General features: G+C 38.7%; 5 protein-coding genes across 7 annotated transcripts in view; 2 read left to right on the top strand and 3 right to left on the bottom strand.

Moving 5' to 3' along the window:
* Positions 1–209: 209 nt before the first annotated feature.
* On the top strand, positions 210–46,804 carry gas7a (growth arrest-specific 7a). 2 transcript variants are annotated; one of them, XM_042505724.1, is made up of 15 exons: positions 210–291; positions 1,574–1,621; positions 8,671–8,794; positions 12,372–12,449; positions 15,634–15,719; positions 19,151–19,213; positions 26,357–26,446; positions 28,684–28,799; positions 32,161–32,235; positions 34,289–34,367; positions 36,430–36,561; positions 39,275–39,398; positions 42,715–42,794; positions 44,190–44,288; positions 44,896–46,804. In XM_042505724.1, the coding sequence occupies exons 2-15, from the start codon at positions 1,619–1,621 to the stop codon at positions 45,007–45,009; spliced, it is 1,263 nt and encodes a 420-aa protein (XP_042361658.1). In that variant the 5' UTR covers positions 210–291; positions 1,574–1,618; the 3' UTR covers positions 45,010–46,804. The 2 variants fall into 2 exon arrangements, with proteins under 2 accessions (XP_042361658.1, XP_042361659.1); XM_042505725.1 differs by lacking the exon at positions 210–291 and adding an exon at positions 1,399–1,431.
* Positions 46,805–49,762: 2,958 nt separating this feature from the next.
* Positions 49,763–51,126, bottom strand: rcvrna (recoverin a). The gene is made up of 3 exons (XM_042505653.1): positions 50,746–51,126; positions 49,994–50,105; positions 49,763–49,881 (listed from the first exon to the last, which is right to left on the bottom strand). Exons 1-3 carry the CDS (start codon positions 51,124–51,126, stop codon positions 49,763–49,765), a joined length of 612 nt encoding a protein of 203 aa, XP_042361587.1.
* A 7,548-nt stretch (positions 51,127–58,674) lies between these two features.
* LOC121957269 (germ cell-specific gene 1-like protein) lies at positions 58,675–66,693 on the top strand. The gene is made up of 5 exons (XM_042505826.1): positions 58,675–58,978; positions 60,701–60,748; positions 62,674–62,826; positions 66,007–66,118; positions 66,399–66,693. Exons 1-5 carry the CDS (start codon positions 58,675–58,677, stop codon positions 66,691–66,693), a joined length of 912 nt encoding a protein of 303 aa, XP_042361760.1.
* Positions 66,694–69,758: 3,065 nt separating this feature from the next.
* Positions 69,759–71,386, bottom strand: LOC121957240 (protein NATD1-like). Its single transcript, XM_042505782.1, has 3 exons — positions 71,233–71,386; positions 70,375–70,493; positions 69,759–70,296 (listed from the first exon to the last, which is right to left on the bottom strand). Exons 1-3 carry the CDS (start codon positions 71,384–71,386, stop codon positions 70,180–70,182), a joined length of 390 nt encoding a protein of 129 aa, XP_042361716.1. The 3' UTR covers positions 69,759–70,179.
* A 294-nt stretch (positions 71,387–71,680) lies between these two features.
* Positions 71,681–71,799, bottom strand: part of dhrs7ca (dehydrogenase/reductase (SDR family) member 7Ca) — a 5,865-nt gene continuing 5,746 nt past the window's right edge. Inside the window, exon 8 of one of the 2 annotated variants that reach the window (XM_042505615.1) lies at positions 71,681–71,799. This exon is cut by the window's right edge and continues 621 nt beyond it. The gene's annotated coding sequence lies outside the window, so the exon portion shown is untranslated. The other variant, XM_042505616.1, reaches the window with a different exon arrangement.

The raw sequence follows: 71,799 nt of genomic DNA on the forward strand, positions 1-71,799 counted from the left end.
AAAGTATTAACAGTTTGGTGCCCACCAGCCCTGGGATAATGTTAAAAACCAAACTTCTGGTTCAATGACCACATTGCACGCGGAGTAGTTCTCGCGCACCAAAATGGCTAACTGCTAGCTCGTCAGAGAAGACGCGTTTTTCGCTTCGGGTTAAATAATATCCGGAGGGATTGTAACCTGCTCTAGAACAGACTTCCTAAAAGGACTACCGAGCAAATATGGAGGCAGAGCAACTACACGGATAAAACTGGACAAACGGTCTCTCAAACCGAGAGTGTGTAAAGAGAACAGGTGCGTACACAGTCGGATTTTTACCTGTGTTAAACTGTTTTGGAAATGTGAAATAGCCCACAAAGTTTTGTAACATGGTAAAATTGTGTGATTTTCTGGCTTTGCATCAGTCCAAAGTAAAGTAGTTGTCGCCCCACCATCCTTATTCACCAAAAAAACACCACTGGCTCCTGTAAAACATCTAAACAAAACGCGTGTTTGTTTGTTCGCTTGCTCCTTTGATTATGTACAGTGCCTCATCAGACTGATACTTTCGGGGGGCAGCATGGTTGTCACTGGACTGACAGTTGAGTAAAATTTAGATCTTGTCTTTCTTTTTGTTTTTGAACAATTTGAAATTTTTTTAAAAAATCTAGTTACATTTAATACATTTTGAGATACTATACCAATATTTTCAATTCGTTATTCCTAACAGATTTTTTACAGAAAATGTATTCATCTGTTTATAGTAAGTACATGTTCAGATAATTCTAAACATATTTGAGGTGCTTTACAAAATTTGACAAAATTTGGACACCTGTGACTCTTGTAACAAAGGTTTTAGGGATTTTAAAACTTAATTGGTGGCACAAAATGTGGAAACTTGTGAACAAGTAGCCTAAATATTGAGATCATTATACCAAACTGGGAGCGCAGTAACAATATTAGGGAGAGTATCTGGATTGAAGCTTTACTAACAGATGTTTGTTTTTCTTCCCTTATTTTTTTAGCTCTTAATTTCACTGTGACTGACTTAAAATTGCTATAAATTGCAGCTAACTGATGTAATGCACATCTTCACATTGGAAAGTAACCTGTAACTCTCTGTAATCTCTCTTTAAGTCCCATAATGCCACACAGTGTAATCATAAGTGGCTTCATTCTCCTTAGAGAGACAGACCTCATCTGTTTAAACTGAATATAACCAGACTGTCACTCACTTAACACAGAGTCAATTTGATTTAACAAAAGAGGACATGCAGTGAAGACAGAAAAGTCCTTGTTATGTCCCAGTGCATCACAGCTCCGTCTGACAGTGTCCGCTTTTGTGTCTTTGACACAGAGTGAGAAGTGCTGGACATTTCTGCTTAACAAAGACTCATAGAAAACGTCTTGATCAAAACCAAAGCATGTCTCTCTGCCAGGCCTTTTTATTTTTGAGTAAGTGGAAAAAGAGCCGCGTAGCTTGAAAGACATTCAGTGTGTCTCCATTCCCTGTGAGCTGCGACCCTGCAGGCTTTGAATCATTTTGGACAGTAATGACATCCAGTAATCCCTTCTGTCTTTTCAACCATATTTCCAGTGGCGGGTTGACTGATTCAATTCTGCAGCACAGCAGTGTAGCAGCATGGTAAGAACTGATTTTAATGATCTCATGTGCTTTTTAAAGAAGTATTTATATATCACTTAGCGCACTTATAGTCAATACTCCAACAGACTTTGAAGTATAAGATAAAATGCATACAGAAGACACAAGGTTCTCTCTTAAAGTCCGTTTTCTGGTGCAGAATTATTAAATAGTGATAAAATTTTAGATAGTGAAATGTGTATCCCAAATGCATCCTTTCATCATATTGGAGGATATTTTAAGATGTGAGGGAGTAAAGAAACAATCAAATCAATCAAATATGCATGTTTTTGGATTAATATTACTGCTGCATCAATGTGCATGTTGCATTTTACTGCTGTAGATGTTTAAGATTGTGGTCATTTTTAACTCATTTTTACACACTGTTGGGTAGTTTAATCTTCAACAATGCATCATATTCTATAAGATCATCATATGTTTGTATGTCCCGTGAGAACCACAGATCTTTAGAAATGTAACTTTTCATGGTGTCAGGAAAACAGCTCAGACTTTCAGCTCAACTTGATGTTCATCTCAACAGCAATGTCTTTCCCAGAAATTATGACTCTGTTGATTGAGATAATCCATATGCCTTATTGTGACCAAACTGTACCGTACAGAAGAAAGCGTGCATCTACTCATGGAAGAGAGGCTCATTCTCATGACCGCACGCAAACATTATTGGCGTCCTCCTCGGCTAAGCTGTATAGCTCAGTGGTGCTTGGTGAGCGAACAGTAGATGCTTCCTGCTGCACATACAGTTGCTGATACAGTTCGCAGATGGTGTTTGGTTGAGGAAAAATAGTTCCTGCTCAAAACAAGGTCTGTGGATTATCTTTTGTAACAGAGTCATGATCTTGGAAAGAGACATTGCTGTTGAGTTTTTCAAATCTTTTGCCGCTTTGAGCACCACGAGCCGAGTGCCATCCAGTTTCAGATGTGTCTGTCTAGGTTGGACATCTCTATGGCCAATATCTCCAACACTCGGCAATTCACACCAAAACAATCTAGAATGATAAATATCAAAAGGTGTAGATTTGATTTTTGGGGTGAACTGTCCCTTTAAGTTTCCATCAGATTTCTTTCTTCTTTTTTTTTTTTTTTACTAAGATATAGCATCTTCTTTGTCACATACTGCAGCTGTCAAAGTATTTCAAACACTTAGCTTTGAGATGTCAAATGCTTGTAAGGCTCGGTACAGTCTCTTTTCATTTACATCCTCAGCAGAGCTCCACGTCCCTCTGAGGAAATAAAAGCCAACCTGCCAGCAGGCTGAGTGATGTGCTGCTATATGCTCATTTAGCCTCTGAGAGAACAACGGCCTCATTGCAGTTTCCATGCCCTACGCTCCATTTTTTTTATCAGCATCCTGTGCAGAGGGACTGTACATTCCTCTATAAGCCTTCCTCTTATTTTTTTTATAATTGCTGCTGTTTGAAACTCTCAGCAGCTGCCTCAGGACACAGAAACAAACCACATGAAAAACTGCGCTTTTAGCTCTCATCGTATCTAAAATTACACACAAGAGCTTTTCCTTTTTGATCATTTAAGATCGTGTATACAGTTCAGATTCCAGAATAGATTTATGATAGTGAAACACTTTTCAGGCAGTGAGATGTCCTATTTTTAACTTATTTTCTCTCATATTTTCTGCTGTATAAATGGTCCCCTGGGAAGTGTGAGAAATGATATAACCCTGTGAATAAACTGCAGAAATGATGGACAAAAAGCACAAAAATCTAAACATCAGCTCTTCTCCTTCACTGCTATAAGAAGGTTGAGGTTCATTAATCTCATTTTCCAGGTAGAAAGGGATCTCAATGCTTTCTTTCTTTCCCCGTCAGTCCTCATAAAGAAGCTCCGTAAAGCAGCGAGAGGCATCCTCCCTTCTGACACAGCCTGTCTTTTTAGTTTCTTCCTATTCAGAAAGAGTGAGCTAACACGAGTGGAGTGCAGATCCTGGTTTCAGGGTTACATTGAGAGCAGAACCCCAGGGGATTGTGGGATTTGGCTGGGATATCTTATAGATCTGTGTGTGTGTTTTTCCAAAGAGTTTCCATAAAGCTCAGATACCATTCTGCCGCACTTCTCCTTGCAAGCCAGAGGACGTGTGAAATCTCATGATAAGGCTTTATCTTATCTAAACCTTTTGGATCATTCAGTCACAATGTGGGCATTCTTAGATTTTTTTTCTTGCTAGTCTGATGCAATTTGGATGCTTTTTAGTCCATTCAGGTCTCCTACAAATGACATTCCAATGAAATGCTTCTGCTTTTTTTCCATTTAGTTTACATCCAATATCATTATGTTGATACAGAAAGTAGTTAAACATTTGTGTCGCAAAATAAGGATGATGAAGTTGAGATGGTGGATGGGCATAGACCAAGTGGAAACCTTCAGGGTGGAAAATTAACCATCGGGCTAAAAACTGCAGTCTTTCGAATGGCCACTTGAGGTCGCCTCCATAAGCTAGTCAGTCCCCACAGAACCTCATGTTAAAATTCCCAACCTTATAGCAGAAATAAACATGTTTACTAGAAGTCGACCGATATTGGTTTATCAGGGCCGATACAGATTATTATTGTCAATGAAACCGATAACTGATCCGTGGTACTGATATGCATTTACAATAAAAATGAAAATCTTTCTGTCAAAATTTAGAATTTGAAATATAGCAAACTAAAACTACTTGGACAAGGTTGGGGAAAGATGGCGGTCATGGTCAAATAATAAAAAATCATCTACAACTAGTCTCAGATGCTCACACGCATCACTGGTGTAAACAACAAAAGTGTCTCTGCAATAAACTGTAAACAATAATGGATGTAGTAACCATGATGCCACCCATTTGTTTGTGGACTCCTATTCTGACGCCTCAAGTTTGGCATTTTGGCTTTTGCCACAGACAGAGGGTGGAGCTAACCCTAATGGTAGCTGCAAGCTTGGTTAGCACAGTGCATTTGAAGGTTAACTATGATTAACTGTGATAATGTTGATTTTTATCTAGCGATAAAAGATTTGGAATTTAGGCGATTTTACCTGAAAATGAACAATCAACTCAAGGGTTAGCTTATGAGTCTGTTCAACCAAACACCAAAACAAGATTTTTTTAAGGTGACCAAAAGGTTAGAATTCTCTTTCACTGACTAAAATCACATCGAAATAACAACACGACCTTTACGCTGTGAATCCGAGATTACATTTTAAAATTTACCAAGTGGGGATTTATCAAACAAACTAGCACAAAACCTGTTCAGCTCAAAGGGGTCAAACGCTTAAGCATGCATCTCCTTTAAGCCCCAAACAAATTAAAACCGGAGAGTATATATAACAGGTAATTTTCCATATAGTGGTTTCAGAGACTGTTAAGGACCGTTATTAAAGGGCATGCCTCCGTTGAGTAACACTGGTTTGTGGGACTTTTAGTGTTTGGCATTTTGGCTGTCGTGCTTAGATTATTTAGAGCCACAAGGACCCAAACACTGGCCATATCTGGATGAGAGTGGACCTTGGAGGGTGTAGGGATGGTCTTTGGATTATTCTTATCATTATAAAATTCCTCTATTACTGTGCACATTCACTCTGGAGCCAAGATAAATCATATGAATTATCAGTTTTCTTTTTAAATTTGTATTATAAGAGTCGGAACATGTAGTACAAAAAATTATTTGATCTGATACTCATTACCTATTGTTTTGGATGCGTTTCCTATGAAAAATCGCAAAACAAGAAATCCTTGTGACGACCTTATATATATATATATATATATATATATATATATTAGCCCATTAATGTCTGTAGTGGAAGTTCTAAATTTCACTCACAGCATTTAAAGTGCTAGGTGACATATCAGTTGGAATTTTTCAAATCCGAGGCTAGAGCACCCATTTTTCATAACATACTTTTTTAATTGCTCGTCACAAGGGGTTTCTTGTTTTTCGATTTTTCATGGAAACACATCCAAAACAATAGGTTAGGAGTATCAGATCTTAATAATTTTTTGTACGCACATTGTTCAGACTCTTATAATACAAATTTAAAAAGAAAAATGATAATTAATTGATTTTTCTTGCTCCAGTGTGACATTGTGCACAGTATAGAGGAATTTTATAATGATAAGAATAATCCAAAGATCCATCCCTCACTCCCTCCGAGGTCCACTCTCATCCAGATATGGCCAGTTTGGGTCACTTGTGGCTCTAAATATCTAAGTCAGCGACAGCCAAAATGCCAAACACTAAAAGTCCACAAACCAGTGGGTACGTCAACGGAGGCTATGCCCTTTAATAACGGTCTTAAACAGGCTCTGTAACCAACTATAAGGGAAATTACCTGTTATATAACTCTCCGGTTTTAATTTGTTTGGGGCTTAAAGAGATGCATGCTTAAGTGTGTGACCACTTTGAGTGACAGGTTTGTGCTGTTTGTTGATAAGTCCCCACATTGGTAACTTAACGAAAATGTAATCTCGGATTCACAGCGTAAAGGTCGGTGTTGTTATTTTGATGTGATTTTAGTCAGTGAAAGTGAATTCTAACCTTTTGGTCACCTTAAAAAATCTTGTTTGGTGTTTGGTTGAACAGACCTCTAAGCCTAACCCTTGAGTTGATTGTTCAGTTTTTCTGGTAAATCGCCTAAATTCAAATCTGTTTATCGCTAGATAAAAATCAACATTATCACAGTTAATCATAGTTAACCTTCAAATGCACTGTGCTAACCAAGCTTGCAGCTACCATTAGGGTTAGCTCCACCCTCTGTCTGTGGCAAAAGCCAAAATGCCAAACTTGAGGCGTCAGAATAGGAGTCCACAAACAAATGGGTGGCATCATGGTTACTACATCCATTATTGTTTACAGTTTATTGCAGAGACACTTTTGTTGTTTACACCAGTGATGTGTGTGAGCATCTGAGACTAGTTGTAGATGATTTTTTATTATTTGACCATGACCGCCATCTTTCCCCAACCTTGTCCAAGTAGTTTTAGTTGCCTAAACCTCACAATAAATAAACTACAGCTGTTACAGATAGTTTCATTATCAGTTTGTTAATTGTCTAATCTGCAGTTTAAAAAGTCCATTAGAAGTTTGTGGAGGTCCTGAAAAAGTCATTGTGGGACTTGTTAAGCTGCCATGCTGCTTACGTTAGCATTTAACTAAGTACAGCCTCACAAAGCTGCTAGTCTCAGTTATATTAGCAATTCTGAGGGCTGTTAAGGCCAATACGAACATTCTGTCTGATAAGATGATCATAATTCTGGAAGCATCTTTCTAATGCAATGCAAGCTGAAAATGAAGGTCAGTTCATATGATATAGGATACACATTTGTTTTCTGGTTATCATATGCATCATAAAATCAGATGGGGTGTCCTGACAGTGCACGGGTCACTGTTAACTGTCCAGAGAGATCGTCACTTATCTTTTCCAAGCAGCAAACGTCCAATCAGCAGCTAAAATACTGCAGCACAACACAGCTGAAGCTATCTACTGCCCTCACTGCAAACTTAAAGGGGGAGCAGAGCAGAGATAGGAGAGAGTTCCTTTTAATGTTACACATCAATCGACTTTATCCACCCACTCTGCCCTGTTGCCCATGCGAGCAAAAGAACATGATATGACTCCTTTATCACTCTGCTAATAATCTCCCCATTTATATATCTGTCCGATCACATCCACCCACCTCCCCTCAGATGTCTGATTGGAGAGCACCGTGGTGAAGTTCAGCAGACAGATCTGAGCAGGCCATGCACCGCTGCATCTGAAAATGAACAGCAAGCCAGCGATGGCTGCAGATTAAAAGCTGCTTCTTCCTTGTAAAGCACACTGCAGTAATTTCTGGCCCAGTATAGAGCATGTGGAGCCTCTGTGGTGGAGGCTCCTGGGGACGGCTGATAAGGTGGAGCGAGCATTTATCATTATTTATCCATTTAGTGGATCATATTTCACCATATGAATAACAGCATTATTTAGAGAAGTGCTGAAAAGCAAAATGGGGATTTGATGATAATAACATCACTTACTGGAGAGGCTGTCATGACTCCAACATTTACTGTATATGCAAGCTTGTGCAAATGTTGCAGTTCTACATAACCTTTAATGAAGCGGCAGCATCACATTGTAGACTTCATTACTCAGTGTTCCCTTAACATTTCCACAAGCCTCCGGATCCTCAAGTTAGTGTCCATATTATTCAGCAAGTGTTACACTAGAGTGCAGGAGTCACTACCCCCAGCAGAACAACTACTACTTGGAGCATTAGCACTACTACTATTACAACTACTACTTCTACTAGTACTAGTACTGCTACTATTACAACTGCTACAACTACTACTTCTACTAGTACTAGTACTAATACTATTACACCCACAACAACTACTGCTACTACAACAAAAAACTACTTTTAGTCGCACTATTACTGCTACTACAACTACTACTACTATTACTACTACCACAACTACTACAACCATTACTGCTACTACAACTACCACTATTTCTGGTACTACTACAGCTACTACTCCAACTACTACCACTAAAACAACAACAATAACAACTACTACTACTACTACTACTACTATTAGACAAGGCAAGTATATTTATATAGCACAGCAGAAGTTAGCATCACCCTTATTCTCTCGTCAAAAGCCTATTGGACTTTTTTCATAGGATTTTGGATAATTGCAGAAAAGCTCCGTGGCACACCATGGTTTATTATACATATTTTGTTCAGCAAGATAGTGGGGTATTTACTGACGTATTTTATGTCCTGTAAGAAAACATTACAGACTCTTAAGCTCATGTTAACCACAGACCTTACTCTAACTAAAATTCCTAAAAACTGGGCCATTTGTTGGATTGCATGATATTGTAAGATGCACCCTTTCTTGTAGATTTCAGATAGTAATAAATATATATGGAGATGTAAACAATGAGTATCTAATTGGAACCAGTACAGTACAGTATCTATGCACAAGACCAATAGGTATATTATAAGTATGGCTGTAGTATAAAGTAGTCAAATTTAAATTGGCGGTGAAATGAGTGTTTGTTCATGACAGAAGCCAGCGGCCGTGAGCTCTGCTGCAACCTGGGAGGACACTGACAGCCGACCTCTGCCCCCAGGATGGAGGAGCTACATGTCACCTGAAGGACAGAGGTACTACGTCAACAGCTGCAGTAAAGGTAAGAGCCATACCTGTAAACATAAAGAAACCTCATTACATCAGCTGAAAGTAATGGTCAAATGATGGTTGAGTGAGTTTTCATGTCAGAGTCAGACCAGAGTATTTTTTTCTATCTCTTTTATCTTTAAATATAAATATGTCAAACAAAAAATACTTTAGTAACTGTAGAGCTGTTATTATTGGTGAAGTTGTCTCATAAGTAAGACTCAATATACTTGTTTTCTTTTTGGCAAATTTCATTGAGAAATACTTAAATGAAAGTGACTTTGTTCAGAATCTAATGTCCACAAGCAAAATAAATTTCTACTTCGAGAGGACAGCGATCACCACAGTTTAGGAAGTGGTTTCATATGAAGTGAAAAGAAGGGACCAAAAAAAAAGTGTTTAATTTTACTTACCAGAATTTCCCAGATATTTTTAGGAACACTGCAGCATTTTGGACCAGACTAGGATATTGCGACTATTAAGAAGTCGGGCTGCACAATTCATGGAATTATTATCAAAATCTCAATATGACTAAGTGCAATATCAAAATTGCAGGAACTGCGATTTGTTGTTAAGGGTGAAATGTGTGACAACATACAATTATACGTGAAAAATTGTAGTGCTACAGAGATGCTTTGGCCTTTAAATCATATTCCAGACATAAGGGAACATGCTTGTTCATTGTTTTACTTTTTTTCTGCAAAAATGAAATGCAAAAATTACCATTCATACTAAACTACAATGCTTATCCCAATCCCAATATCTAACCAAAATTTGCAATATGACTTTTTTATTTCATGTTGTGCATGAAAGAAATTTGTAAAAAAAAAAAAAAAAAAATAGGAAAAAGAACAAACACATAAACCAAAAAAGTTAGAAAGTAAAAAAATAATAGAAAGTTACCTGAAAAAGTGCCCAAAAATTATACGTACATTATACGTTATACATTATACAAACATTATACGTATTGTACAGATATTCATGGGGCCCAAATAATGATTAAAGGAGGTTGACATGTGGTTTGAGTGAATTGCCTCAGGAACTATTGTATGGGTTGCTATAAAATTATCCACTTACATTTAATTCCCCCATAGGATGAATTTTAATAATTTTTGTCCAGCGCCAACAATTGTTCAGAAATTCAGATTTTGCATTACTTTTGTTTTATGATCAGGTTCCTACAAAAGATAAAGATATTCCCATGAGCCTCAGCTGTTGGCTACTTACACAGACAACACAGATGGTAAACAGCTTAACAAATACAGCCAAACGTTTCTATAGAATGGACATTATATGGTGATATTGTCTTTTATAACTAATTTCTATCAGTTTTTCAAATTTGATTACAATTTTACACTATTAGATTCCCAGATTGTCTTCATTTTAACTGGAATGTAAAAGAGATAAAGGCACATGAAGTTTCATTTGTGGGTAAAAAAAAAAACAACAAAAAACAATCTATTGGTTCTGTTGAATGCAGAAATCACTTATTTATATTCAGTAGCCTGCAGCTGCATAGAAAATGAAGTGAGTTTCACTTCCTCTTGTGTTTTAAGTTTGCTTATCATGTCATTAAGCTTTCAGAGCCTCACCATTGTGAACTATGAGGACTCATTATCATTCCTCCCCATCATCATGTCTCAGCAGTCCATTCAGGCCGGCAGATTCGATCCACTTTAATCAGATTATCTTAAACGTGTTGCACAGCCAGTATCTCAGCAGTGAGATCTGTGGATTCAGAGGTGGAGGGATACTTGTCTTCTCCTCTAATACACTGTTTCCTAACAAGAGACTGAGGAGTTATATTAATACAGAGGCTGGAGGGCAGGCGACCTTTCACAAACATCTGCTCCAGTATATGTGTGTGTGTGTGTGTGTGTGTGTGTGTGTGTGTGTGTGTGTGTGTTTTACACCTCATTTGGGATCGAATCCAGGGGGACAGGACAGACTCCCATGGGACAGACGAAAGGCTGCATCAACAACAACTCTGGCAGTGATTGCACTTTGGCTCACAGCACACACACACACTGAGCAGGAAAAAAAACAAAAACACCCAAAAGCTATTTTTACATTCAGCAGCCATATGCTGCAGCAGTCACTTTTTATTTCGTTACAGTTTGTTGTTGTTTCGCATCTGAGTGTGGAGCTTCAGAAGGCTGCTACTGAGGCTGTGTGTGTCATAGAGATGCCAACAGTGTTTATTAGAAAGCTGCTTGTTGTTTAACGCCTGTGTCATTTAATGGAGGAGGTGCGCGAATGAGGATCAGTTGAAATCCTTACACTTAATCCCTTTTGGAGTTGTAAATATGACAGTGGGATTTAGAACGATGAGAAAGAATTGCAAAGGGGGAACTGAGGCTAAAAAACATGACTGCAAATGTAGGAATTTCTTATAATTTGGTACCAAGTAAAGCATAATATTATAGTAGTGTAATATTTGAAGTGTGTTAAAGAAATCAGGAAAAGGAAGGGTGATGTGAATCAGTATTTCACATATTTCTCATCATTGCTACATTATACTCAGCGCCTGTGCTTCATGATTTAAATGCGCACATTACAGAAACACATGTCCGTGATTTTTGACTTTCAGCTTTCCATCCACTCACACATTTGAGCATTTGTGCTTTGAGTCTGCTTGATTGCACTTAAGAATCCATTGAGAGAAACGCAGATTCACCCACAGCTGTTACAGCGTGAAGGACTTCCTGCTCAACTAAGTGGAATGATTTGTGATTACTTTGTGTGATAGACGGCTAAAATACAGGAAGCAAGTCAGAAATCATCCAGGAAAGTTTTTTTTTTTTTTTTCTAAAAAGGTTCACACATAGATGGGAATCTTTTTGCTCATTTTTCAAGAAATGAAGTTTTTTAAGTACTGGCACCAAAAGCTTTAACACTTTTTGTTTTTACTTTTACTGAGTTATATTTCAAAGAGTTTGGGGAATTTGTAAAAAAATTAGATTGGCCAGAAGCATAAAATTACCATAAAGGGACAAAATGTCTTGTTCATTGTACACAGAGTTTGTGGTGGGATGCTCATCACACCCCCAATTACTTGAAAAATTGAAATGTTTCAGCATAGCAAAAAACATTGTAATATAATTTTGGATTAATGCATGCCATAAAACCATAGACTGTATTAAACTGATGGATATAGCCCCCGTGGTGAAACCCACTAGTTTGTGGGCTCCCACTTTTGAGCCTCAAGTTCTGCAATCTGGTGCACATGGAAGAAGTTTTTCTTTCTCCCATAAAGTCCGATTTGAGAGAAATGGATTTTTTTCAACCCAAACAATGACCTTTTTCCTTTAAACTGAGAAATCCCTGTCTGGGTACTTTTGGCAGAGAAACTTTTGGATCCAGAAGTGGTGACCATATATGGATGAAAGGTTTGAACTGAAGAAAAGCAAAAGATGGATCTGTCCAGTTTGGTCATGTGACGCCTTGTAGATAGCAGGTCACTTAAAGCAGCTTCGGCCCAAATTATGTGTAACTTTAAGCACATAATGTGCAGAAGGAGCTGATGTTATGTTTTTGTGATATATTTTCCTTTTCAGCTGTCATCCTTCCTGTTGTTTGTATCGTTCCAGAAACAACATGGAGACGTCCCTCCTTGTCTGCTGAGTCCCCACAGAGACCGCTGGCACGACAGAGCTCCTCACCATATGGTAAATCTGAGCCTTTATATCCTCAGCCACTCTTTTTTGACACAAATTGTAAAAGGCACTAACATGTTTAAATAAAAAACCCACAAACACTGAAAACAGACGTTGAACGAGTTTTATAGAGGTTTAAGAGGAGGTCAGTATAATATCTGTATTTATTGCTAAATAGCTTTTTCCATTAAGATTGTTTCCATTTGGAGCCACAGGTCATAACTTCATTTTTCAACATTACTCCTGTCAGACAGATTAAGCCTTTTGGCAGCCAGTCATCAGTGGCAGTAATCTCCTTATTATCCTAAAACCAGATTCCTTCAGCTGAGCAGTTTAAGTGACACAATACGAGTAATCACACTGTATTTCCAAGAGACTTAGAGACATTTTCCCAAAAGGTTTTGCACAAAACCTTTGACAAATCCCTTGTAATACATTTCTCTGCCGTGGCCTACATTATCAAGAACCTCATTACTGGAGGAAATCCTGCATTTTCTTAATGACTGGCTTATTATGTTTCATCGCTGCCAGCATCCTCACTAACGACATCTTAGCAGATAGCAGATGGTTTTCTTCTTTCTGCTGGCATGTGGCCTAAACACACTTAGAGGAAAAACGAGTCAGCTGCAGGGGAGTTTGTCAGCATTCAAGCAGACAAGTGTGATCCTCCTTAGAGAGAAAGAAGTTTAATGGAGGCCAGGTTTAGAACAGAGCAGCCTGGACGTCTCCTCCAACCTCTGGACTGGAAACCAGGGATTTAAGGGACTGATTTCAGACAGAGAGAAGTAATGATGAAAAGTAGATGAGATAAGACTGGATTGCTGAATTCGGTCATAGCATTACAGGGGAGGGATGAACACACATACAAATACTCAGAGGTATTACAAACAATAGAAATCTGTTTGTTTTTGTTTGCACAAAGCAAGAAGTATCTACCGTTTTTATTTTTTAGGGCATTTATATCAAAACTCCTCTTCTGTTTACTCTTACTGTAAAGCATAACCATATTTTTGGAGACTCTTGAATCCTGAGCTGTTAACATGAACGCCTCTGTCATATGTAATTTGGTGCAGCAAGCTTACACTTTTAAAATATTAGCTAGAGTGTGGTTGAAAGTGAATCTGCAAAACAATGGAATGTAACCCTTTGTCATTGTGTTTCTTAAAAATGATTTTAAAAATTCTTAGACTAGTTGTTGGCAGGCAGCAGGGCCTGTTTGGACTGGAGAGCTGTGGAGATAGCCTATACTTTACAAGCCCAGACTCAGGATTAAGCATCTGCTTTTACTTTTGTCCAACAGATTTAGAGAGTCAAAATTGGCAATTCCTGTCACCACTGAGCCATCTATGAAGCAGTGGCTGATCAAAAGGGAAAGAACGGCTACAACACTTGGGTTGTTTGAGGTTGGAGAGAGTGATCTGATTTAATGCAACATGTAAAGGGGGATTGGATTTAAATCTGAATCTAACTAAATCTCCATATACTCTATTTATCTCCGAAATACGTCAAGTTACAGAAGCTTAAGACAGTGTTACTTCTGCGTCACTGTGAATTTCATTTAAATTATAAAAATTTATATATATATATTTTTTGTCTTTCCTCTCTAGTGAAATTGAAAACATCAAAACAATTCGATTTGAAAAGGTTAACAACAATGACTATCACTACACACTATCTTCAGGATAATCCATAGACCCTCCAATGTGGGAAGTCATTTCTGAATAATTTAACATTTGGGAACACACTTTTTCACTTTCTTCTGAGTCAGTTGAAAAGATTAATACCACTAGAGCTGGTACCAGAAGGGATGAAACCTATCTTAGAATAAAGAGTGGAAGCAGGTGGAAGCAGGTGGAAGCAGCGAGCCTGGCTGCCTTCAAAGTAATAAAAAACAACAAAAAAACAACACCTACCCTCATGCAAATTTGTGTTCCCGAGGACAGCAAAGGCATGACACACCCTCCTGTTTGGCGAGTTCTTTTTGCTTTCGTTAGTCGGATAGGTTCAGATTCAGAAAACTTTCTGTCGTGACAGAAAATCGTCTGAGATGTGGCTTAACATACAGTGCCTATATATAGATGCAAATTTTGTGATTTAAGGGGATTTAAGAGGTTTTTCCCTGCTTTTAGTCATTATGCAAAGCTAGTTTAACATGTCCTGTTTCCAGCTCTAAACATACATGACAATAACATGATTTTACTTGTCTAACTCTCTAACTGAAAAAAACCCAAACAGAATAAGTATATTTACACCAATGCTGAATGTTGAAGTACTTCTGTAATTGTTTAGGATTGTGCCACAAGCGCGGCATCCCCATTTTCATCATGAAGCTAACGATAAAAAACATTTCTCACCATAGGTGAAATACAAGTTCTGTCTCTAAAGGATGCCTGCTCTTTTTTGTGAAATCTGTCTTACCATTTTTCAAATGTCAGGGACCTGTTAAATTTTACTCGTCACTACCAATGGTCAACAGAGGTCATAGATTTCATAATGCCCCTTTAAGCAAAGTGACCGTCGTTTTTATTTTTGGGCATTGGCCTGTTTTCTCTGGTCCTGTTCCGATCTGCGTCCACGGCTGTGATGTGTGGCCTCCGGGGTCACACTCTGCCGGGCTCACGTGTTTACCTTCAGCTGGAGATGGGACGATTTGATATGCAACGAGCAGACAGCTCATGAATCACAGGCGATGAAGAACCATTAACGGCCTAAAGGATGAAACCAGGGACGTTACTACAGAGCTGTGAAGCCCTCTGGCCAGGCCCATTAATGACAATCCTTCACTATGTGGACATATGCGGATATATGGATGTGGGAAGAGAATGTACAGAATTGAAATGTGAAATAAGAAGAATTCAGGGGTAAGCGAAGTAAAAAAAAAGGCCATCTTAGGCCTTCAACTGCTTATAAATATGACAAAAGCTGCATGAAAGAGTCATTATTCTGGTGTGAGGGAGAACAAATCAGTGTTTGTCCTCTCTGAAAATGCACAACAGCTTGGACACACCAGCATTAGGATGTCACACAACAAAATCTCAGTAAAATGTGACCTTATCGCTGCAATTGAGTCGCCTCTCAAACTGTTGGTTCCTCGCTTCCCTCCTGCTCGTCTATGTGGAGTTATTGTTCGAAAATAGGACTCCAGCTGTCACTTTCATCAATAATGTGTGGTCTATACTTTCTTTTTTGTTTTCAGCCAATGGATGCCACAGCGGTACAAAGACCAGCCAGCCCACAGAGAACGCTGATGTTGCCCTGAGGAAACCCACCATGAACAAACAGGTATGTTTAAAGAGATGCAGTAAGAACTGTCGGTTCTGTTTGCACACGAAGAGGTTCAGACTGCCCTCAGTAAGAGGCCTCACATATTGGTGAAGCTATTACACAGTGTCCATAAAGGGAAATAGATAGATAGATAGATAGATAAATCTATATCTATCTGTTTCCCTTTATGGTTTTATGTGTTTTAAGTTAATTAATTGATTGACCAACAAGTCCATACAATTAAAGTACAAAATAACATTCAAAATACAGCCCTGGTCATGGTGTGAAAAAAACAATGTTGACTGTGTGTTTAAATGTAAATTGGACGGTTGGTGTCCTTGGTTAAAGGCTGATGTTTTGTTAATCCATCCATCTCAATCTCCTCCTCCTGCGGACTTTGATGCTCTATTTTAAAGTCACTCAGCTTCCTTCTTTCCTCTCTTAATTACTACGCCCACCAGAGGCTTTATTTTGGGGATTTTCTCAAGCAACTGATGCAGTCGTTCTAATGAGGACAGTCTCATATTTGTGTTGTTTAACTCACACCCCTCCTCCGCCAAAAGTTTTTTAAACCCGGTAGAAAATAGGCAATAGACTGCTTTCCCATAGCCAGCAGAGCAGTGGCTTTGGGAAAGGCGAGGATGTGTTTACATGGGTTGTTTCCAGCGTGGCATATTCAGTGTCACAGACCAGCAGGAGAACAGGTAATCGGTAGAAAGCAGCATGGACAGCGGTCTTCAGAAACTTTAGGGTGGTTACTTCTCTTTATATTTCTCTCATTTATTCAGTCTCTCTGTCAAACTCCATGCAGACTAATTTGGATCCATGTTTTAGCGTTGCTTAGGTGGAAACGGACAGTGATTAATGTGATGCATCATTGCATCACGCCGGCTGAGGAGCTGAAATTAGCGCACTCACCTGCATGTTGTGTTTCCATCGATTCTGATCGCAGCTGGAGGCAAGTCATTTGACCCAAGTGTGAATGCTGATTGTACACGTTCCCATTACATTAAAAAGCCAGATGTTAGCAGGCATTATGGGATTTTTTGTGCAGTGGGAATGAGGCTTCATAATTTGGGACGTTATGTATCATGAATATGAAAACCTTTCCCTTTATGGTTTTATGGAGTGCTGACAGAATAAATGAAAAACGGGAAGGAGGGATAAAATCTGAGCAGCTCCAATATTTTTGAAGTCAGTATGTGGCGGTGGATGGGAAACCCTACCCTCACTATTTTCTGTCTTTCTCCTTGGTTTTGCGATCCTCGCCTCACTTCAGAAGCAAGCACCATCAGTTCAAACGCAGTGCACTGCATAGTCTGCGCTTTGTAGATGGATTGAATGAAGCCTCGAGGCAAATTATTTGCCACAAGGATTTTTTCTAATCGAATTATTCGAGTTACTTGAGGAATTGTTTCAGCCCTACAATACTGTATTGATTCACATATTTTTTTATTATATGAATGAGGTAAATGGCCCCTTCCCTTCTTCCTAACCCTCTACATCCTTCCAACTCCCTTGCTTGGACAACACTCATCATCTAACTCTGCTTTCATTGTGATCTCAGCTACACACTTGTACCTTTATGTGCAGCCACAAAACTTTACTGATTCGTAACTGAGCTAACACAGTTTTGATTCTATCGTGGTGACAAAATATTTCCATAGGCAGACATATAAACACAAAAAACTCAAAACTGCCTCTGTGGAAGTTCCTACTACAATAGGTGTCTCCAGGACCACATTTCGCCATGACACAAACACACACAGAGACTTAAGAGGTTAAAACAATACCAGCCATCACCATGTTGTCATGTCTGGTAATAACTGACAGCTTCATCAGTTTGCCATCCACTGTCACAGTCTCTGTCCTCTTGTCCTGGGTGGCCTTAGTGCAAAAAAACATCAAATCCACACTGGATGCTTCCTCCCAACGCTTTCAGTTCACCGTCTGATACAATATAAAGCTGCCGCGCTCTGTCCTCTGAAAGCAGGGCCTCTCCCACAGCTCTGATGGACCCGGGCCAACATCGATTACATGCCAAATCACGTGACTAATTACGAGTCAGATGAGGGCATACCGTGTCATGATCACACAGGAGAGTATAGATGGACAGACAGGTGGTGCCATATGGACAGCTGAGATTTGGACTCTACTTCTCAGAGTTTTGTCAGCAGCAAAGGAGGCCAGCCAAGACAGTAGAAACTCACACTGGGAGTGCTGGGGGCCACCTTGGGGCGAAACCTTGACTGTGATGGTTAGAGCTGCCCGCCGCCGCCGCCATGTTCTGTTCAGCAAAGGTGAGAACGTGATTGTTGTGCTCCTTTGTGGCGTTTGTTCTGGCTGTGATGGCGTTGTTGGACCAGGCGGATGTTGTGAGAAGGTGTGAGCGCTGCGGTGATCACGTGTGCCGTCATAGTCGCTCCGCTCTGCGCACAGCTTGTGTTTGATGCCTCGGGTGAAGCGCTGTCATAGAGAGAGATGATAACGATGTACGCACATACTTACTGTAAACATGAGTGTCGCACTTGGCAGACAAATACACAAATATTTCAGTTGTTGTGTTTTACATTGACACACAGTTCCTGATTTTGCCTCCTTAGCTCACTTTTATAACCCCTTGGATCTTAAACACACATTTTTTCCATCACATAAACACACACCAAGAGGCTGCGTTTCATTGGCTGCCTGTTTTCCCTCCTGCTCTCTCTCTCCTCCCCTCTCTTTCAGTTTCCCTCCCAATCGTAATTAGTCTTTTAAAGATCATCATTCAGCCATTTCCATCAAACCAACCCCCACCGCCGCTGCCGCCACCACCACTGCTGCTCCCTCCGCTGCTCCCTCCTCCTACACTATCTGCCTCTCTGGGGAGGGAGGTGTGCCAGGGATCATGTAAATAAATCCCCCTCCTCTTCTTCCTCCTCTTCTTACTATTGCCTTTTTTTTCTTTTCTCCACAACCTCGCTCAAGCATCTCCATCCATGAGCTGCCTTGTGGTGTTTTTCTCTCTCCCTCTCTGCATGGGCATTGTTGGGTGAGAGGTGGAGGTGAGGTTTGATGGGGGTGGAGGGGACGGAGAGCCCCTCGCAGGCAGCATCCATCTCCTCACAGCCTTCAACCTTAAAACTCGTGTGACAGCAGCTTAACCGGAGGCTAGACTTCACCACGCCACCCTTAGAACCCCCCCTCCGCACCCCTAACGCTACCTTCCCATCGCTACCCCCCCTCCTCTCCCCCCCCCCCTTTTGCGACGCGACTCCTCTCCACTCACTCTGTAGCTTGTGAGACTGAAGGCAGCCTCGGTGCGTGGAGGGAAAGCGAGAGAGAGAGAGAGGAGAGAGTGAGGCTTTCCCAGAATAGAGAAGCAGGAGGAGGTGAGAGGGATGATGATGGAAGCCAGCTTTGACACTGAGGAGAGTTTTGACGATCCCTCCTGTCTCGCCCCGCAGCCCCCGGGCTCTGTTTCGCCGGCCAAGAGGCAGACCAAGGAGGTCAAGGAGACCAAGATCACAGTGAGTAACTTAAACCTTCTCCTATCCTTCTTCATCCTCCTCTGCTCTCTCCATCTTCATCCTCTGCATCTCCTCATGTTGCAGAAACACTTTTTACCATCTATCTGTTGACATCAAACTCATAATACATGATGGGTTCTGGTGGAGCAACATGGGGTTCCCTGAATATTGGAAGCCACGTTAGTGTGAATGAAAAAGCCATCCATGAGTCTTGTACTCATCTCTGACTGACTGGCCTCGATCCATAATATTGATTTAATGGCTGTCAGCAATAAATTAAGGCGCTCAAGACGCTGCAGAGTGTTTTTCCACCACACTATTTGCACCATATTGAAACAGTGAGTGAGCTGATCTGGTTGGTATTTTTAGAACCGCTTCTGTCTGACAGATAAAGAGTGTTTTTGTTGCTCAGTTTGATACTGCCCCCCCCCCATCCCCACCCACCTACCAATCCAAAGGTTTTCATTTTCAGCACCCATTAATCAGTGCTGTTGCTTTTGTCACCATGGACACTGGACTTGCTGCATTTCACGCAGGTCTGGTTGGGGTTTTTCACAATAGCCAGACTGACGGCTCCTGTGGCTGCAGCAGGTCAGCGAAGCCCACCAAGCGCAACATCAGACCCTTGCGAGACACAAAACCATCTCTGTCTGACAGTGTCTTTGTGTTAAGATGCTCAGACAGAAACTGTGGTTATGTAATCTGTTATAATGTTGACTGTGAGGTGGGGGGTGAGGCAGCAACCGTGTGGTGGTGATGGTGAAGACAGACAGAGATGGTTTTGTGTCTCGCAAGGGTCTGATGTTGCGCTTGGTGGGCTTCGCTGACCTGCTGCAGCCACAGGAGCCGTCAGTCTGGCTATTGTGAAAAACCCCAACCAGACCTGCGTGAAATGCAGCAAGTCCAGTTTCCATGGTGACAAAAGCAACAGCACTGATTAATGGGTGCTGAAATGGAAAACATTGGCATAGGAGGAGAGGAGGGACTGGGAGGGGGGAGCCATTCAGAGATTCACTGAAGACATACAGTTTAAAAAAAGATTCTCCCACTCTCTTTGCAGGGCCTTTTCTCGCTCACGGATCTATTGTTGACTCCTTGTTCATGAATCAAATTCTCATGTAGAGCTGAGGCATGAGAGCATTTTTCTGTCTTTTAAAAACAATTTCGTTTTTTGATGAGTTCCCAATAAACTGGATTGCAGAGAAGTGTTCATTTTTGAAACTACAGCTGGTAAATAGAAGAAAATATTCAGTGCACACTGCAGCGGTGTAAACAAAAATCATGCATGAATATGAAATATCTCTGCAGCAGCTGGTTAACCCTTTGAAACCTGTGCAAATTAGCTGGATTCCTTTTAAAAACAAGAGGCTTACCAAGAATTGTTAAAAAAAATAAAAAATAGAAAAAATTATTTAAATGTCAGTAGAAAATTACCTGAAAATAAGCAAAAAAAAAAGCGAATGACCTGAAAGAAGCAAAACAAAAATTACATTTGAGGTTATATATATATATATATATATATATATATATATATATACATACTCTTGTTTGCATTTTTTCCGGCTCTTTTGCTTGTTTTAGTTTTTTTCTGCTTTTTTTGTTTTAGTTTTATGTCTGTGAATATATAATTATAAGAATGATAAATTTAGGCTAATGGACATTCTTCTGTTATTTAAAGCTAATTGTTTTGATAATTTCCTGTCACCTCTTACCAATTTATTGCAATTTGAGGGACATTTCTTTTTAAGTTGTTCATGGCCATTTATTCCCATGTTTCCAAGAAAAATATAACCAGTTTGTTCAGGCTTTAAAGGTTTAAATGCTTGTGTCAGGCATCTGAACACAGCACACGAAAACCAATGTGGATCTGGGTTCCAGAGGGTCAAAATAAATATAAAACACAGGTGGTAACAACTGAAACTGTAGCAATGGGGCTGGATGACGTCACTCCACAAAGGTGTCTTTTTGTTCGCCACGGTGCACCTCGCATTACACAACCCTCCACAGTTGTCATGGAGACGCACACATCCATGACTGTTGGCAAAATGGACCCTCGCAGGACGCCGAGGCTTTAACACATCAGATAGCAGCAGGCACTGTAACCTTGTTTTCACCTTCAGAGAATGTGACCAATCAGAACAAATGCATTTGGATGTTTTTTCAGCTTATTAAACATTCAATCACGTGTGTGCAGTTTGACTTGTTGCTATGCTGCTTATGCTCTGGCGTCGGCACTCAGGGGAACAACAGCTCGTTAAGAGTGTCATCTGGCCTCGCTGACGGGGCTCAGAGGCGGCTTTTTTGATTGGTCATTGAAGAAGATAGAATAGAGGGAGAATAGAGAGATTTGTTTCGTTATGTGAAGATGTGTGTGTGTGTGTGTGTGTGTGTGTGTGTGTGTGTGTGTGTGTGGATATGGGGGGGTGGTCTTTTACAGCAAAAGTAATTTGTCGCTTAGCAACAGCAGCAGAGCATTCCACAGTCACATTTGTTGAAATATTCTGCTCGGAGATGGATGCTAGAGAGTTTGTTCAACAGCCAACCAATTTATTTTTTACATCTCTCGTGGGCCTTTTCTTCTTCCACTGTGTCATGTTTTTTTTTTTTTTAATGTTTTCAGCAAAGAAAATAAATAGATAAATGAGTATAAACATTAAAATGTGCAATGAAACAACCATAGCCTGTAGCCTGGATACAAAACCCTCGTGAGAGCAAATGTTTATGAATGCTGTGTGAGGACAAAATGTCCCTATTCAGTCAACAGATCTGCACTCTTATTTGTTGCTTGCAGCTTTGTTTTGTGCTAAACTGTAACATTCAAGGATACATATAAATACAGCCCGCTGAGACACCCCAACAGCTGAACTTGAGATCCCTCAGAAGGATTTATTACAGGCCGTGTAATAAAGACAATCTATATTAATATTTTATCCCCGAACCCCGGAGCACCTCACTAAGCAGCCATAAAGGGAAGGTAAGTTAGCCAGACAGGCTTCCTTTAGATAAATGGTCTCATTTTCTGCTGGATGTGAGAGGCAGATAAACAACAGTCATGATAGATGTGGAGCCAATGTAATGGAAAATCTGGTGCCCATGACAATCAGTATGATCTCTGAGGCAGAAAATGAACAAAGTGACTGGTCGGCACACGGAGTAAATCACACTGTTGTTCCTTTAGATCGTGAAGTGTTACTGTGAGTTAATGTGTCTCTTGCTTATGCATGTTTTCTGCCGTATGGGTATGCTCGTTTGGCAAGAAGCCATTCCTGTATTTCCTCTGGATTTTATACTGATTATATAACGGAGAAAGAGTATTACTCATCTGTTTTTGAAGTTGTTTATTGGAAGCTGTTCAGATCAAGTGCTGCGGTGGCAGTGCAGAGAATAAAGAGGTCAGAGCGGAGTGTTTATTGGTAGTTCAGCTTTTTCAAGTTCAGTATTTGTAAACCTGCAGAGTTTTATGCAAAACTACACTCAGCTCATCATCGTGAATCACACAGTGAGGCTGCAACAGCAACAAGAATCTCAGGGGCCAATGTTAAATGGATATTAGGTGTGTGTGTGTGTGTGTATGCGTGTATGCTTGTGCGTGTGCGTGTGTGAGTGTGTGAGAGAGAGAGAGAGAGAGAAAGTCGCAAAGCTTTAAGACGCCTGACTTTTTACCTTTTGATGATTGTGCATTCTCTGTATTTGCTATTAGATCCTCTTTGCTGCCACACGAAGTTAGCAGCGACCTTATTTGATTGTCCAGTCAATAGTGTAGTAGCTACATGACATCTGCTTACATACACATCTACCATCGACGTGGCGAGTGTGTCAAGGTCTTATTTTTGTGGCGAACATCATTGTGCATTACTACTCTTGTTATGTTTGGAGGCTGAAGTGCAGCACTTTATTTGCATAGGCTTGACTGAATTATGTAGGAATGACTGTCAATGACATGCAAGAGTTTGCAATGAGTCAAGTACAGCGCTGTCTATCTATATTATATTGATATCGTGACTGTATGTCGTCTTATTTCTTTCTTTTCCCCCCAATTTTGGATTTAAGTAAGTTTTTTAACTCTCCACCTGCAATTTTCATTCAGACTTGACTGAACTTGGTACATTCCATGTATGGACAATTGGGCTTAGCAATATATCAATATCATTTGATATTGTAATATGAAACTAGATGTCATTTTAGATTCTGGATATTGTGTTGCCTTTTCCGGGTTATTAAGGCTGCGTTACAGTAAAGTGCTGTACGTTTCTGAACTTACCAGACCTCCTTTTAGCTGTTCTATTATTTGCCTTCACCCAGGTAGTCATTATATCCAAATTACTAAGGGTTTTTTTTTTTTTTAAATCAAAACTCTTATTGTCTAAATATTTTTCAAAAGCACCAATAATCAACTCTAAATTATCATTACAATAGCAATATCGAGGTACATGGTAAAAATATTTAGATTTATGATCTTCCTCATATTTCCCAGCCCTAGAGTCAAGTTTGATTAACTGTTACTTGCAAGTCTCTCCTGTAGTGGAATTACCATCTTCTTATTAATACCCTTAATGTGATTTCACACCAGCAAATGGAGTCATGGAATACAATGCTTTTAAGTGTAAGTAATATTCATTCATTGTGCAAAATTAGAAAAATACCTCAACTAAGGATTGATGTTTTTTGTACATGTTTTGTCAATGAAAGAAATGGTTTGTGATGTTGGCAGAGATCAGCATGTTGGCTGATTCTGATAATTCATTTTAAAGCAAATATCTGTCAGTACTGATGATGTGCCAAAATTAGTGTGTATCCTTATTTTTGGTACTCTAAGATTTTTTTATGCTAATACTTTCTCACTATTTTGTGGCCTATCTTGCCCGTTGTTAGACAAAACAAAGCAAGATATTGTTTTCTTGTATTTCAAACTCAAAACACACCAAAAGGCTTCATTTGTAAATTAAAATCACTAAATTGAATGCCCCCTGACCCTCCTACCTGATTTTTAATTATTTTTTTTTTAGACACATTTTTCACTAGTCTTCAGTTTGTAGGTCTGTTAAGAGAATTATTACAAACTTTGCACCTCCACACGGCATTTTGCCTATTTCAGCTTTTTGTTTTGGTTCTCCAGCAACACATTGATTGGTTGAGTTCAATCACTTTTATCAAAAAAAGCTCTGTTTGCACCGTTCACTTCCTACCAAGCACCAAACAACCAACACACAAAGTGGGTGGCTGTAAAAGAGAGTAAATATTGATCAGATAAGGATGTAAATACAGAGACGATAGTGGGATGAATAATAATGTTGCTCCATGTCTGCTGGATGTAAATAGGCTACTGTAGCCAACTTGATAAGGCTATAACACTGTATGTCAATATTGTGTTTACAGCTTGATTTGCTGCTCTTAAAGTAGCTATAATGGCAATTTTTATAATCACAATTTATCAAATGACAATGACACAATGTGAAACAGGTCAATAGTGAGGGACCAGAAAACAATCATCCAAATCTGCAGCTCCCCTCTGCCAACTGAGCTTCATAGTGAGTTTCACCTCATTGTTTAGCTGCTCTGCCCACAACTTTACTGTTGTGGTTCACTCTCACTGCTCTAATAGTGTTGTTTTCAGAGAAAAAGTTCATAAAAGCCACCACCTGCTCAGCAGCAGACAGCAAAAAGACACAATTAGAGACTAGCTGGTGAACGTAGTGGAGCATTTAGCAGCTAAAGAGCCAGATATTTCCCTCAGGAGTTGGTGGAGACCAAAACAGAGCCAAAAGTGAGTGAACTTACATTTATCAGATACACACAAACATGACTCAAAATGAGTGATAATGTTGCTCTGTAACTGCTGGAAGTGTAAATAAATAACAGTTTGTTAAAAAGATTTAGTGTATGTATTAACTATATAAGTAGTCGGGTTGCAATGGTATGAGATTTTTACGGTGTGTCTTAGAAAGTTTTGCAGTTTTAAAGTATCACGGTTTTAGTCAGAATGACTCTTAAAGGAATAAAAATGAAAACCATGAGTTCTGGCCGAAACAATTTTTTTTTGTTTTTATTTATATGTAAAAAGTCTCCCTTTTGAAAATAACTCCACGGTGAGATTCTCTCTCCGGGTGTATTTTTATTTATTTATTTCATTTATTTATGATAATCGTCAACTTTTATATAACAATATACCCTAAAACCAGTATATTGCTGCAACGCTAATAAGGAGACATGTCATCATAATATTGGACCATACAGCTTAAATTTACGTAATGCAAGTAAGTTTGTGTCTCTTTTTGAAATTACTGCATATGGAAAAAAGTCCTCCACTACACCAATCCTGTCTCTCGCATCTTCAGCCTCTTGCTTCCCTTCAGTGTTCTTTTTAAAGCAATACACTCAACACAAGCTGGTAAATATAAACGCTCTGTGTGCATTTAACTTTCACCATGTTTTTTCAAACGATTCAAATTATTCCTGTCGCACCTTTTTTATTGTAAAGTTAAAAGAATGAAGCAGTTCATTTGAGCCAGCTGGTAAACGCTGCATGCTTTTCTTCAGTCTGTGTGACAGCAGTACAGCGGTGAGCTCATGCAGTAAACACTGTGACTCAGTGTGTTTTTGTATGTTTGTGGATGAAGCATCCTGTCTGGATGCCCATGTAGTTTGGAGCAGTGGTTGACATGGCACAGAGGGTATCTTGCAGTGCCAGGAGGGAGGGCTCACAGATGGTGAACATTACATAATTGCAGCCCCCAAGAGTAATTGAAGACGCTGTGGACCATGGAGTCTGTATTCAGGCTGAGTGCCGGGTGTGTTTATCTGCAAAACAACATATTCTCTAGTGTATTAAGTTTGTTTGTTCAAATTATAGTACAAAATGATCCTCTGTGGGGTTTTTGGAGTGGACAGAGTTGTCCCTCTCTACCCCTGAAGGCTCGTGGGTCACCTTCTGGATGGCCAACATTTGTATGTTTACTCACGTCTGACCTTTTTTTTTCTCCCATCTGCATGATCCAAATGAAACCATAAGCCTGATAAAATGCTCCTTTGAAATTATCTTTTTAACTCCACTCCACATGTCCTCTTCTGAGTTCTCACAGATTTCGTGACTCTTTTTGCACATTGCTGTAAATCATCTCTATATTTCTTCTCTGTTTGCGTCAGATCAACTGTGTGACTTTCCCTCTGCCTGGTGAAGGTCCGGAGCAACAGCTCCTAAAGCCAAATGAATGGAGCTACTGCGATTACTTCTGGGTGAGTTCTAAAATACATGAACTACAGTAGAAATATCTTTTGGAATACACAAACACAACAGTATGAGATTTTCACAGTATGATAATTGTCTCAGAAAATATTGTGGTTTCATTTTATCCTGATATTACAGAATCATCATTAATATTACCATCTACAGTGACCCTAAAATGAATGTAAACAAGCGTTTTTTGTTTTGTTTGTTTGTTTTTGTGGTTGAACAAATGTTATTTTACTGTAATGGAAACTTAAAACCTTAAATTTTCATGGAAAAGGTTTTTTTCATAATAGCTAAAATAAAGGTGAGATTATCCGTTATGATAACGCTGCAACCCTAATTGATGATGATGAGTGCCAACCTCATATAGAGGCCTGATAAAACCAGTAAGAACAGGGTGTAGAGTCACTGTCCTCTGAAAACCAAGTTAATATGAAATCATCTCCATTTTACATTTTACTTACTTACATTCCACCGTTTGTCAGTATCCACAGAAGTGAAAACCAATCAGTGTTGGGTAACATTTGTTTGGGTAATATTTGTTTTAAAAGTTACATTACAAGATTACCACCAATATAAAGTAAGTTGTCATGTAACAGCATTATCTACCAAAAAAAAGTGTCTCTTTAGAGCACTTTTGCGTTACCAGAAGTAAACACCCCTTTGTGATCGATTGCACATGTTGGTTATATTGTCTTAAGAGCACGGGACTCTACTATTATTTGCATCGCATTTACATTTCATCGTGACATTCTGTCTTGTACACCAGCAAATTCAATGTGAATACCTCACAGACATGAAGGCTGTCCTCCCTGCCGTCTCACTCGCTGACACACCTGCAGCATTTGATACCCTCCACTACACTAATACAAAGATACCCACCAAGCTTTAGCAATGGGTGCATACACAAAAGAAACTGTAATGCATGGGAGATCTTTGTTGTTGTTATTACTTCAGTTGCAAAACTAAAGCGTTTCATTACTTGTTACAGTCTGAGTTGAGTGCTATTTTGTAACACAATAAGCTCAACCGATATCAACAATTTGCAAGATGCCGCAGTGCAGAAATGCCTAATATATGTTGGAGCTACTTCAGAAACTAAAACAGAGAGCACTGACAAGTGAATTTTTCAGTTCCCTGCTTAGCGCGTATCGGTCAATTAAAATAAAAAGTAAAGACAAATTTAAGGGTGACCTAGCAAAAATGTTCAATTTAAAGATTTAATTATTGATTTTGCTATCAGCCTCAGAGATCCAGCTGAAACTGTCATGTTGCTATGCCTCAACTTGACCTTGTAGCACCCAAATCATTTTTAACCGAGCTGTAAGGCAATATTTCCAAATAAGGAATCAAAGACGTTCTGGTTTTCTCCGTTATCAGGCACTTTGTATGTGTTTGGGCCAACGACACACCCAGCTGAGAGGCTCCAGAAGGTTCTTGTCAACACTTATCAACCCTGTCAACCTTTTCAAGTAAATCTTTGCTCGTAAATGTATAGTGCAGTGAAAAGCGTCTCATGCTTACATCAATTGATGCAACTAAAAATGGCTGTTTGAATATAAAGCAAATAGATCCGTTCTCCTTCTCGTTTAACAAAAGGTACGATGGGCTTTCATTGTCCAAGGACTACAAGTGAAGACTGATTGCTCAGCTTCTCTATAAACACAGTGATCATCCAGCTTCAGATGTCTCCCCAGTGGCCGCTGTAATTTTCAGTTTCCATACATTTCCATCCTAAATGAGATTTGTATTGAAAAACCCTTCAGCCTGCGTAATTGACTGAAATCCGATGCCTGTTTCCTCCTCCATTATTGCTGTTTGGCTCCTTGTTTGCAGCCTGTCATGTTATTGCTGCCCGTGATGTTTTGTGCATCCACTGACCTGCTGCTCAGACCTGCTGTGTGAAATAAATCTGACACCTCTGTTCAACATCAGGCCTGTCGCAAACAAGACAAAGTGCTGCACATCCTCGCACCCTCCGAAACACACACATACTACACATCCACGCAGGAGTGATTGACGCACACACACCAACGCATGTCCTCCTTGACATACAAGTGTGAGTCACACATTCAGAGCTCATTCTCACAAACCCCTACACACTCTCAAACATAAACAACAAAGAGGTGTTACTGGACGCTTTGTCCGTGAACTCGCTGTAGCAGCTGTAGCTGTAGCTGTGCTTGTTTATTGCTAAACTGCTGTTTTTGAATGATGCTCTCCTTCTTCTCCTCCCTCTCAGACCGACAAAAAAGACCCCCAGGGGACCACCTCAGTGGCGGGCTTCGAGGTCCTTCTGCAGAAGCAGCTGAAGGGCAAACAGATGCAGAAAGAAATGGCTGAATTCATCCACGAGAGGTAACAGCTTCGTTTCACATCATACTGTTATAATAACAAAACGGAGAGCGCAGTTTTGTTGACAGCAGCTTTAATTAATTAATAAATCAGAGTGTCAGACACAGAGTCTCTGGAGGCAGAAATATTTCCATTGGAGGAGCCAGAGAAGCTTTTATTAGGTCACATGTACACGGGTATTTTTGGAAATGGGGTTTTTCCTCCTCCCTTCTCAAAAATATCTGTCCACACAGTTATAAAAGATCTCTTTTCAAATAAAAATGCAAAAAAATTCAATTGAAGCACTGTCAACAGCATTCCAAGCCATCAGGCAGTGATAAAACCCTGAAACATGTTTCATGCTTCTTGCCACTTCGGCACGATGCAGACAGCAAAATTTCGCAAGTGCGCATGGAGCCACTGTGAGCGGTCGGTGTACAGAGGGTCTGAACCCCAAGCTGCACACCTCCAAGACTTTATAACAATGCAGAAAGGGTCACATAGACTGTGTTGCAGTGATTGGCCTGCCAAGCTTCAGGACCCGGAGGTGCATTTTCACTGATTTCAAGTTTCACTGTGCTTTGAAAATAGAAAAAAAAACCACTGACAGCTTTGACCGCAGTCGGTATGAACCACTAGAAGATTGCAGGGGACCGTGTGCACTGTGTTCAGTAATGAGATGCATGAAACACACATCCTCCTCATAAAGCCATGTTGACCAATCAGAAACCTGAAGAACAGCTGTTACCGGTGGCTGCAGTGGCACTTAGTAGCACGTTCTGACAACTCTGTTCCTGAGTATAGTTGAAGAGTAACTGTACGTGCTTGTGTAGACATGTAAAAAAGTCCTTTTAGCAGGTTAGAGCCAGCGCTATATTGGTTCTGTCCGCCATTGTATGAATGCCTCATTTGTAACGTTGCACAAAGGAGATAACAGTGCACACTGATGTCACAAACTAAAACTCTTTCCCAGACTACACATAAACTCTGAATACAGAGTTTCTGAAAATCTTCATCCTGGGCTTATTTTTTTCAAAAGATCCACTTTCAGTTACCTGAAACACAGTCTGCATTTGGACAAAAGGCCAAAACGCTTTGAAAAAAACTACATTTTGAAAATACCTGTCTACATATGGGCTAGGCTTTCGCGTAGAAGTTGGTTACATTAAACAAGCTCAGCTATTATAAAAAAGTTTAACCTCAGAAATTCAGTGAGCCAATACATTTGTCAGTGACCTTCGCTTATAATATAAGTCTGGTGATATTCTCTGTTTCTCTTAAACACGTTTTTTTTTTCTTTTGTGGATTTATATTTTGTATGAGACGAACCGACACATTGTTCTTTTGATCTTTTGTTGCAATTTACTAACGGTAACAAAATCTGTAGCCTCTTTCTTTTTTAATGGATTTGCGTTGTGTTTAGTCAATTCTAATAAATATTCAGCACAGCTACATTGTTCATCATGGTCAGAAAAATCCATTAATGCACCTTCTTAGTGTGCAATAGAGCTGTCAGAGTTTTATCTCTGTGTTATCACTATCAGTGTTTTTTTGTCCTTGGGGTGGCAGAATAGGAACTTACAGATACTTTTGGCTTCATTCATTTTCTGGGGGAAATTGAATGTTGCATGAATCAAGAAACACTGCAGGCCATTATAGTAATAACACTTAACATGTTATCTTTTCAGATATTTAGCTACCCAAAAATCTGTCAAGTAAATTTTATTTATTTGTTTGGATCCCTATTAGCGACTTCCATGGTAGCAGTGACTCTTCCTGGGATCCACACAAGTAAACATTAAAAATAAATATAACAAAACAAAGGTATACTTTAAAATCCAAGGCAAACAGGAACTAAGGACAACAAGAAAACAGGAACACTACAAAACAACAATAATCAGCAAAACAAAATACAATACATGTTAACAGAACATGTTGAGATGGGCAGGTGTTCTGTGCCATCAGGTATTTCTTCAAACTTGTTTTAAAAAACGCTGTATTTATTACATGTGTAATGCCAGATGACAAACTATTCCATGATTTCATTCCTCTGAACAGAACAGTACGTTGCATTGCATATGTTGCAGGAAGTGAAAACAACCTCTTGATGCCTAATTTTGATATAATTATTATTGGTCAGAAAATGGTATTACTGATTTTACAAAAGTTAAGTATCTGTATATTTTCTACACAGATACATATCACATTTTAAACACATAAACCACAAAGGTTCAGACTTACAAAATGTATGAAAATGTTTATTTAGGACCAAAAAAAACTAAAATCCAAGTGGCACTTTTTGATAGATTTTAACAAGACATTTTTCTGCCTCTACATGGCCGTGCATCCTGTAACAAGACCATGAAAATGATAATTGAACCATTTTTATTAAGACATAACAACACCCAAATATTGTGTATATAGTCATGTATGAACATGATGAAAAACATTTTTATTGTGCTGTACAAACATGAAATGATCTTAAAGTTGAATTTATAAAGGGTCTGTAGGGTTCCAAGCTCTTAGCTTACAGCTGAGAGTTGAATTGAAGTCTTGCACTCAGTAATTAAAGGGGCTTTATCTTAACTGAGCATACAAGAAATGCATAGATCACATAGATCCCACTGAGTCTGAAACAGGATGTCAAAAAAACAACGTGAATAAATAGGTTTGGTTAAAACTTTTACATCCGATCTCACGCCTCTCTATATAATTAGCTCAACCGAACTGCACAATAGCTCTATTCACATCTTGGTCCGAGTCGTGGGAAGCTAATGAGGATTTTTTTTTCTGAATAAACTTTGCTTCAAGAGGCCATCGGTTCCAGAAATCCTCCAGTCAGATTTCTACACAGCGATGACCTTTCCGTGTTTCGCAGTGTCGCTCGGCACCGCTGAGTATCCGAACATTAAGTCAAAGAACGCGCATTGTGACCTTCTTTAGGTGGCAGATTTACTCAGGTGTGGATGGTAGATGTGAGAGCGGTGCAGGAAGTGAATGTCACAAAGGGCACAAACATGGCTACTCTGGCTGAATGGCCCTTGGGGCAAATATGAGCACATCTCATTTCCATCTCCATTTGAGAGATGGAAATGAGATGTGCTCATATTTGCCCCGAGGGCCATTCAGAACAGCTCTGAAAATGTGCTGTTCTGTACAATACTGCTGGAGAGTTTCTCAGAGGTACAATGAGATTATTGATGCACCCGGGTCAAGGCTGGATTTCAGGCTTTGCACCAAATTGTAGTCGAAGTTTCTGTCGTTGTGCTGCAGCGCACCCCCGAAATGATCTGTTTAAGTATTTTGAACACCTCACCAAAGCAGTTTCTGTCCTCCCTTGAGCCAGGCTGCTCGGGTTTTTACATCTTGGTTCTTTGCGTTTCAGGATAAAGATTGAAGAAGAATATGCCAAGAACCTCTCCAAGCTGTCTCTGAGCCCCCTGGCAGCACAGGAAGAAGGGTGAGTGCAGAGTAAACAGACGCTGTGTGCAGCTTGAAAGCTTCCTCTGAACAACAGTGTATAGGTTTAGTAATTACAGAACTGTGTCTATAAATAGCATTTTTTAAAATAGACTTATTCCCACACTACTTTGTGTGTTCATGCACCGTGTTACTATCATCAAAGAGTGCTTGTTTTGTCTGTCAGTAAGATCACACTGAAATCTCTGAGCAGATCTCAAGATCACTAGACAGAAAAAGCTTGGCTTGAGAAACAGAGGATCTTGGTTTCCTTCCAGCTTCGGAAATTCCAGTATTACCAAGTATATTTGTTTGGACCATAAATATTAATCTAATGGAGACACAAGCTGGAGTTCAGACATCAAGTTTGCAGGGTCAGACAGTTAGAAATTGTGTAAACAAGCTAACATATAAATGAAATTTTATCTGAGGGAGGAAATGAAGGCGAACAGTAAATTACAACCCGAACAGTGCGTTGTAAACATCCATCACAGTTTACAGCCTGACTACTAATCCAGCAAAACTGCCAGCTTGTTTACAACTTGATTGTCTGGCCGCTCATGTTTGTTTGAGAAGTCAACAATTATGTTGGTGACAACAATGATAAATTATTGTTCAAATATTATTCAATATTCAAGTAGTTCAAATATTTATCAAGTGAAAGTACTAAATTGGTATGCTTTTTAAATTCACATACATATACTGCATATAATTGGATTTTTGATACATTACTGTGTAAGAAACTTTTTATCAATCTCAAGTTTAAAGTTTGCTTATACACTGTCTTTCAGTCTTTTGGTTTAGACTGTAAAGTCTAAAAAGTACTATATTTCCCAGTAAAATGCAAAGGATTAAAAACATAAAGTGACAGTAAATTGAAATGCAAGTAGCTAAACTTGTACCTAAACTTGTACTTGTACCATTAAATGGATTAAAATAACCCATAGAAACAATGGCTATACTTGTTATACTTTTGTGTAAGATTACAGTTAGTTTGTCCATTGTAGCCACGTACAATGGTTTGTACAATATCCTACAAATTTATGACCCACAAATGACATTACATACTTACAAGTCATGTATACATCATAAAGGTGCATAAGTTAGGTGTAGGAAAAGAAACATGATGACATACCTTAAAATGACTCAGAGTCCACATGTTTCTGTATTGCGCTCTCCGTGGAAAAGTGCCACGTTTTGTGACTCATCCATCACCCCAAACTTGTCACATGATCGCAGCCTTTCAGAATACATGGGGTATACAAAAATTCAGTGATGGTCAAAGAGAACTGGATACAGCTTTTGAGTCAGGGTCCTATTGAAGTTGCTCAATGGCACATGATGAAAAAGAGTTCGACATTTCGGGTGTAAAATTACCTAAAACAATCCTTCACAACATTGGGCTCGTAGCTCAAGCACACTACAGACGTCATGGCTAATTTCTGCCAGCTGAGCCGGCAACTTTAGTTTTAGCCTTTAGCCAAATTAGATAGGGTTCAAATAATTTTATCATGTGCCTTTTCAAGACTTTGTAAATGTTATTGGACTGAACGGGTTGCATTCTAATAGTAAAATGAGTCGCTTTGCCAGGATTTTGACACAGACATCTCTTTACCTATGTAACGCCACAAATAAAAGTCTTTATGGGCCGAATGGCATCATGTGATGGACCCAGCAGATGTAGTTACACAGTTTGGCCACTATGTCAAATGAGCTTCAGAGTCTGGTGCACTTTTTGGGAGCCTGATTGTCTGTTCTTCCATAAGCTGGAGTAGTTAGCATGTCCGGCTAACTAGCTACATACAGCAGTAACTAAGCATTACCTCCAAGAGTTAGCATTTCAGCATAAACGAACCATGTTATTTTGTGGAGTTACAGATTACACTCCCCTGGTCATGATGACTAGCTCCTCCACTTAGTGGTATTTTCCTACGTTCTGAACGTAGTTAACATTTTTAGCTTGGGAGAATTGTTCAGTGTTTGTGAGTGCTTTCTCTAGTGACCTCACAAAGGTGATTCAGTGTACGATTTATCTGACATCAGTGTTTTTTCAGGACTCTCGGAGAAGCCTGGACTCAACTCAAGAAGAGTCTTCATGATGAGGCTGAAGTTCATCTGAAGTTCTCCAACAAGGTAACATCTGCTGAGGACACTGTTGAAAATGACTGCATTTATGGTGATATCTCATGTGGATTTGAAAACCATTGATTCATTTATTGAAACATATACGAGTCTGCAATGATTTTGATAATGGATTAACCATGTCAGTCATTTTTAAAGTAAAAATTAATCCGAAATTTTAGATTTTAGATTCTTAAATTGCTGCTTTTCTCTGTCACACGTTCTCTGGCTTTTCCATTACTGGTCAAATAAAGAAATAATAATAAAAAGTAACAGATTGACATTTATAGCTTTCTTTAAATTCCAGACATTTTAGAGGCTACTCTCATCCTTGTGTGGATGCTTTTGTTGTGCAGTTTTCTGGCCCTTCAGGTCAAGTGTGTAATGTTCTCAATCAACTGAAGTAATGGATACTTGATCTGACCACATCCTGAGGTGACGGGGCATGTTTACCTCAACCTTGTCAGCGCTGACCAAAGAAAATGACCTGTCCGCGGTCCGATTACCAGCGATGCAGAAACGGCACACTGGCCTCAGACGCAGCCTTAAATAATGCGCAGGCTGCCTCTGAGCTCTTTCATAGCCCTCTGTTGTCTAATTAATTAGTTTCGTGTTCTGACGAGCCCCCACCCAGGGCCATGCAGCCTCCTCTCTGCTCCACCAGAGCTCCGATGCTCCGTGCTTCATTATGAGACGGGTGAGGAGAAAGTAATGCACGGTCAGGCAGGGAATGAGAAGTCTTATCAAGCCTGCAGAAGCACTGGCTCGTTTTCTAATAAGCTAAATTTCTTCTATATCTTCCAGCTTCGGCATCTGGAATAGATTAGTACTCTGTGTGGAGAGCCGACACTGCTGACAAGCACTTTGCAGTTTATTAAAGTGTCGGAAAATATTATTGGACGAGTGTTTTGGTGAGAAAATGAGAAAGTGAGCTTAAAAGTGTGATAGTCTCCTTTTATGGTGATGAATGTGACTTTGCAGAACAGAAAACAGGCTTTATTCAGCAATAAGCCCAGAGAAGGTATCAAATATGCTGTGTCAAGAGATGTATTGATTTTAGTGAAAGGTATTGGCACATAACTAAAAGATTTAAAAAAAAAAAAAAAAAAAAAAAAAACAAGGTAGATGTTCGGTAAACCTGTTGGTATGAATAATAATGACATAGCATTAATCAAATTATAAAATGAAGTCATTGGTTTGCCAAGGAGTATATTGTATGAGTAAAACCTAAACAACATATTTGTCAGTCAGCACTTATTCTAAGTACGTATACAGTAATAGTAGTAGTAGTCGAAGTAGTCGAAGTAGTAGCAGTAATAGTTGTAGATGATGTTGGAAGTAGCTGAGGCTGGAGGCATAATTTTGTTGGGTTGTACGTCCCATTTTCATGAATGCTATATCTCAAGAACGCCTTGAGGGAATTTCTTGAAATTGGTCACAAACTTCTACGTTGACTCAACAATGAACTGATAAGATTCTAGTGTCAAAGGTCACAGTGACCTTACAGAACATGTTTTAGGCCATCAAAAATTCATATGCTTTTTATGACAAAACTTAACACAAAATGTTTAATAGGCATTTTATATCCCAAAGGCCAGCTTCACTATGATATCATACTATTATGCAAAAACACATTTCTGGCCGTTATTTATCGCCATACCTCAGGAACAGAAGGGGAGACATTTGGTCAGATACTGAATTGGTGACACAAATCTTGGGCGTCCACCTTGAAACTGCTATTTGTGTAGATATTCTGTGCTGCCGGGGGAGAGATGTGTGTGAAGCATCCACATTGTGGCATATAACCAGAAGGCGGTGTCTAGTTGTTATTTTTGTCTGAGTAGAAATTTTATGTTATAGAAATCACAAAAAATTGATCTATAGATGATGTTATGTAGTCACAGTTGTGTACCACTAACAGAATAAAACCCAGAGTATCATACATAAAGTCAGAAGTCTAAAAAACACTACAAAATAGATTTCATCTCGTAGGACAGAGGAGGTTTTTATTTGCCATCTTCACATGATACAAGAATGATTACATTACCAACAGCTGAATGACTTGTTTTCACAGCTTCACACTGAGGTAGAAAAACCCTTGCTGACATTCAGAGGCGACAACTTCAAGAAGGACCTGAAAAAATACGACCATCACATCGCCGACCTCAGGAAGCAGCTGGCAAGTCGCTACGCAAGTGTGGAGAAGGTACTGACTCTGGCATGCCAGTAGATTATTAAGATACAGGCCGATAAAGCACACTGTGCATTTCCAGATAGCAGAGATTTGTACATACTTAAATCTGTAGCTCATCATTTCTACCTGGCCAACATTTCTCCTAAACAGGGCACACATTTCCAAAAGCAAATTCCCGAATAGTAATAGTCTGGTTGCAAAACAAAATACACTTTTTTGTCTATATCAGAAAGTTAAATAATAAGAAGAGCTTCAGTAACTCCTACACCTGGTACATATTGGTGCAACACTTTCTCCCACCTGCTAAAATCATTTCATGAATGAATTTCTGTCTATACACACACATAAACATCCTCTTAGTTTTTTTTTTATTTGTGTGCATTTTTTCTGGAAGTTGCAATGGGCAGCAGCATTATGTAGCTAGATTACTTCTACAATACCACAAACAAGATAGGAGGCCTAGTGGAAGCAGGAATGTAATTCTGCATTTCTTTTTTGATGCACCAGCATTTCCACCTTAACCAGTAATGATGAGATGCGTATATTTTTGTTTTTTTGAAAAATATATAGTGCTTTCATTCAGGTTTTCTTCTGCACATATTTTCAATATGCATAAAAAATAGACTTATTGCGGAGATCCCACACACAAGAAAGGTCAGTCTTTTTTAGTCATTTTCTGTTTGCTCTTTGTTTTCACAAATGCACATAGCCTGTGCAGTTTTATAAAGTCACACATTTACCATTGAAATTACAGATAATTTTTGCAACAATGGGTCCTTGATTTCAGACAGGTAGACCTAAGCAGACTTCTCATTTACATTCAGCAACCTGAAATAGAAACTGCTGATTTTATCAGCTGTAGCCAGATAGCTAATTGATTTAGCTCCATGAGATGCTTTAAGATGTGGCTCAGTGGCTGGCTTAGTAATTTTCCATCTGACCCGACTAAAATGTCGTACGCACTTGATGTTTCATACGTGATGCACACATACTGAGGATGAAGGCCAAATCTTTGTTTGTGGTCTGCAGCTGACTTTTTGATGTTTCCAGCTTTTTCTTTTTCAAAAGAAGAAGTCTGTAAAATGCTGACCGACAGAGGCTAAAGGTGTATATTCCATGCAAAAATTGTCACAAGTATGATAAGACACCCTGTTTGGCCTTATTTTACATACTGCTTCTTACTTTCAAATAATATTTTTCAGGTTGTTTGTCCATTTCATTCTCACAGAAGCAATACCTCAAGAACACATTTAGGGAGTTTCTTCAAATTTGGTAAAAGCGTCAACGATAAACTGATTAGTAGTCAAAGGTCACTGTGTCTTTGTTTCTATGTTGTTTTCATGGATGCAATATCTCAAGATGGCCTGGGGGGGATTTTCTCAAATTTGGCACAAATGTCCACTGGCACTCAAGAATGAACTGATTAGAATTTGGTGCTCAAAGGTCAAAGTTATGTGACCTCACAAAACATGATCTTGGCCATAACTGCTAATTTTGACAAACTTTCACACAATTGTCTAATAGGATATAATAATAAAGTGATGACATTTTTTATCCAGAAGGTCAAAGGTCAGCTTCACTGTGACATAATATTATGCAAAAAAATCACTTTTTTGGCCATCAGCATCATATCTCAGGAACAGAAGGGAAAATGTTTGATCAGACACTGAATTGGTGACACTAATCTTGGTCGCCCACTTTAAATCTGTGCTGATTGTATAGATCTTCTGTGCTGCTGAGGGTAGATGTAAACTATAACAGCAACTTGACTGGTTCATTGAGGCATGCAACCATGAGGCAGTAATTCTTGTGTTACATAAACCCCCCAAATTATTATAGTTAGTTAACCTTCTATGCTAAGGCTTAGCCTTGGCGATAAAGCTTGGTTGCAACTGTAGATAGTATGCTAGTTAGCCAGACATGCTACCAATTACAGCTTCAGTTAAAGCAGACAACCACACACTTTAATCCATTTCTTTTATACGTTGGTAAGTGTACTTTTTGCAAAGAATGAAAAAAAGATACTTTCCTCAAAGCTTTTGAGATACTGAGAATGATTCACTAGGTTAGCTACGTTTAGAGAACAGTCAGTGTTGCATTTTGTCAAATGGTGTTTTGCCGTGATCATGTGCGCATTGCCTTTCTATCTATTATCTATTTAATGGTGCTGTTCTGTAAATCTAAACACGGAAAATCTAGTTTTATGAGACCTGGTTAAATTGTTGTCAGGGTTGAATGCAGTTTGGTGCGGTTCTCACATCTGCAACCAACTTTGACATATTTTTCACCCAATATTTGCTTTCTTTAGCTGAACTTTATCCCTGCTTTAAAATTTATTTTCAGCCAAAAACAAACTTTTGGCTTCATCCCTGCTCCACTGCATTAGGTTACCTAAGCAGTGGGTTTATGTCAACTCCATCCCGCACATTTTCTTTCTGTTGTTGTCTCTGTATGTTACTGTATGTTTTCCTTTCAAACTCCGTAACACCATGACCTTCGGAGAGATGCCTCAATAAGAGGAAAGACTTAATGATATGGATTAAGAAAAGATTAAAGGATGAGACCAGGATCGGAGCGCGGATGTCAGTAGTCGACATGAAAAGGCCGTAATGACTCTTGCAATAGATGTAGGTACAGTAAATCTGAGGATTATGCCGAATGACTCATTGTGTCTACATTCACACGTCCTGCTCGATGTGTGTGAATTTGTGTGTGTGCGACGCAGGCCCGTAAAGCCCTGGCCGACAGGCAGAAAGATCTGGAAGTGAAGACTCAGCAGTTGGAGATCAAACTCAGCAACAAGACGGAGGAAGACATAAAGAAGGCCCGGCGGAAATCCACACAAGCAGGTCAGGAGTCACACAGTCACAGCAGCCATGTTTGGAGTAGTTTATTTCTGCTCTATTTGAACTTTATTTGTTATCAATTACCAAATATCTTACTAAGACACAAAACTCAAACAAAAAGTAACCATCACGTTTAGCTAAAGTTACGGGTAACTATAATCTACTTGATTTTGTTTGACCTGAATCAGAAATTCCTATTTATTCTGGTTTTGCATTTTTTTTGATATATCTTAAAGGAATAGTTAGGAATAGACATCTTCTTTGCTTTTTTGCCACGAGTTAGATGAAAAGATCGATACCCCTCTCATGTCTGTTCAATAAGTGCAAAGCTACAGCTAGCAGCAAGTTAGCTTAGCTTAGCATAAAGACATTTAGCCAGGCTCTGTATAAAGTTTTGAAAAATCATCACAGCAATTAGTCAATCTGTATAAAAATGTAAAAGCAACCACAAATATATGGTTTTACAGTTATGTGCCGGACTGATTGTTGGTTGGAGCCTGTGACGTCCTGTGGAGTCTCTGCTGGTTTCCTGGCAGCTTCGATTTAGGCCAATTAAACAATGTAAAACCAAATGAACTTCACATGACAACAACCATACTTCATACTCCACAGTTAAAAACACTGTGATTCATCATTTAAAGACGTGAATATCCACAGGCAACACATTCTCACTCTCAGTTCGTCAAATATCCACACTTGCCCTTGCCCACATCAAACTATAACGCTCAAGGTAGCCCCCCAGTATCAGCTGGGGACGCTTAGGGATGAAGTGCAATTCATGCTCCATACATGCATTGTGTCTTGTAGTAATAATAGTAGTAGTAATGTTAGTAGTTGTAGTGTTTTTACTGTCATAACACATTATACAAATAGTGTAAACAATATAAACAGTATAAACGAAATCAACCCCTCCAAGAATAAAAAGAAATTATTCAGACTGGTAACCCTCAAAAATAGTGTTGTTGTAATTACACATTTTTAAATTCGTATTAGCATTGTTCCACAGTTTTACCCCAACGAAAGGAATGCATCTTCTTTTAATCTCTTTTGAAGCTTTTTGTACACCAAATTTACAAAAACTTTTCAAATCATATTTCCCCCCTATAACAATAAAAAAATAAGATGAATTTGTAAACAGTTTTTTCTCTGGACATCATTTGCATTATTTTATAATATCAATAATATCAATTAATACCAAATTGTTAAATGTCCTGTGTTGTGATTTTAAAAACAGTTCAGTGGGATCATAGAAACTCACCTTATTAATGATACACCAGTATGGCTTTTTTTTTTTTTTTGCAGTAAGTTTCAAAATAAATTTCTGTTTTTATAGGAAGTGTGCCACTCCCACTCATTAAATGCACATAGAACAGAGGAAAAAACGTCCCGAGGTTTCAGCCATAAACATACATGGTTAAGTTTGGGGGGATAAAGAAAAATCAGAATTTGGCTGAAAATAAATACATTTGTCACTAATTTTAAGTAATGTCACATGACAAACGGCACTAGCATGGCACACTACCCTAAAATAATTCCTTTTACTTTTAGTGTCACCCAGTACACAAACAGCGGTCTTTGGGGTTAAAGTCCATAGTTTGTTTGACCATTCCAGCTCCTCTCCCTCTCCCTAATGCGGATTTTCTCAGTCCTCATACTACGGCAGTTGCCGAAGTCTGCGTAAAGTGAATTCAGAGATTTGTTTCAAAACACATTCTCAATGTTGGAAACTGATTGTTGAAAACACGTTACAAAGACCCTTTACTATATTGTGCTGCATTGTGGAGACAGAAGGTCCTGTTTTAAGATTTATTGGGTCGGCCTAAAACCAAAACTCGATGATGCAATGGAGCTATACTCAGCATAACCCCGCTCCTGACAATGTAGCAGTATAAAAATGAGAAGCATCATTAGCATAGTCCCAGTATTGAGCGTGGCCTCCGCTCCTCCAGCGGACACGCCCCCAGCATTTCACATCAGAGAATACTGTGCATTTTGACCTTCTTTTAGCTTCTGACATTGAGGGCCACCAAGCATCAGTTTCTGATTAGTTGGGAGAGAAACCAGGTTGCCACAGGAAGAAGTTATAGACATTTAAAAAAAAAAAAAAAAAATGATGTCAACATTTTATTTTAACCTTTTTATAATTAAAATAAGAGGCTCCATTAGCTGCACTCTTGTCTTTTATTTAAATGAATTAATGTTTGTATTTCTGGCTTTTCACAGAGGAAACACTTTACCGCTCCTTTCTATTTTGTGCTAGAACATTTAATTTAATTTGGTGTCAGGGTAATTTGGTTTTATATTGTGCAATTAGTTTAAATTGTAGAAACTAGAAGGACGAGCGTAGCAAAGACAGACGTCCTACCTGAGACACACTGTGTGACATTTTAATAAGAAAGAAGATGAGTTTGTGTTGTAATTGTTCTGCTCGGGCTTCAGCAGAGAGAACAGCAGCGCAGGAACTTATCTGGTTCTGGCTCTCTTCCCCTCAGTAGATTAGTCACGGTCCACAGCACTAATCAATGGCGCTCATAGTTACAGTTAAATTATGTCAGCCTTGTGTCGGTGATCAGCGCCGATGCCTCAAGGTTGGGCCAAATGTCATCACGGCTCACTGCAGACGCTGCCACAGAGGGAGATGTGTTTTTACCTTCACAGCATGAATCTTAATGAGCTTCAGTCAGTCAGGTTTATCTTTTACTATCCCAAAATGTCATGTTTTATACCGAGAGCTGAAATTTTCCACAGTGTTTGACTAATAGACACAAATTAAAGAGGAACTTGCATCTGATTTTTGATATATGGGTCGGAGACATGATAAGTAGAAAAAAAGAAATCTGAAGATTGGAGATTAAAGCTGATTTAAAAATAGTAGTTGTCAAACCAAATCTAAGATGTGTTTGATGTTTGTCCCAGAAATGTGCGGTGTTGTGGGCAAAAGGGAGTTTCAGCTGTCAGGAAGAGTTATTTTAGATTTGTTTTGATTTAAGAAACAGTTTGGCACATTTGTTGTGGGGAAAAAAAACATCCCAATATATTCAAATGTGATTAATACTATAGTCTTTATACCTTAATTTATGCTGTAAAACAGCCACGATGACATATTCAGATCCACATTAGACCATGAGTGGATTGTGAGCGCCCTCTGCTGGTCATCAAGGGTTTTGCACCACATATATCACAGATTATACTACCAATTATAATAGTGACAGACATGCTGAGCTAATGTAACCTTGTAAATACTGACTTTTGCTTACTTGTGGACTCACAGTCGCCCTTTGTTGACCTCTGACCTCTCCTTTATATTCGTATTCTCCAGGAGATGAACTGATGCGCTGCGTGGATCTGTACAACCAAACCCAGTGCAAGTGGTTTGAAGAAATGGTCACCACCAGCATGGTAAGATCTTCTCTTTGGACAGAAGATTCATCCTTTTATTCTGTTTGGAGTCAAAAGAAACTCTTAACCCTTTGAAACCTAATTTGGCTTAATTTCTTCCAAAAACATGGGAAGAAGGCAATGAACAACTCAAGAAGGAATGGCACAGAAATAAGAGGGAAAAAATAGTTAAAGCTACAAGAAAATTACCTGAGAAATAGCACCAAAAAAAACCAAAAAAAAAACACAAGGGAAAGTTAATTAATTGTTCTATAAAATAATTTTAAAATATATAATTATTATCATTATTTTCTACCTTTTTTGAAAAAATAATCTCGTAAATCTACTAATTTCTTGTCATTTGCAGGACATTTCTTGCCAAGTTGCTTAATGCTTTTTTCACCCATGTTTTTGAAAGAAATCTAGCTAATTTTCTCAAGGTTCAAGGGTTTACTTTAAATACTGAAATCTGTCTGAATGCAGCACAGTTTAAAAAGAAAAGATGTCCATCCAGGTTTTAAAGAGTGAACATTGTTTTTGGCTTTATATTTAATGACCTTTCCTAATTTTATGAGAACGACTTATAAGTCTAATCCTGAAAGGACACCGAAAAGGGCACGTTGGGTCTGTTTACTGTGTCAGAAACCTCAGCTTGTAAATCCAGTAAATTAAAGTGGATTTTTATCTGTGAACAATGTTTAAAGGACAATAGAAGTGTGTTCAGATTCCTGTTATTGTAGTGTTTAACAGAAAGAGATCCAACAGGGAATTGACCCCATAAATAAGTCACACTGCTCATTTGCTCTTTGTCTGTAAATGACGAAAACTTTATCATGAGTATCCAATACAACATAAAACATGAAATATTCGATGTGATAAAAGTATAGTAATAATAATAATAATTTCCATATTCTTGCCTTCATCAAATGTACAGCTCAATTTGTGTCACCGGATTTTTTTTTTTTTTTTTTTTTTTTGCGTATGTGGATTTGACGAGGTGGTACAGTGCACGCCAGAATCAAACATACATCTTTTTCCTCTTACCTTTAGTGCTGTTTATCAGTCTAGATAGTTCTGGTGTAAGTTGTCGAGATTTCGGTCGCAGAGATGTCTGCGATGACACTCGGCTTGCGGTGCTCAAAGCATCAAAATAATACATTTGAAAAACTCAAAAGCGATTTCTCCAAAACTTAGCAACTCACACCAAAACTATCTAGATTGATAAATAGCATGAAAGGTAAGAGGAGAAATTGATATCTTTGATTTGGGGGTGAACTGTAGCTTTTAAAGCTGAAAAACAGTAGATTTTACTCATAAAATGAATATTAGTAGACGTACAGCTAATGTCAACGAAAAGCAAGCGTTAACAGTTATTCTTTGTCGCTGACGATGGATTTTGTCTTCCCTCTGTTTCAGGAGCTGGAGAAACTGGAGGTTGAACGGATCGAATGGATCCAGCAGCATTTACGCCAGTACACGACTCTGCGGCACGAAACGGACATGTTCAATCAGAGCGTGAGCACCTTTTTTCTTTCTTTTTTTGTGCATGTGTTAAAGAGAGGGATGATCACTCCAGTATAGAACATGAGTGTTGGGTATCTCCCTGAACACAGCCCTTGATTTTTGTTTAGATTGAGATTATTTGAATTTCTCATTTAATCAGCAAACCATTACTAGATGTACCAGCGGCTGCAGCTGGTTTTGTAATGATTTGCGCGCCACTTCCTGTAAGTGTTGGATGTTTTGACAGAGTGAGCCCTGCAGTCACTGCTTCCTTCCCCTGCCTTTCATCCAACCCACTCGCTGTCATCACCGTGTGCCTCAGAGAACCCACCCAGACACTCCGATTATTAAGGAGAGGGAGAGTAAACCCTGTAAATCTAACGGGACGTAGTCTGTCAGATCTGTGGGAATAACAAGAGTGCTTCTCTGTGTGAATCTGACAAGATAAGCTACTCAGAGATGATACACAGACAAACCGGAGAACAGCCTAACGCCACGATCTGTCAGCTCAATGTACAGTTTAAGTTTTACATCTATTTTTCATTATAACACTCACTGACTGATGTTGAGGTGATAAAAATAAACTGAACAGATGCAAATGTTTTATGTTCTTATGTAGATGGTGGAGCCGGTGGACCAGCTGCTGCAGAACGTGGATCCAGCCAAAGACAGAGAGCTGTGGGTGAAAGAGAATAACACCGGCGAGATTCGGCCGGTCGATATGGACATATAGACCATCCTGACCTGGGATCAGCCATCCTGTCTTCAGCATTACAACACGTCCACAGAGTCCCAGAACCCCTCTGATGACACTGATCCAAGGACAGTGCATGTTCAGACCGCTGAGCTCTGCTCATCCTCTCTCTGACTGGAATCACAAGAGGAAAGGTTCAAACTTAACGCTGTCAGGAAACGCTAACGGATCAAAGTACCAGCATGTTCCTTCTAAATTTTAACCCTCTCATAACCAACATTAGCTTATTGAATGCCATTTAACATATTCTGCTGTTTACCTGTTGTAAAGTTGACACTATTAGAAAAAAAAGTATTTTGAATTGTTTAGTTTAGCTTCGATCTACACTTTTCACAGTTTGAGTGAACCAAACTACAAAAAAAAAAAAAAAAAAGTCTGATTATTGATATTACCTTTATTTTAGATACGGATATTGAAGCCTATTGAGATCTTAGACTGAATATGAATATGATATATTTTCATATTTTGCTGGTTCATTTTCGGTGGAAATGCATGTTTTGAATATCTTGCTTTTTCTGTATATGGAAAGCTGCACAATTTGTGGAACCATGATGGTTGTTTTTGGTGTAGTTCACTGAATTTACACAAGGTATTCTGCATCTTGTAAGTGACAGAATTTCTGAGCTTTCTCAAACACACAAAAAAAGTCCGTGTACAGCGTTAAAATCCAGTAACCTCAATTGCTTAAAAAACTACACACATACAGTGTTTAGGAATGTGATTTTGATTACACTCGCCACAGCTCAAAACACGTGGGGAGATCAGATTTAGGCCAGGGTCTATTTTGGATCAGTCCGGAGGAAAAAGGTGGTCCAAGTTACACTGAAACACCTTTTAGTGCCTAACGGTTATATACCTGGAATGTCCTTGACATATTCTACTCTACTGCATCAGTGTACATTTGTACATACAGGCTAGATGTATTTTGCTGTCAGATGTTTAACAGGCCCAAATGATCTTTGAGGCCGATGAGGTGTTTGTACTGTACAATGTTGTTTGTTTTATTTTTGGTAAATGTACAGAGAATATCTTTACGATGGTGGGCAAAAGCAGAAAGCAAAATTCAACAAAATCAAACACTCCAAAAGAGAATTTGTGACATGGATTGATCTGGCTGTAACTTTATTGATCAATCCAGTCATTCCAGTTGCACAACATTTTATCAGAGACTGCATGAACAGTATGTGTCTATGTTTACATGTGTGTGTGTCTGTCTTTGTCTTTACATTTTCGTTGTGGTCTCTCTGCTCTGGATTTATTTGGATTATTACCTTTCTGTGGCCGTTCGTTTTTAACGTCTCAAAAGCACGAAGCCAATCAAATAACAAAAATCCTAGTCCAGCTGCCAAGCACAAAAAAAAAGCTGTTAAAAAAATCTACAAATGCTTACTTGCCTTATCACCAACTTTAATGCGTAAAGTGCATTACATTATTTCTGTGTTAAATAAAGAAAAGTCATCTGTATTTCAGACTTTGCTTTAAACCCAAAAGGCTTCATGCACAGGTTTAAATAGCATATCTGTTGTAGAGGTTTTATCAGTGTGTCAATGTTGTGCACTAAATGTAACAAGTTATTATGTTCCAACTAAATGTTCAACAGTTTCATGATGACGTAACGGTTGAGTTTACTGCCCTCTGTGATTAACATTTCCATAACGTGCATTCAATCCGATGTTCCCGATGTTTTACGAATGTTTGATCATAGGTGACCTCTGTCCAGGCAGTGTGCTGTGGAATGCAATGTCCAAAATAAATCTCCTCTTTGAAAATTTAATATCACGGTGTGTTATGTAACGCGGGAGATTTCGGAAATTGGGAAGTATTATTTTCATGGTTTTCAGCACACACACACACACACACACACACACATCTTCCCTCTCGGCTGAATGTTTGATCTGTAGTTTGATCTGGATGCAGTCCAGTAAAGATTGGAAGGGACAGTAAGACAGGTGGATGGACACTACTACAGCGAGTATTCTGTCCAGGTATTAACCTGAGCCCAAACAGGCTTTAGAACATGATGGGGTGCCAACCTTCACTTTAAAAAAACTGTATTTCTGGCAACTTTGTGGGCTCAGATTCCATACTGAGTTCTTATGACACAACTATTTATATAACTTTCTAGAATAGTGTACTCAGTAGTGTACAGGTATATTTTTTCTTAATTTTTGATGATTGAAACACAGCAGAGGTAACTCTTTCTAACACAGACAGAAATCTTTGATCCATTTGATTCATTCGTAAGTGGACTTTTAGCTGTATTAACCCTTTGAACCCTAGGCAAATATGTTTGATTTCTTTCAAAAAAAAATATTTAAAAAAATTAGCCAAAATCAGCCAAGTCAGGCAGGCAAAACTCTCGGCCTCTGAAATGCTCCCGGTGTGGTAAGACACCGTGCAGCAATCGGTGCAAGTAGGCGGTATGCAGTGCAGCTGCATCCAGTTGAATTTTCCCTCCTTACAGTCAAGATGGCAGCGAACAAAAGCAGTTGACTTATTCATCTCGTGTCGTGCCTAATTTTAGTTAGATTCATGACTTATCAGGTATGAAATTAATTTGTAGATGCTCTAGTTCAAAAGAAGGCCTAAAATTTGTATGGATGTTGGTTTTTCAGCCAAAACAAAATGTGGCCTGCAACGGACATCCTTGTTTTTAGCTGAGCCGATTTACGAGTAACTTGGGCTCCCCAATGCACAGTTATGAGGAGTGAAGAATCAGTTAATGACATATGATACAAATAATAAAATAGTTTTATAAACAATTGTGAATTACTGCAACCACGAACAGTGTACAGTCATAAATTTGCAGACCAGATATTAGGCTGATAGGTCCAGTAGTTTGCAAGATTAACTGCAGACAGACACACAAATCCACACATTTTACCAAATACGTGATCCCATCCAGGCTTACGCATGGTGGAGGTAACTATAGCCTATTGCAAAGAGAAATTACAAAAAAATATCCCCCTTTTCCACCCAAACCATTTTTGTACGCTCTCTTTAAAGTTAGTTTCGCAATAGTTTAATGTGGAAGGACATGCATTTGAAACCTTCATAAGCCTCAAGGATACACAAAGCTGTAGAAAACTCCACAGGATACCATTAAGTAAAAATAGTTATTTAAAAAATTAGACAAAACTACATAATCAAAGTAAGCACAGGAGTTTTCTTCTATCCTTGATTACCCATCCATCCAGAAGGCCAATATTTACAGTACACTGCTTAATTTCATGCTTACAATAGCCAGTATTTTGTCTATGCTTTTGCACTGATACATCCATTATTACATATAGCTTGATTAGACGATTTATAACTACATAAAAAAAAGCTATCCAGCAATGCATTGTTTACTGTGCCAAGCCCACATTATCCTTACTTGACACTTGAGTAAGGAGGTTGTCTCAATTGACCTTCAGCTCCTAATAGGATTGGCAGGCGGATTGTTAACCTGAGCCTAATTCCTCTCATAAGGAGCTCTCGTCCCGACTTTCTCGCTATCAACCTAATGAATGAAACCAAGTGTGAACAAACATTGCTGCTACGCTGCCAGACATGACAGAGTAAAGTGGCTGTCTGGGAAAAGCTGGGATGTGAACACGAAGGGTGGAAGGGGTTACCAGGAGACGTGTGATACCTCCAGCTTTACCGATACAACTGCCAACATGAATAGCGCATGGATGTATAAAGAGAACTGGATAAAGCACTGGAGGCAGGGCCCCTTTCATTCCTATTATAGTTACACAGTGGTGCATAAAGCCAAATAAGCTTGAATTCCACAACATGAAATTACCTGGACCTTTAATATCATGGGGCCAATAAAGTAAACGCACTAGAAACTTTCAGCAACGAGTGGTTAAAGGCAGCTAAAAGCGGCTAAAACTGGCTCAAAAATTAGCAAGAAATGAGTGAAAATTAACATGAAAAACACCTTAAAATAAGAAAAAAGAAACTTTTTTAAAAAGCACAACAAATTGACCTAAAGAAAGAAAGAAATACATCTTTGCCATAACATAATTTTAAATATATAATTAAGAGAATTATAAATACAGTTTCCTGGACACATATACCCACACACACACACACACACACACACCACACATATATATATATATATATATATATATATATATATATATGCATTTTGTGGGACAGTTCTTGTCAATAGCTCTTATGTTCTATATAATGTTTTTGAAAGAAATCAATCAAATTTGACATCTGAAATACATCTGAATGCAACACAGGAAAACTGACTTCGATCCAGGTTAAAGCCAGTTGTCTCTGTTTCAAACTGTTTTGAGAAATCATATTGTTCAACCTTGAAATGGTAGCAAAACGGTGTGCACCATTTCCAGATTGAACTTGTCTTGGGTATGAACAGGCTAAAACAGAAGTTCTGCACTGAAATGGAAATTCAAAGGAAAAGATACCATAGTATTTGTTGTAGGAGAGGCCAGTGTATCAACTCATGTTTCCTTCATTACTGATAACATATCATGCTTATTTTATGATTAATGCCATATATATACTGTACTAAATATTGTTCCTTTAATTGATTTCTCGATACAAAGACAAAAACACAACATTGGCTGTTTGCTATGACCAAAAAATAAATGAAATAGAAAAACAGAGAGACATTGGTCAAGCGGAGAAGCAGCCACATTGTTAGAATGTAAACAAAGAAAAGAGTCTTAAAATGACATAAAAGGGCTTTTTTTTCATTTTTGTCAATATCTTAATGCTTCTTCTCTTTCAGCTTGTCTTTGATTTTCTGAGGTTCGTCGTATTGTATTAATCGCAGGATGTCCTTGTTGTCCATCACACCCTGAATGAATTCTCCCTCTGAGATTTTATCTGTGAAAAGATGAAAATCAGCAAAAGTAGAACAGCATTAAGCCATGTGGGTGCTTGTGAGAGTAAAAGCTTTAAAGCAGATGTTAAAGCTGGTTAATGAGTTGCGAGTTACCGTTGTCTTTCTTCCCGAAGAATTCCCAGATTTTTTCCGCCCTCTTCTCTGGCGTGTTTTCATCCTCGGGGAGGTTCTTCTGGTCATCAGCAGGAATCATGTTGAATATCGACTGCAGGAGAGTAATTTTGAACATGTGCATTCTTGATTTCATCTTAAAATATGCACAAAATAATATCCTAAAGAATCGATTACTTTAAAATTTTTATACTAGTGCTAAAAAATCTGAAAATTAATCATTTATCTAACATTTGCCTGTTCCAGATTCTTAAATATGATGCTTAGCTGCTTGTCTTTGTTTTGCATAAAGTAAAATTGAATATATTGGGGATTTGAGTTTTGTTTTCTGACTGAAAAAGCACTTCAAATGTGAGATATTATGATGGAAATTTATGCCATTACATGGTATTTCAAGAAAATGATTGTGTAGTAGAGCCTGGTTTTCATTCTGTCTCTAAGAGATTAAAATATTGTATATTTTACAGGATATTTTATGGGAATAAAGGTGTAAAGAATTATATAAACTGATAAATTACCCTGCAAGCATAAAATAAATACACCAAATTAGCAAATTATCACAGTCTTGTTTTCGGTGTTTATTCATGGGCTTTTGGAAAGAAGTCAAATGAAAGTCAAAAGTTATTAATTACTGCAAAGTTCAAGAAAATATAGAATCTGTGATATACTTCAGGTTGTGAGGAGTAACTATAGATTATTTTCACAGTCGTATTTAAAGAAGAAGGTACAAGTACCCGAACAATCTCTAGGATTTCACTTTTGTTGATGTTTCCATTCCCGTCCACGTCGTACAAAGCGAAGGCCCACTCCAGCTTCTGCAGAGTCTTTCCTCCGGATGTGAGGTGCAGAGCGACAATGTACTCCTTAAAGTCCAAAGTGCCATCCGCGTTGGTGTCGAAACTCCTGAATACGTGCCGTGCGTACTCTGTGGGGTCTGCGTTTGGGAAGAAGCTGGCGTAGATGCCTTCAAACTGCTGCTTGCTGATCTTCCCGCCAGGACACTCCTTCAGGAAGGACTGGTACCAGGTGCAGAGTTCGGCCTCTGAGTATTTGGTGTTGGACTTCAGTTCCTCCAGGAGCTCCTTTGACAATGCGCTGCTTTTAGTATTTCCCATCCTGCAAACTGATTCTCAAAAAGGTGAAACGTCTTCTTCTCCTTCTGTCTTCTTGCTTTTCGTGTGTTTGGGGTTAAAACCTCTGCGGCACTTGTTCGTGTCAGTCTGCCTCGTATTCACGCTGGTGGCCCTAAAGGTGCTGAACAAGATTATAGTCATCACTACCTAAATCCAGACAGCTGTCTTGAAGATTAAGGGGATAACCACGTCACACCACTATGACACCTTTTTGAAGACAGTTAAATACTGTAGGTATAAGCAGAGGATTAAACACAACAGGTGGCTAACACTTTAAAGGTCAACATCTGGGAGGCCTTTTATCCCTTTTGCAGCATTATTGCATAAACTGCAAACCCATCTGCCATCACTCGACTCAATACATTTATGTAATATTAGGTTACATTGGACAACACATAATTTGAAGCTGTCAAACTTTTGTATTTTACTACACATCACATAGATTTGCCTTCAATTTAGCCACTTCATCCTGCAACTTATCTACCAACTGCCACTTTTTAAGGATGTTTTTCTTTAAATTTAAAGGTGTATTATGCAGGATTTTTGGTTACTTTTTAGCCTCATTCTAACGCCCACTAACATCTGTTTCTTTAATGCAAAAGAAATGCATACAATTGGCATTCACATCCAGGTCAAATGACTCTGCAGTAGTCATAGCCATGTACATGGCTTTGCTTTACTGGCAATAGGAAAGCTGTCTATTTCCTATTTTGTGTGTTAACCCATGTTTGAAAAACCTGCATGCACATACACATTTTTGGTGGGAAAGGCGTATTCACTATATTTTCATCTTTCTACGCTGTGCTTCCAGAAACTGTGAATTGACCTTATAAGTACGATTTCAGTCCACATCATAAGTATGAAAATAACTGAATTAAAAGGATTTCCAAAAGAGAAAATGCAAAACAAGCTAATGCCACACAACACTTTTATTTTTATTGCAAGTAAAAAGGTTTTGGGCAAGTCGACAACTTTCTGAATTTAAAGGAGTTCCCCCAGGTATCTATCCTGTGTCCTGCTCATGTCGATAACCAAATCTTATATTGTAAAACTTGAACTACTTTTGAACAACTACAGCTTGAGTTTAATAATCTCCAACAAACACTCTGTTGTTGTTTTTTTTAAATGCAAGTAAAATTTAATTCATTTTGTTTCCTGAAAGGAGACAGACATATGATTGCTTACTTGGGCAACTGGGCAACAATGATGATAAACTTTTTTACTAGATGTGCATTTTCATTTATTATTGGTCACCTCAACTTCTTTTATCACTGCACAACACGGGTCTTGATCCAGCAGACTGACAGTGAAGTTGTATTGATACAAGGCACAGACATCACCAGCACCAACAGTGCAGTGAGGGATTCAGTCCAGGCTGGCCGGACGCTGGGGGTCGTGGTGAAGCATCTTTGTGGTGTGGGCTGCTCCTCCACAATGAATGGGATGAGATTATCTGTCTCCAGTGTAATAGTCTCAAGCCAGATTACAGGACCATCTGCTGCAGTGGTGCCAAAACCACACCACAGCGAGTGAAGGCAATTAATAAATTGGGATGAGTGGGATGTGCTGTGTAATGGTTATGTCAGTATAAGCCAAGATAAAAACTATAAGACAGAGGTGTTACTAGTCCTAATAATCGTAAAATCCTCCACTGGTGGTGCACAACATGATGCTTTAAAATGTCTGATTTATGCACATTTTAGATAACAGCATTCCGGTGTACTAAGAGATTTGCATGAGACAGATTTTGAGGATCAAGTGGGGCCAGCTGGTTTTCCTCTACCAGCGAATGGATATTGTTGTCTTATTTTTTTATGTTGGGAGAATCTATCTGAAACTCTGCATGTCTACTTTTGCAAAATCAGATTAGGAAACCCTAATCATTGTTTAGTCTTCTAAATATCATCACATACCTTTATGTAACCACATAACATTTAGGTTTTGTAATGAAATGCACAGAATGTCGAGCATCCCTGCCCCCGGGGAAACGGCAGAATCTCACATCTGTTAGTTAAATTCCGATAAAATAGCTTTAACTCAGAATGAGTTCCCCCTGGCAGGTATTTGTTATGTAAAAAAAGGGATGAGTCAAGGAAATATTCACTGCACAAGAGGCTTACCACTAAATCGAGTGTAACACTAGACTTACTTTTCCTGTGTAGTGTTTACATTTTTATTACATGGGAGCTAATGTTCAGAATAATCTCTTTGTGTTCAGGGAAATTACTCAGCAAGATGCTGGCCACGACTCAAAGTAAGCGCTCTCAATTTGAAAGGCAAATTTACCTGAGTCGACATGAATAATAAATCAACATTCACTGATGCAAAAGCTTTACTTGGAAAGAGTAAAAGACTCTATAACGTCTCGAGTATGTTTGCACACATCAGGCCCTCAGACACATTGGTTCATTGCTTAAAGATGACATCCTGTGTCTGGGCCTGCAGACAGCCCATACAAAAACCTGATATATGGCCATATGTGTAAATACATTTTAAATGCTGGGACCTATAACTTTACATATATGGACATAATTGAGATTCAGATATTTGTTTCATACATATATTCAAAGTTATATGTGCAAACAAGCAGTAAAAACTATTTAAAGTCTCTCATATATAGTAGACTATATGTGCATCTACTAAATTCACATATTTTTATTCTCTGGTTGATGAAATCCATTTTATCATATCAAATTTTATTTTTTGTCTTTATCTAAGAAATTAATGTTCGTTTTTTACTATATTGCAGACAGCCCTATATATATATATATATATATATATATACACACACACACACCCCCACCCACATATATATGTATATATAATGATATATAAATCATCTGTATAACTCGTAACAGTTTTCCCAAGGAATGTTTTTGGGATATTAGGGGCTTAACATGATAAATTAGTTGGAAATTGTGCCTTTGCATACACACTTTCTGGTGTCAGCATTGTTCTGACTGCATGAATAGTCTCTAAATTTTCAGTAAAAACTAACAATCTGCAGAGAAACATTTTTCAGGAGCAGAACTCATATTTTTAAAAGATTGTTTCAAATAAAAACATGTTTTTCAACATGTAGCTACCTGAATTTTGAATTGTATGTCAGTTCTAAAAACAAAACACAAGTTATTTTCAGACAGTCATATATTTCAGATTTGAGGATTAAAGCTTGGAGTTTCATCTTCAACCTTGGAAATCCTAAACTGAGAAGATATAACTAAAAAAAATGTCATCCTGGCCGAGCTCAGACGCCTCTGCTGCATCAGGTAAGATGGACTCAACACACATCAAATTTTACACTCAGCTAAATGTCTGTGCTTTGAAAATTCACCAGGGGGACCAATTTGTTCCCACCAATTAAGTCTTAAACTGGTCCTTTGATGTAAGACATGACAGTCCAGCTCTGAGTCAAATTCTAGGCACACAGTCTGTACAAAAAAAGACCATTCTGGGAAAATATAGACTGAATCACAATGTTTGTTTACCATAGAAAACCATTTTCACTAACAGAAAATGGAACAGTGCTGAGCAAACACTGCCTCAACTGATTAGTTTTTAGTGACCAAAAAAAAAGAGCCACCAAAAAATTCTCATTAGCAGTTGAGGTGTGCACTATATGAAGAATATTTTTATCACTTTATCTTGCCATTAGACACTTTTTTCTGATGGGAATTTGAAGCTGTTACCTCAAAGCCATCAGACTCCATTGACAAGAAAAGTAATTTTACTTTGCAGAACACAGAGGCTGCTTGTCTATCACTACCTGGATCGGTTAGTGAGTCATGTAAAGTGGAGAAAATAATCCAAATATAGTGTACACCTAAATTAAATTTTTTTTTTTTTTTTTTTTTTTTTTTTAGGGGTGGCTAAATTATGTTTACTACAGACAAAATCCACAGCAGTACAGTCCTCAGTTTCCGTGGCAGTAGATTTGGTTTATCAAAGATGCTAGCAAAGCAACAGAGTGCATAAAATAATATAATGTGGACTGAGATCACTGACTCCATGTTCACTCCCACAGTCTCACTGACAGCTCTTGAGGTTCAGGCAGGTTTAACTCTGTTCGGCAGCTCCTCTGGATACTCTTTTCTGGAGTTTATTGGTGAAGGCTGCTTTGGCAAAGTGGCCAAGTGCCGAAATCTGGCAACAAACGAGACAGTGGCTGTTAAGATCTTGAAGAAAGACAATGAATTTATCCAGGACACTGAGAAGGAGGTAGATTTTTTAGATTTCTTTTTATTCTTATGACATATAGTATTCTCTTGTTTAGATCTTGTCTGCTCCATCACAGTATGTAGCCTACTAAGAACTCCTTTTCTCTCCAGGTGTCCATGTTAGAGATCATCAGTGTCCTGAATCCAGATCACACGAATGTGGTGAAGTTCTTTGAGTGCTTTGAACATATGGGACACACCTGTCTAGCATTCGAGATACTGGATGGGTGTCTCTATGACCTGCTCCAAGAACGAGACTGGAAACCACTGTCTCCAAACGAAATCCGGCCAATCGCAAAGCAGGTATGTATTATTGTAACATGAAACCAATTATCTTTTGTTCCCTATATGTATTAGTCATCACTGAAGAAAACCCTACTCTAACCGTTATCCCTAAGCAGCAGCACATGGAAGAATACATCCCAAACTTGTCTTTCTCCCTGCAGCTGTTGGTGGCCTTGGACGCCCTGAAGGGTCTCGATATCCTGCATACCGATATCAAACCAGACAATATTATGTGTGTCAACAAGCAGGACCATCCCTTCACAGTGAAATTAATAGACTTCGGTAAAGCCATTTCAGCCTCCAAAATCAAGCCTGGGATGGAGCTTCAGCCAACTGGGTACCGGTAGGTTTGACCTTCCTTCTCTTTAAAAATCCATGTTGTTCTCTTGGTCTTCAATGCTTACCAATAGAGTTCTCATCTTTTGCTCTTGTCTTCTCTCCTCAGAGCTCCAGAAATTGCCCTTGGCCTCCCCTTCACCGGGGCTATAGATGTGTGGGGAGTCGGCTGCATCCTAGCCTACCTCTATCTTGCTGAAAATCTCTTCCCTGTCAACTGTGACTATCAGATGGTAAGTCAGCTACCTCTGACAAATGCCCAGAATCAAGTGGAGATTTTATGCACAACGTGAGCTGATTTGATTCTGTACATTTTGTCTGCAGATGAAGTGCATGGTTGAGGTTCTCGGTCAGCCAAAGGACCATCTGCTCTGTGCTGGCTTATATACGTGGTATTTTTTCAGTAAGGAAGGGGCTGCTGAAAATTCAACATGGAGGCTTATGGTAAGTAACCGTGTTCTTCTTTGTTTTTGTTGGTTAAATCATTTTATTTGATCTCTTTTAACATGATTCTGATAAATATGTTGTTCCTTTAGACACCTGAGGAATATACAGCTGCCAACATTGTGAAACCAGAAGAGCAGAAAAGCTTCATTGACCTTCCTAGCTCTCTGGATGCCCTTGTTAATGTAAGTACTCATGTACTGTTTGAATAAAGATGGAATTAGTACCAGTAATGAGCCTGTGTCAGAGAGATACTGACCTGGATCTGTTTCCAAATCCAGATCTATCCAAAAGGGGATGCTGTTGAATTGGAGGACCGGAGGGCTTTTGTCAACCTCATCAAACGGCTTCTGCATCTTGACGGGAATCTGAGAATCTCTCCCCATCAAGCTCTGCAGCACTCATACATCGAGTCACACCTGACTGCGCATCCTGACATCAGTGCTCAGTAAGTGACTGTGTGTTTGTTAACACTGGTAGTGGATGAACATGCGATACTGATTATCATTCCTCATCCAGTCAGATCACCTCCCAAACTATGAAGGGCGTCTGCCCAGTGGAGGCCTCTGCAAATGAGGTGAACACCTCTGGAGACTGCAAGTCTGACCAAGAGTTGGCCGCTGGTTGTTGAGGTCAAACCTCTGGTCCTAGTGACGATGCTCCAGCCACCAGATCATTTGATGGAACCAATGCCACTGTCCACTAAGACAATGGTCCTCCCACATTGTCATCTGATGGAGATCCAGTCACTTAATCTGAAGAAGATCCAGCTGCCTGGTCTTTCAGTGGAGGACTGCTTCCAGTTTGGTGGAAATATTTCAACAACCATATGACACATTGCCAAGAAATTTGCTCAAACATTCATGAAGAATGGCATTTGTGGTTTTGAGTGAAATTTTCTCAAGAGGTACTGGATTAACCGCTATTAAATTATGTAGGCTATAGACATTTATTTTCACCACATAATGACTTGTTATAACTTTAGTGATCTTCAGATTTTTCATCTCACCCCATATCATGGGCAACATTTAAATTGGTTATATATGATTGTTTATGGCCATATACTTGCAAAGCTTTATTATGAGCCTTTGCTTTACTTTGTGTTTAGTGCTTATTAGTAAATATCAGCATGCTAACATGCTAAACTGATGGTAAACACTACACCTGCTTAACTTTAGCATTGTCACTTTGAGCATGTTACCATGCCTATGTTAACAAGAAACTCTTAGTCCTGTTTCTTGTTAATCACGTCCAATTTATCTTTCCAATAATCATGTTGGGAACCACCATCTTTATGCTACTATTGTCATCAGATCATTTATCTGCTCATCCATTTGCTGCCATTTTAATCTCAGACAACAGTATCTGATATTGGCAAAATTTTAAGTTGTGCATCTCACCTCTACAGTTCAGCTTTTAAAATGATATCAATGTGTGTGCAGTAAATTACAGCTGAAACCATAGGTGACATTCATTACTGAAAATCTGAGCTGCAGAATTGTATGACAAGTTTATTGGAGTGATGGAAAATCATCTGGAGTAAAGGCAGCAGATGTTTTCTCCTAACATCTGTCATCTCCTTCACATACTTCATTAAGTTATTTGTCTTTATTTGCATGGCGTATCCCATATCAGCAGGCTATTAGACATGAAAAGATGTGCCTGCATGCACACACATTGAACACATGGATTTTCATATGAGACTGTACACATTATGTCCCAGGTCATCAACTATAAAACAGGCACTTGATCTTACATCTGTGGCTGCAATTACTTTGAGATGCACTTTGACATGAAATGCAGAAAAATCAGAGAAATGTAAACATGTCCTGGATTATAATCTAAGCTCATAGTAATCTTTTTTTATATTAATATACTCAAAGGAAGTCTGGCATATAATTTGCCATTTGTAATGGATAATATTGCAGGAGAAGATTTGTAGAAGGGGAGGAGCGATGATGGGGTTGGACAAGCAGCAGAGGCTTGAAGAGTTCAAATGAAGCAGAGAAAAGCAAAGGCTGCCATGGGTTTCTGTCGTTTCTGTGGAAGTGGAGAGCATGAATCCTTCAATCAAGGTGGTGCTGCATCATTAGAGCCAGCGGAGGGATGTACAGAATTCTCACCCAAGGAGCCCCAACGAGATTATGAAGATTTGATATATCTGCTGGGAGGCGAAACACCGTGGCTACATATCGAAAGCCAGGATTAGTTGCCTTTTCATTTCATCTCCTCTGGCCTGGCCTCGACCATGAGGCTAGAGCGCGGGCGGCGGGCTTCTCTGGCGATCACCCTCAACTTTGTGGCGTTTGCTTTTGCTTTATCAGCGGTGACCACCAGCTACTGGTGTGAGGGGACCAGAAAGGTCGCCAAACCCTTCTGCACGGGTCCGCCGGTGAAGGTGAAGCAGTCGTTCTGCATCCGCTTCAACAACTCCAACATCAACGACAGCCGCTTGGTCCAGTACATCTTTGAGACCGGGGAGGAGAAGTTCCTTTTGAGGAAGTTCCACACAGGAATATTTTTCTCCTGTGAGCAGGCTGCTGACATGAATGGTAAGCCTTCAGCCTCAGCTAGGTGTTCAAAAACAGGAAGTGATGGTGAAGGAAGCAAAAGTCTGAATCTGTTGTCAGTCTACAGGTTCTAAATCTGAGCTAAGTCATTGGAAAGGTCATCTATTCATTAGTGAATACACTAGACATTGTTTTAATTAAAGTATTATGTCTTTATGTAATGTAGTAAATTAAGTGTTTGATACTCAAAATTTTCTGACAGAGTACCCCTAAACCCCCAGTTTCAAATGTGTCTCCCCTAATGCTGGAACAAAACCTGCCTCCTTAAAATGTATCCTGTAGAAACAAAAAGAGGCCCTCACATAGTACCTTCTTTATATCTGGACCAATACCATAAAATCCTGTCAGCATGTATGTTAAACCTGCACTTTGGATTTTTTGGGACAGTGGAAGAAGTAGTCAGATCTTTTATTCCTGAGTTCAACATTTGACTGGAGCTGAAGTTAAAAAAATATTGACACCAGATGAATTTAAGTATTAAAAGAGTGCAGAATGGCCCATGTCTGAATAAAATATAGGCTATGACTGGATTGTAATTAGTGATACATTAATGTCTCCATCATTTTATTGTTGCAGCGGGTAAAGAAGGAGCTAATTTTAACGACTTTGCTGAGTAGCTCAATAATACATCAGTATTTATATGTTTTACTTTGCACTAATCTGAATCTGCAAAGGTAAAGCTGTCAATTAGCTAGGTAAAAGAGTACAATATTTCATTCTAAAATGTAGTAGAGTTGAATTGTAATGACTGGAATATAATGAATGATAAAACACTAAAAACCTCTAAAAAATCTTGTGTCTTTTTAGATAACACATGGGAGTGTATAGTATGACTCTGTGTATTGCAGGAAGTGTAGATATTATCTAAATGCAGAAAAGGCAAATGCATAATTCATACTTATCACATTGTGTGTATTCTTAGTAGTCAAAACCGGATTAAAAGCATTTCTCTTACTGTTGCATGCAAGCTATCCCATTTGCTTTTATAAGCTCTGATAGTAAGACTACATCAGAATAAGTTTGAAAAAGGATTTGCATGCAACTTAGAGAGGAACTGTTCAATCTAATGACATATAACCTGTATACTGTATGCAAATCAGCTTCTCAGAAACACAAACTGAAAAAGGGCCAACTTCAAAACATCATTTTATGGTTTAATTAGGATACATTTCCAGCTGGTGCAGATTACAGCGTCTAAAAAATATTGGAATAAAGTAGCATAAATTCAGTTTCAAACTGATTCTTTTGTTGTTGTTGACGTTAGTACAACAGAGTATTAAGGTAACTGTTAAAATCAAGTGAGATTTCAAGAATTAAGTTAAAATATTTTCAGAAAAAATGCATAACAAAATGTTTGTCTTAAAGCAACCTCATTCATTCTGACTTTTTTTCTCAAAACATTAAAATAAAATAAAATATTACTATTTTTCTTGCCTTAAGACCAGCATAATGTTTTTTTTCTTTTTAAAACAAAAAAGTATAGTAGTAATAGTTGACAATAAATTAATTCTGAATATGTATTTACCTTGCTCTAAATGAAACAGAACTTTTAAGCAAACTCCTATTTTCTCTCTGACAGGAACAAAATTACATTGTCTTTTCAGGGGAACTTCATAGAAAATTGTTGGGAAATTATAGACCTGTTAAATAGTGTCATTTCTTTGTACAGCTTTATTTACTGTTTGTTTTTTTTTCTAATCACAGGTTTCGACTGTCGAGACTTCTCAGAGATTGCACCAGAACATGAAAGAGGTAAAGTTATGAAGGTTTGACATTTGAAACTATGAGCAAATGTTCGTTTTGATAGATAGAGATAGAGAGAGAAAACTGTCTGATGCATTATAGCTCTAACATGGCCTCCTAAATTTTATTATTTATTATTACTTATTTACTTTGACTATAATTGAAGTCAAGGAAACAAGCAATAATTCGTGTCAACCACCAACCGGTTTGTTATTAACACTGGAATATATTAGTTTTGGTTATTTTGACACAATATAAAATTTAAGGCACCCCTTTTCTTGGAAGTAAAACATGAGAATTCATTCATTTTTCCCACTGATGATGCTTTGCAATTTACAGTTTGAGAACTTCTACATTTTGGATCAGCATGACCTTCCCTGGTTGAATCATCAGAACAAAAGATGATGAAACAACTACTACAATTCTCATGGTGCATTTTGGCTAAAAGCATCCAGTCACTGAGCACTGAATTCTATTGCATGCAGCATTAATGAAGCCAGGGAACTTGACGAATCTGTTAGCTCATGGCGCATTTGCTCAGGCAGATATTTCAACAAATTTCCAGCTGTCCTGGCCCAGGCTTGACCAGTCGTGAGAATTTACCTAATATGGGATTGGTTCGATAAAATATTTTTTAGGGCAGTGTCACCAGTCTGCGCTAGACTCACAAAACTCTGCTCAAACTGTCAAACTAGACATCGCTTATCAAACATGAATCAAGATTCTTTTACTGCATTGGCTCCAATTTTTTAGAAACACATTTTATCATACATCAGCATGATGAGAACTACCTTAAATGACAGAAATCACAGCCTGTTCTCACTCCCAACACGACAAATTTCAGTCAGTGTTCTCAGTGTTAGACACAGACGCACAGAGGCAGCCTTGAGAGGCAGCAATCCAAGTTGTCAAATATTGCACTTTGTCAGTTGACACTACGGGACGGGTCAAAGAAACTCTGGACTTTCACCCACAAGACTGCTGTTCATTTCCTGTGTGAAACCAAAAGTCAAGTTATTTTTATAACAACGCATTGTGCTACTGTGTGCAGTACTGTATGCTACATACATATGTCATGTGGCGCTACGTTATGTAAGCTATAACCATACTTATTTTAAACCAAACATTAATGTTGTGCTCTTGTTGCCAAAGGAAAGAAACCTAAAAATAAAGTGTTTGACCTATGCGGTAAAGTTTAATGAGCAGAAACTGTACATTTCGTTTGAAAATAGAAGTGCATTTTAAAAAAATACACAAAGCATGCAACAAACATAAATTGAGATGCTGTCCCTGAATATCGAAAAAAAACAGAGGCAGGAGGGTACCTAGCGCATATAGGTCCACTGACAAAGTGACATTAGACTGACAAAGCGATATTAGACAAGTTGGGATAAGAACAGGTTTAAAATCATCTTTGGGAAAAAGTTATTGGTGTGCACTTGATTTTTAGGTAAGCATATGTGTTATCTGCTAACATGGAGCATTGGGGTTAATGACCTATACTGCAGCCAGCCACCAGGCGGCAATCGAGATGCTTTGGCTTCACTTTTGGGGAACTGTCATGTTGTCCATATTTATTATACCATCTATGATCGCATCAATGTTTATTTATCATTTAAAGAAAAAGTCAATCAATTGTATACATTTTACTAAACAGAAAGCTACACTTGTACTGTGAGCTCTCGCTTTCTTTTGCCTTGCATGTTATAAAACAACTAGCATCAGTAGCATCAGCCCAGCAGCTGCTGTCCTGATTTTATAAATCCAGTCAGTCCCAGACGATCAGAATCAGACCTCCAGACCTAAAAGGAGCAGACCTGTTGTACACACATATATCCAAACAAGTGGGATTATTCATCAGCGGTAGGGTATTATGAGGACAACACAACTCAATTCTGCCCCCCCCCACCCCCTTCTGTTCTCTGTTTTCCCAGGGGTCCTGTGGTTGTGTATCGTAGCTGAAACCCTGTACCTCACCCTGCTCTTCACAGGCGGGGCTCTGATGATTCTGGAGCAGTGTCCCTGTTTCAGTATCATGAACAAACTGAAGCTCAGTGCCTTTGCTGCCTTGTGCACAGCCCTGTCAGGTAACTCTTTTCTTTTCTATCGCTGTCATCAAACATTTGACAGCAGGTGTGACGTTGGACTGGGTGTTTAAAGTTGCTACTCACAGAAATCCCACATCGCTGAGAGGCAAAAATGTCCCTGACTGAGATTAAACTCAGTGAGTATTAGTTAGCTTGTTTGCCTGCTGAACATTCAAATGTAAACTAGTAGAAATACTTTTCTGGTATCTAATGGTCCAGTTCAGGCCAACAAAATGAAACCCCAATTTTTAAACTACTCAATTTTTCACATTCTGAAATCAACTCACTACATACAGTAGGCCTAATAGTTTGAAATGTTGGTGGCGGGGTCCGCCATTCTCATGCTATAATCAAATTGCTTTCGCACACATGAGGGAAACAATGTCGTGTTATTTTATCTCCTTGCTTACAGCCTCACTGTGTGCTGTTGTTGTTGCTAGCACAAACCCGGGCAAAACACAGGCCTGTTTTTATCATGAAGTAGTCACAGGAAATGCAAAGTATCTGTCATAGAAAAAAAAGAATATGAGAAATTTTGCTTTTAAATGGAATATAATTGAAAATGACTCATTTTAAGTGATATAACAAGAATGCAATTCCATCGAAAGCCATTGCAAAATATTTAGTTTATCCATTTTCAATCATTTGAAAAATTCTTGGTAATTTAATTGATCACATTACAATTTCTATTTAAATGCATTAACTAACAGATAATAATTATTCACTAAGACTAAAGATGTTGTAACTTTGGTGGCACGCTCCAGCCTCTATACATTACTGTTTAATGATCTGAAGTAAACAAACTATGACATCCTTCAGCTTCACTCACTGAGGATCAGCTCAGTCACTGAAATTATTTTTGCAGTTCTGCCTCTAAAAGGCTCAGTTTTACACTGACTGATGACCGCTGGGATCACTCAACTAAATCCAGCTGGGCTGAACCAATCAAAGAGGTGAAACCACAGCGGGGTAACCCGTCACATGATGTCAGTTTAAACTAGACACATAAGAACACAGTTTCATAGATGCCTGCCATAAATCTGGATTAAATCATTCGCTTTCCTGTTTTTGGAACAATGTCTGTACTCCAAAAAGCTTTACTTTAATCCTTACACAACTGTAAATAAATGTTATATGAAATGCTGCGTATTCACACAGATGTGAGGGTATGTTACACTAATTTCACAAGCAAAATATATAATAAGATAAGAAAAATAGTCATTGTGGTAAGATGTTATGCTTTATACCTTGCTAAAATTTACTTTATTTGGATTTTTTATGGTTTTTAAGCCAATATAGTGAAGTTGTACATAGAAATAAAGACATTTAAGTGTCCCTGATGACATAATTTATATTATTGAAAAGGTTTCTTCTTTACACCTGAACATGTGACAGATGTAGAAGGACAAATGTCCTTCACACTGTCTCACTTACAGCTGAAACATTCATTAATTTAAAACTTTTTTGGAAGTATTATTACAGCTATTTTACTTTTCATCATCCATTGTCTGTTTACACACTGATGGATGTATCCAAGAGTAGTTACAACTTATGGCATTAATAAGGCCTTAAGTCTACTACACTATTGTGTGTTATAAACCATTTATTAAACTTTTGATGCTGATTATATATGCTAAACAGTGGGGGTTAGTGTCATCCAAATCTGTAATTTAAGTGAAGTTAACTTTGCTGTAAATGAGTAAGAAAAGGAGCAGGGCAGCAGGTCAGGCTGGTTGACAGTCAGTCAGCAGCGGCAAACACACAGAGCAGCTAACTGTACTGCGTCCACTCACTTCCTCGGAGGATTTGCTGGTTTGTGGACTAATCGGATTGGAGCCGGGGCAGCGGTTTTGGGCTGTGCCCAAGACCTGCCCAGAGGAGCTCCCTCCCGCCCCCTCTTCTACTCCCCCCATCCCCTGACTCCCATCCCCCCCGTTGTTATGAGTTAATCCCCAAGAAAAGCAGCTGTGGAGAGTCAGACTGCTGGATGAGAGAGGGCGAGGATCCGGGAGATAACAGAGATGAAGGTTCACCTCCACCACAGTCTGCAGTACAGTTTTACCGTCAGTAGATATTTGCTCATTAGAAATCTATCTTTTTGGTTTCTTTTGGAAGAAAACTATTGTAAGAAGGTGCACATAACTGTCTAAAGTCTACACTGTAAAAACCGGTCAAAAGTCAGTGTGGTGAAATCAGCTAAGGTTTGTCAATTTTAAGTCAAATCTACTTAAAGCTGCAACAAATTATTTTTTATTTAACAATTAATTAAATGACTCTCTGCAATGTAAAATGATAATGTGCTTCATTGGTAATTAATACAGTTTTTCACAAATGATTGATTATTGGGATTTGAATTTATTCAACTATAGTGTGTGCAAATTGTTAACAAAATTAGGCTGAGTAAGTCCACTTGAAATTGCTACCATAAAAACAATGAAGACAAGTTAAGAAAAAGAAAATAAGAGTGGTTGCTACACTTATTTAAGTCAGTTAAGTTGAAACTACAAACTATCATTTAGTTGGTCTTACTAAATACAGTTGAGTTGTGGAGGTACAACTGTTAAGTTGCATTCACATAAGTGATTTAAGTCACTATTATAAAATATCTCAATGTTGACACTGATCAACATGATGAAGTAATGTAAAACAACCTGTATTTTGCTGAATTAATGTTGTTCATTGCCTAATACAGTCATATTGGTAGCACAAGTCATTTATTGCAATATTGGTGATAGTATTAAAATATATCTAACAAAACTCAGTTTGATGGAAATTGTTGACATAACTCTATTAAGTAAATCCAGGAAATTATTATTTTGAGTGTATCTAAGGATTGTAGGATTGTAGGATTGGAGTCATTTAGTTTCTCATTCTTTTGGTTTTACAGCCAGTGACTTAACTGTTTTACTTAAATGCCATTGCTTCTATAAAGCGTGCTTCGTTTTCAGTAAAAAAAAAAAAAAAAAAAAAAAAAAGACAGGCACAGGATATCTGGTGTGCAGCTAATGTGTCAGATATTACCCTTGGGAGATGGTGGAGGCCAAAATCAGAGCTAAAAGAGACCAAATATTCAAGTTACATTCATCAGGTAGACTCAAACATGACTTCAAATAAATGATAGTGTTGCTCTGTAACTGCTTGTCAACAACTTCATAAACACTGATTTTCTCATGTTCTCAGGCCTTTGTGGGATGGTGGCCCACATGATGTTTACCACTATATTCCAGCTGGCTGTCGCTATGGGGCCAGAAGACTGGAGACCCAAGACCTGGGACTACAGCTGGTCTTATGCGTAAGTACTTCTTACTGAAAAATGTTTAAAGTCAAAGTGAAGTTTCTTGCTTGTATGTTATATACACAAAAATAAATTTATATATGTACAGAAAAAAGACCCTAGACAGTGTCTGTAGCCAGATTCAGGTTGGTGTATCTGGCCTGATTCTGGAGCATCATTCATTCAAGTTTTAGCCGGACACAGCCAAACTTATTTCTGCCAGCATGCCGTGTTCGGGCTTTTGCTGGGTCAGGGCATTGTGACTTTAATCTAACACTATTTTCAAACCTCTTCTCAGCTTAGCATGGGGCTCTTTCGGCACCTGCATGGGCTCTGCAGTGACAGCGCTCAACAGGTACACAAAGACCATCATAGAGTTTAAATATAAGCGGCGGAACATTGAGAAGAGCCTGATGATCAAGCAGACAATGATAGAGCGGGACCTCCCTGAGCAGATGTGGGACATGTACCTGACTGCTGACGCCGAGGCACAGTTAGAACTGCCAGTTAATGGCCACAAACCCTCCACAGGAACAACATTTGTGGTTGAAATGGACAATGAACCAGAACCACAAGGAGAGGCATATTGTTAAAAATGGAGTCTGTGCCACTGTGCCCCACTGGAACAGTTTTTGGGGTTGATGTCCTGGACCTACACTGACTCTTGCTCCGGGATTTAAATTTCTAATACAGGAGATATATTTGTCTGTTTTGTTGCCACATATCAAATGTGTGTCTGGAAGGCTAGAGCCCAGTTTTTTTTTTCCAGAGATAATGTAACACGGCCGGCTTTTACACAACATGCTTTTCATCAAATCTTTCCATGTGATATTATTTGTGGGAGGAAGGGAAGACAGCTGCAATTTCAACCTCTTCACACTAATCTTTGGCAAGCTGCAGGATGTGCAGACTGCTGCTGCAGCGCGTGCCATTAATATCTGTTTCAACTGCAAAGATATGTTGCTGAATTGGCCTTTTTTATCCCCAAGTTACATCAAAATGTTACTCATGTGTTGCTCTCTGGGACTTACTCAGCCATACGGACAATGGCTCTCAGTGAGAACATTACTGTGTTATGCCATTGTGGTTGGATAACTGAATCGGATTAATGGGCATCGACACAGAGGCCCAAGGGGTCAAAGGACTGTCAACATTTCCTGTTGGAAAATCAATCAAATGACGACAATGGACACAAAACTGCTATAGAGATCTACAAAATGACCACAAAATGTAAAATTATTGGAAACAGACACAAAACAACCACAAAGACACACAAAATGAGGACAAAGAGATCCAAAACAACAACACAGACACGAAATGACCACAAAGAGATGCAAAACCACACGGAAACAAAATAACCACATAGATGCAAAATTATTAGAAACAGAAGCAATAATACCAACAAAGAAACACAAAATGATGAAAAGGAGTTGCAAAAGAACCAAACAGAAATGCAAAACAACTGCAAAGACACATATATTAAACACAGAAGCACTAAATGACCTTAAAGTCCCTCTCCAGACATGTTTTAAAGTCTGTAAAAATACTAACAATATTTTCTTTAATCCGGTTTTCCCAAATAATGGTTGAAAGAAAAAACTGAAAAGTGACCGTAAGCACGACTACTCTTTCGCCCTCACACAGGTGACAGAGCAGTGCACACCAAGATAGATGACAGATCAGATGGTAAGTGTAGTTGTTGGTATCGTTTGTTTATGTTGTTTGTTAGCTTGTAAGCTAACTGGCAGTGGCTTTGTGACACAGAATTTGGGTTTATGAACACTATAATAAGCTATCTGCTCCAATGGGGTTTTTGGTAGATAGTGGAAGGAAGCTCCGGGGTCCAGTTTACATCCAAAAACTGCACACTTTCATGTTTGCCGTCCAAACTTGCATTATGCTAATGCTAACTCTGTTTTCTTTACTGAAAAGTCTGCTGTACACTGGAGGTTTCTTTGCGGTGTTGTATCAAAACCGCGATATGTGTTTCCCTGTCTGAGACGATTGGTTGTCGTATTAGTGATGTACTAAATCTAGCGTTCCCAGCGTATGCTTGAGTTTTACATTTTAGGGAAGTGTCCCCTTTGCTAGAGGAATATGAAAACATATCTTTAGTGACCAACTTTTCACAGATACAAGTCAGTTTAGTCAACGACAGATGTTTTAGAATGGAAGAAAGAGAGGAAGGGGACTTTAAGGACAGAGTGATTACTAAGACACAAAAAACGTCCACAAAAACACACAGTGACTACAAAGAGACATGAAACAGCTGCATTATTTCTGGTCATATTTCTCTGTGCAGCATTTTTTTGTATGTGTGTGTGTCAGTCTGGACATCTTGATCCTATATGTAAAGGTGGAGGGAAGCCTTTTTTTCATTGTTTTATAATCTGTCCATATATACAATAACGCATCTAAGCAGAGATTATGCTTATGCATCAAAAAACTGTACATCTTCTATGTGTCTGGAGCCGACAACACTGTGAGAATTATAATCATGACTGTTATTTGGGAGCAGATGGGATTTGACATCTGCACTCAGTTCATCATACAGCTCGTATGGAGCTGACAGGATCAGCTGGCGTTTGTTGCTATATTGGTGATTTCTACTTGGCAGGCAAATTTACAGTATATGCACACGCGAGGACCACTGCAAATGTGCATGGGAACTGGTGTTTTAAAGCTTTTTTTAAAAAAAAAATCACATTTTTTATGATACACACTTAGAATTATGTATTAACAAAATGACACTATCTTTATCCATACTTAAATTTGTCATTAATTGTTTTAAAAAATCAACTCTGTATCGAACTTTAATTCAGGAATTTGCTTCTTTCTTTTTTCCTTAAAAAATTCTCCTATGGTCACATTTCTCTTATGATTTGTTTGAGACTGAAGTTCCCATTGCTGTAATGGATGTTGAGCATTTTCAAATTGGAAGTACAAGTCAAACATTGGCAGCATCAGACCAAAATGGGGAGGAAGGGAAGAGTATAATGGAGTAAGACTGACATCTATTGGAACAAAAGTATGATATGATAAGAAACTGGGAAGGATTCTTTGTATTTCTAGCACAACACAGAAATGCATTTCTATATCAAATGATCACTGGGTATACCTGTTACTGTAAAACAAAATACGATTGTGCTCAAAACATACTTCTCAACTGAGGAAATCAACTTCTATTAAAACGTTGTCTGAGTGTCATTTCTATGAAATCTGCTAACTTATCATTATCAACTTATCATTTCTTCTTCCTGAAGGCATCATTCAACAGACCTCTCCCCTGCAGAAGACCTGACACTGTGAGTTATTTATTTCTCCTGCTGTGGTGGCAGAAGTAATCTCATTAGGTGGCGGGGATCCAAGATATACTGCATCTGTCAAACATGTGATTTTGTCTTAGAATCAAGGCTCATGGGGACATCACAGCCAAAGGAAAATGACAGTGTCTTATGAACTCTGTATTATTATTTTTTGCAGTTATTTGCCCTATGATAATATCTTGTGATAGGATGACATAAAGTATCCAGTCAAACAACCCACCCATCCTAATATAAATATACACAGAGAAGAAAGATCACATTTTAATTGTCAACAAATACATCTTAGAAATACATGGTCGTTGGTTTTTTTCAAAGTGTGAAGACAATATTAATATTAAAAAAAATATACGCCTCGATAGATATTTCCATGTCTTGTCCTAATGTTGAATAATTAATAAATACTACTACTACTACAGACACAATGTTTAAAAAGTGCAATCTGATTTTAAAAGGATCAATTTACTCATTTTAGGCTGACTGAAAAAAAATTAAACAAAATCAATATCGTCATTGTTGAACCCCAAATTTCTTTTGGGAGATTTTGAGTAACTTTACTCACATTTACCAGGTATTAAAAAAAAAAAAAATCATACTAACTTTGATAAGCATAATCAAGCGTCTCTATAAAATGACTTTAATATGCACATGGTCTTAAGATGCTGAAGACACATTCTGGCCTCCGTAGCTCTTTACAGTAATGTGCATGAGGTTGTGGTTGATTTGAGGTAGCAATACTAGACAAACGTGCTGTAGTCAAGGGATGACAAGTTCTTTATAATCTTGCTGTGGATGCTCCTTGATATATTTCTTTATATACCAACAGGAGATATGAGCCTTGAGGTTTTCTTCAACCAGGAAGTCCATGGCAGCCTGTAAAGGATACATTAAATAAATAAAAACATCTTGACAAGACACTTTTTCAAAACCCTCTAAAAGGGCCTAACTTACTTTTGATAGCAGTGCAGCAACACCTTGGCCCCTATATGTCTCTGGTACGTAGGTTGATAATAGATCCACCTCCTTCTCTCCTGTGAATCTGTAGTGCAGCACTGCACAGTCATGGCCACCTGTGGACAAATTTACTATTTATTAGATTCCAAGTCATAATTCAGCTCCTTCAGAAATCACAGACAACAAGGGACCCAAAATTAGCAAGTTTAACAATAAGAGCAAGTGTTTAAATGATGCAAGTATTTCCTCAATCAGACTATTTAATTATTTTTTGTGAGGAAGATATTGCCACCCCTTTATTTTAATTTTGATTTTAATGGGGTGAGGCTCTCTGGGTGGAAGATCTGTATAAGGCTCCCAAAAGCCTTTTGCCCGGCCCTAAATTAATCATTTGATAAACATTTTTACTCATGCCAAACTCCCTCCAAAAATACTTTTATTTAAGTGCCCCAAACTTCATTGCCTCCACTGTGCTACTGTAGTCAACTATCCACAAATGTGCTGAAGTGTATAGTTTTTGCTTATAATATGTATGCCGAACTGTTAAACGGCTAGAGATGAAGTGTATGAAGTACAGGTCACCCATTTCGTCTGTGCAAAGTTTGCCCTTGGGCAAAGTTACATAATTTCCTGTATTTTTAAATGAAGTTTAGCGGGGTTTTCGCCTCACAGAAAACATAATCGATAATTTAGCAGAATCCAAGAATACTAATGTAAAGAAACGGCCTTATCTTCTAACAGTAAATTAATCCATCCCACAGATTTGCGTGGTTCAGTAGGCCGCGAGTGGACGCCGGGCTCCCTTACAGGATTTTCCCCGGCACCCAAGCATCAACCCCGGCTCTCTCTGCTTACCAGCCCCGCTGCTCGGAGTGACGGTGAAGCGCCGGTTCTCTCGGTCATGTTCCACTGTCAAACTGCAGCCGGAGTTTAACGCACTGAAGGCGGCCGTTTGAGACTTCAGTCGGAGATTTAACGCAGTGAGTCTGGAAAATATTTTAAAGGCCATATTTACATGAAAAAGACACGTACTAAGCAGCATGTAGTAGTAATTGTACAGACTGACCAGAAGAGGGCGCTACATGCAAGCAAGACAATAATTAACTTCTTTATGACTTTCCTTGACCTCTACAATAATTATAGACAGGTTAAATTGTTTCACATTGTGAGCTTTACTGGTTATATTTCAACCATTAATCACATTCATCATTTAATGATGAGAAAACAAAATGTTTTCGGGACTGTACCTTATTTAGCAGAATATGGGGTGAGTTAACTGGACATGAGAAAATGTGAAATTTGTCAACAGACAAACAAATAATTCAACTATGGAGAATAAAAGTTTCCAATGAAAACTGACATTGTGAAAAATTTAATTACTCATAAATTGTTTTATTTGTTAATTCACAAACACAAGAACAG

This window comes from Plectropomus leopardus, chromosome 17, assembly GCF_008729295.1.
Source record: "Plectropomus leopardus isolate mb chromosome 17, YSFRI_Pleo_2.0, whole genome shotgun sequence".
In the NCBI taxonomy this organism is placed as follows: Eukaryota; Metazoa; Chordata; class Actinopteri; order Perciformes; family Serranidae; genus Plectropomus; species Plectropomus leopardus.

What these genes read in the sequence shown, in the direction of transcription:
- rcvrna (XM_042505653.1), bottom strand. Translation starts at nt 51,126, where the DNA reads ATGGGAAATACTAAAAGCAGCGCATTGTCAAAGGAGCTCCTGGAGGAA. An exon ending in AAATCCTAGAGATTGTTCGG is followed by an intron (nt 50,106 to 50,745) that starts GTACTTGTACCT and finishes ACTCTCCTGCAG; the next exon opens with TCGATATTCAACATGATTCC. An exon ending in CTTCGGGAAGAAAGACAACG is followed by an intron (nt 49,882 to 49,993) that starts GTAACTCGCAAC and finishes ATCTTTTCACAG; the next exon opens with ATAAAATCTCAGAGGGAGAA.
- LOC121957269 (XM_042505826.1), top strand. Translation starts at nt 58,675, where the DNA reads ATGAGGCTAGAGCGCGGGCGGCGGGCTTCTCTGGCGATCACCCTCAAC. An exon ending in GCAGGCTGCTGACATGAATG is followed by an intron (nt 58,979 to 60,700) that starts GTAAGCCTTCAG and finishes TTCTAATCACAG; the next exon opens with GTTTCGACTGTCGAGACTTC. An exon ending in CTTGTGCACAGCCCTGTCAG is followed by an intron (nt 62,827 to 66,006) that starts GTAACTCTTTTC and finishes TCATGTTCTCAG; the next exon opens with GCCTTTGTGGGATGGTGGCC.
- gas7a (XM_042505724.1), top strand. An exon ending in GCTACTGCGATTACTTCTGG is followed by an intron (nt 26,447 to 28,683) that starts GTGAGTTCTAAA and finishes CCTCCCTCTCAG; the next exon opens with ACCGACAAAAAAGACCCCCA. An exon ending in GCTACGCAAGTGTGGAGAAG is followed by an intron (nt 36,562 to 39,274) that starts GTACTGACTCTG and finishes TGTGCGACGCAG; the next exon opens with GCCCGTAAAGCCCTGGCCGA.
- LOC121957240 (XM_042505782.1), bottom strand. Translation starts at nt 71,386, where the DNA reads ATGGCCTTTAAAATATTTTCCAGACTCACTGCGTTAAATCTCCGACTG. An exon ending in CACTCCGAGCAGCGGGGCTG is followed by an intron (nt 70,494 to 71,232) that starts GTAAGCAGAGAG and finishes ATTTGTCCACAG; the next exon opens with GTGGCCATGACTGTGCAGTG. An exon ending in TTGCTGCACTGCTATCAAAA is followed by an intron (nt 70,297 to 70,374) that starts GTAAGTTAGGCC and finishes TATCCTTTACAG; the next exon opens with GCTGCCATGGACTTCCTGGT.